This window comes from Podarcis bocagei (genome assembly GCF_964188305.1).
Source record: "Podarcis bocagei genome assembly, chromosome: 5".
Classification (NCBI taxonomy): domain Eukaryota; kingdom Metazoa; phylum Chordata; class Lepidosauria; order Squamata; family Lacertidae; genus Podarcis; species Podarcis bocagei.
The window spans coordinates 7,284,730-7,356,472 of NC_138129.1; the positions used below are offsets into that span (position 1 = coordinate 7,284,730).

Below are 71,743 nucleotides of genomic sequence, written 5' to 3' on the forward strand. Positions count from 1 at the left end.
CTCACTGAGACAAGGGAAACATAATTATCCACACATACTGGGGTGAAACCTCCTTCCAGAGTATTTTCCCCTTTACCTCCTCTGACTGTTAAATTGCAACCAACTTAAACATCACTCAGTTCGGTGTGACGGGCCCAACCATCGCAATTTTGGACGACTCGGAAGGTCTGTCATCCAATTTGGCGTGACGGGTCGCAGTTGTGCCAATGTGGATGACTCTCAGTATATTGTCACCAACTCAGCATGTGAGTTCCTGAGGTGGAGGCGGCAGCCTTTGTCTATGTTTGGGCACCGGATGCCATTTTGAAGCAAGATGGTGGGTGAAACATTACTTTGGCATGACTTTGCCCTAGTAGGCGGGTTTTGCCTACATTTGGATGCCTTCGGATGCTGTGAACCATGAGTGTGTGTGCATGTGTTGCGCACGCACACAGCCCAACAACCCACAACTCACACCATCCGTATTAAAATCACAATTCGTTTAGGTTTCTTCGAATTTCTGGGAAGAATCAGAAACAGAGAGGAAGCCACATTGACAGAATTGCCCATCTCTGGTACAGTGGTACCTCTGGTTGCGAACAGGATACGTTCCGGAGGCCCGTTCGCAACATGAGCAGAACACAACCCACAGCGTCTGCGCATGTGCGGGTTGCGATTCACCGCTTCTGCACATGCGCGTGACGTCATTTTGCGAAGAGAAGTGAAACCCAGAAGTAACCCCTTCTGGTACTTCTGGGTCACCGCGGGACACAACCTGAAAAAACGTATCATGAAGCAAATGTAACATGAGGTATGACTGTAGTAAGAAACTCACAACAAACTCAGGTATGGAAGACTCTGAGTAATCTGAGAGTGAGTAGGGCTGTTCACACTACTTCAAGCAGTAATATGAGAGCCCGTATGGCAGAGAAGACTTGTACCTTACATTTTCCATCCACATCCAGCCGGATTTCAGTCCGGCAAGAACATCTACATGCAGAAGTGTCTGTCCACAGACAGCTCTCTCTTGCTGCGCTGAGAGCAACAATGGTAGAGGTGAGCTAGAGGGCTCACAGATTCCTTTACTGCTTTATGAAGTTGACGCTGTTTTATGACTGACATTTCTGTGTCCCAAAGCATCTTCCTCACACCAATCTCTTTCCTCTTTCCTAGGCCTTCCAATGCCTTCAGATCTCTGATGCAGGAAATCTCAGATACTGTTATATGTGTCCTTCTTTTAAATGAGGTCTGCCCCATCTGCCCCATGTCTTAATTGCAAATGCAGAAAAAGAGCAGGCTTTGTAATTAATCAGCAAAAAGGGGGGGAAGGATCTTAAGTTATTTAAATGCATGTACATGCCTTTTGTTCTGTCTGGGATGAATCTATTAGGATTCTCCCCACTTCCTTTGTCAGGGAGAAAATTGCTGTTTTTCATGGGCCAGATCTCATCTGGCGCTAAGTGGCATCACTTTAGTTGATTTAATGGAAGCTTTCCTGTTTACGAAGAGTGGGTATCTGGCCCTTTGCATCTATTTTCCGGTATTGTGGCTTTGTACGATGCAAGCTGCACCGAGAACAAATTTCTCTTATCAGATCCTGCCTGTCACAGGACTCTTGTTGTTTTCTTTATGTTAAATAAAGCTGTTGGAAAATTCAAAGTTTGATAACTATTAGGAACATAACCAGGGCTCCTCACCCGTAGCAAATGTCCCTCTTCTGCAAGTTCATGAATTGCATTAGCAATTCTGTTGACCTTGGATTTTGGAAGGGCCCACCAACAATCTAGGGAACAATCTCCAAGCTACCCTCCGCACTGAGACTTTTGCCAATCTTACCTCCACACAGGTTATAATGGAGTTGGTATATAGGCAAAGCACAAGTGCAGCCTGCAACAAAATGTTGCAGTGTGTCCTCTTTTCTAACAAGAGGGCACTTCTTCATGATGCCAGCCAGCCAGCCAACCATGCCATCCTCCAAGAAATTATATGAGGGATAGTATCTCTGGTGGGGACACATTGTGCTCCTTCCTGGGTCCACCTTTGGTCCCCACCCTGAGCTCAGCTCTCGCCTGTGGCTCCTAGAAGCTGTCAGCATGTGACAGCAGCCACACCCCGGGAATGGCTTTGACTGGCTGGCTAAACCAGGTGAGGGTAGCCGATGGGTCTCAAACCCTCGGTTAGTTAGGGACTCACCCTGCATGCGAAGACAGGCTCTATTGAACAGAGCAGAGCAGACCAATAGTGGGTCTAATAGCCAAGAAGGCGGTTTCTGCACATGATGTGGAGGAAAGTGATGGGCACATGGGGCTTGTCAACCTGGGAAGGCAGCCCATCTAGGAGAAGGAAACTCTGATTCTCAACCTCCGTTGCCTGGCGGGATATCTGACTCCTTTTGGCTCTGCCTCTCATTCCCTTGATCCCATAACTCTGCTGAGATGCCCTTGCACAAACGTTGCTTTTGAAATCTAGGCCACCACACCTACTGTTTTCCTAGCATTTAGATAATCAGTAGAGAAGGGACTAGGACAGGCCAAGGGTGGCGAGAGGCAAAAGATACACTAGGGCACCCAGCATAACCCTCAACTGCCCTGGCTAAATTAAGACATCCTGTTTTTAGGTGTCATGGTCTCATGCAGGTCATATGACTGGCATGGGCGTGTGGCCCAGAAGACGCGCTCCCGGTTTCTGGTGGCAATCAGGAGAGGGTATTTCAGCACATGTAGCTTGCATGATAAATGTGCTGAGTGCTGACATTCCCTCTCTGGTGCATCCATTAACAGGAGTGGGAGCTCCTGCACATTTGACCACTTCTAGCCAGGTAAAGGCATTTCCAGACAATGGTGATGTATGCCTATTTCCTATTGCTGCCTCTTCAGCTATTGTGATTGGACTTTGCCAATATCTGAGGGTGGATGTTTGGGAGGGTACTGCATAGTACAGTGGTACCTCGGTTTACATACGCTTCTGGTTACATACGCTTTAGATTACAGACTCTGCTAACCCAGAAATAGTGCCTCGGGTTAAGAACTTTGCTTCAGGATGAGAACAGAAATCGTGCTCCGGCAGCGCGAGGCCCCATTAGTTAAAGTGGTGCTTCAGGTTAAGAACAGTTTCAGGTTAAGAACGGACCTCCGGAACGAATTAAGTACCTAACCCGAGGGACCACTGTAGTTATTTTATTATTAATTAAGTTTGTATATAGGGACACGGGTGGCGCTGTGGTCTAAACCACAGAGCCTAGGGCTTGCCGATCATAAAGTCGGCGGTTCAAATCCCCGCGACGGGGTGAGCTCCCCTTGTTCGGTCCCTGCTCCTGCCAACCTAGCAGTTTGAAAGCACGTCAAAGTACAAGTAGATAAATAGGTGCCGCTCTGGTGGGAAGGTAAATGGTGTTTCCACGCGCTGCTCTGGTTCGCCAGAAGCAGCTTAGTCCTGCTGGCCACATGACCCGGAAGCTGTACGCTGGCTCCCCCGGCCAGTAAAGCGAGATGAGTGCTGCAACCCCAGAGTCGGCCACGGCTGGACCTAATGATCAGGGGTACCTTTACCTTTACCTTTTTAAGTTTCTATACTGCCCTACACCTGCAGGTCTCAAGGCGGTTCACAAGATAAAATCACGATAGAAGAACACAAAATACATAATAATAATAATAATAATAATAATAATAATAATAATAATAATAAATAATTCAGTAACTTCCCCCCTCCAACACATTTTTAATTATAGCATTTGGGGAAAAGAACTACAATAGCTGCAACAGGCACCCCATAGTCATCAACCTGTTTTCTCCTGCTCCAGAGGGCAGACCCTGGGCCAATAGATTCAAATTGCAAGATAGTTCCGACTAATCACCAGGAAGAACTTTCTGGCGGCAAGAGCTGCTTGACAGTAGAATGGACTCCTTTGGAAGGTGGCGGCTTCTCCTTCATTGGATGCTTTTAAGCAGATCCTATGGATCCTTATGGATCCTTTGGTTGGGCCAGATAACCCTTGGGGGACCTTTCCAACCAGGGCCGGCTTTATCTGGGGGTGCAAGGGGTGCGGTGCACCTGGGCGCCAAATTCTGGGGGGTGCCAAATGTATACCTACTGTATACCAGTCCCTCTCAATTGGCGGCAGTGAAAAGCAATGGAGCGAAAGCCCCCACCCCTCCGTCGCTCTGTTACTCTGTAGCGTAAAACATTCTTGACGAGTCGGGAAACAAAAGCAGTCTTTTTGCTGTGTCGTTACAGGTGAGCGATTTCTCCCCTAAAAATGGTCAACAACTTTGGCTTCCCCCCTCCCAAAACAAGCTCAATAAAAGTTAAGTTGGGGACGCTGGGCGGATCTTTGCATGCTGGCGGCGCATATGCTAAAGACGGCCCTGTTTCCAATTATGACTCTGTGGCTAGAACTGCCCAGCATTCACTTCCATGTTCTTCATGTCTTGCAGAGTCTGGGCATGAGAAGAGGCATCATACGGACTTTGCAGCAGGCCAAAGCTGTACAGGAGAGAGTCCTCTGACACATGTGGAGGTCCCAGGGGCAGGCTAGTGGATGCTAGTGGAACTCGCAGTTCTGGAACAGCCCTGCTGCAAAATTATTTTCCTGGGAGAAACAGTTGAACTGAAAACCTCACCACGGTCTCTCTCCGCATCCCATTTCTCTCTCCAGCGCTTGCGGGGTGGGGGAGAATGTCACTTGTTTATTGATGTTCCAGGTCTTAACACATTGGCTGGAAAGTCCTGGGCGCTCTGCCAGCACTGAGCAAATAATAATGAATAAGAATGTCACTGATTTCAGCCGAGAACAAACGAATTCTCAGAACCACTCAGAGTCCTGAGGAGGGAGCCCGGACTCATTACTGGTGACATTGAAACCTCCTTTGATAGCTGTATGGCATTTTGAGTCATTTTCTCGCTCTCCATCCCTACGGGTTTGGCGATTAAACGGGGTACCATTCCTTTTTCTTGTGGTTGTTGCAAAACTTTGGAAGCCAGAGAGATTTTCTAGGAGCCAGACTTGGGGTGTGGAATATTATTCCACCCCCACTGTCCCTGTTTCATTAATCTGTTTGTTTTTGTTTTTAAAGACCTCTCACATTTATCTCATAATCACTTAAATAATATTTGTTTCGTTACTCGTGCCGGTTATCTTTTGGCACAGACTAAGTTTCTTCCTTTGACCGGCAATTTGGCCAACACCTGTGGCAGATACTAACAGACTAGTTTTCTGTGGGTGCTCCTGGCAGCTGCCATTTTATTTCTCCCATAATTCCATGGAAGTTGCATTGTTCTGGGGCATTTTGGGGAGGGGGGGGTGGCAGTCTGCACTAGCAGCTGCCATTTCCCCCCAGGAATTTCCCAGAATGCACGAGAAGTTGCGCCATTATGCAGAAACACAAACTCTGGAGCTGCTGATAGGCAAATGAAGTCCTCACACACTCCTAGAGGCCGCATAGTGTTGTGGTCAGAGTGCTGGACTGGCACCTGGGAGACCAGGGTTTGAATCCCCACTTGGCCATGAAGCTCAGTGGGTGACCTTGGGCCATTCAATGCCTCTCAGCCTGACCTACCTCACAGGGTTGTTGTGGGGATTAAAGGCAGAAGGAGAGAACCATGTGTGCCACCTTAAATTCCCTGGAGAAAAACGTGGGTTATAAATGCAATATAATGAATATACGAGATGAATGACAAATGAGTGGGGAAAATACACGGGCCTCTCATGTCACTTTCTCCAGGAATGGGAAAGCAGCTGGGGTGGTGGTGCTGAAGGGGAAGGCAGTTGGGGAAGGTTGAGAAGAGAATTAAGCAGCCTTTCTCTTGCTGTTCTTCAGTTCCTAATAACAATCTCTGATGCTGCTTTTTAGCAATAAAGCAAAAAGGTTGGAAGCCTATTTATGCATTTCCAGCATATGGTCAAGTCTGGCCCTTCGAGGGGCACTTTATAACAGAATATTTCACACAAACAGCTGGCGTCTGACGTGTAAGGATTTTTTTTTCAACCACTGTTTCAGTGGTTCAGTGTTTCAGTAGCTCAATATAGCAAAATCATTTTTTTAGGGCGTATGCTTTGGGTGTGTGTGTGAGAGTCTCATATGAACACATCTGGCCCACCTCACCTCCATGAGCCACATGGCATCTGTCCATGGTGTGAATTAATGCCTTGCCTGTCTGCCTGACAGAACTGAAGACTCCTCAGAGGTGCAAATAAGGAATGGAATGATGCAGAGCAGTGAATTCCTGTTTTGCACTAAAGCATGGAACATCGTATGGTGAAAGGTGAAAAAACAAAAGGCCAGAAGGTGACAGCAGCCTGGCTTATGAAGCTACAAGTAAGTCAATAAATGTAGATACTGTTTATTTTGAACAGGGGTTAGTAAACTTTTTCATCAGACCTTGTCCCTCAGACCTTGTGGGGGGCCTGACTATATTTTGCAAAATATAAATACCCTGCAAGCCAGTCTCTCCAGCTGCCTCCGGACCTGGAGGAGGAACACATTCTGCACATGCTCAGGAGCGCATCTCACTGCCTCCCGCTCACCAGCATTGTTGACGAGCAGCAACCGCTCCATTGGCCCATTCCCGCGGAGCTCCCAGCCAGTGTGCACCACATGCTGTGCCCCGCCACCTGAGGCAGGCACGCAGAGTGCTGGGCAGGCGGCGTGCCGCTTGCCCTCCAGCTGTTCCAGTGCGGCCGCCAAGCACGCCACCAGCAGCACCGCCAAGCCGGGCGCCAGGAGCAGGGGCAGCAGACATGCCGAACTCTGTCTGAAGCCCTGCGACGCGCCCGTCACAATGCCCATGGGGCAGCCCAGACCCGCCACCTGCCCTCTGGCCTTTCCATACATGGCAATGCCGAGTTTACCTCAGCCATGGGCAGCAAGGCTTCAGATTGGCTGCAGAAATTTCCTGCAGCCAATCCTAGGCTGTGCCAGCATCGTCGGCCGCCCAGCAGCTGTGCCAGCATCCTGGAAGTCAGTCCCCGCGTGGCGAGGCATCCGCAGCGCAAGGGGACTGACCGAGTGGATGGCAGGGTCCGTGGGCCAGATTTATGAGCCTGGAGGGCTGCATCCGGCCCCCAGGCCTTAGTTTGTCGACCCCTGATTTAGAGCATTTGTACCTTGCTCTTCAGCCAAAAAAGGCTCCCGGATTGGCATACAGTCATACCTCTTGTTACGTTTGCTTCAGGTTAAATCTTTTCAGGTTGCATCCCGCGGTGACCCGGAAGTACCAGAAAGGGTTACTTCTAGATTTTGCCACTCATGCAGACGCTCAAAATGACATCACGCGCATGCGCAGAAGCAGCAAATTGCGACCCGCGCGGATGCAGGTTGCATTCTGTTCATATTGCGAATGGGGCTCTGGAACGGATCCTGTTTGCAACCAGAGGTACCACTTTACATACAATCAGTTGAAACAAGGCAGTCCCTGCCTGCAAGGCTACAGTCAAAAAGTAATATGTAGTTATGAACCTGACTGTCCATACATAGACGTAGACATGACAGTCATTTGGGGAGCATTGATCACTTGGAAAAACAAAGATGGGGGAGGAGGAAGACAAACTCTCTTGCAACTTTGTGAAAAAGAAAGAAAGAAGCTTCTAATGCCTGATCACCTAGAGGCCATTTTCACTCACCACAGGTGACCAGACAAGTGACTGTTTACAAAGAAGCCTAATTAGGACTCTTAAGATATATTATTATGCCTGTGCTGCTAAGGTCCCTTTAGCTGCCATTTATACCTCCTTGAAAGCTATTAGTGCCCCACTAGCAGTCTCTCTTTCTCTTCTAAAGTAGAGCGGAAGGACCCCGTGGCTCCCTTCAAAGTGCTATTTTGTGTGCTTTTTGTCTCTGGAAAATTTAGGGTAGCTTTTACAAAGTTTCCTTTGAAGAAGAGAGCATAGGAGGCTTCCCCTGTGTGTTTGCAATAGTATGCCTGTTTAGAAATGCACACATTGAGCAGGCATTGTAAGAGGCACAGAAGCCAGCACACAGGCAGACAAGGGCAGGACAGGACATCAGCACACTGGGCCACAAATTCTGAAAGCAACTCCCTGCAGGCAAAAAGCCTGAACATGCTGTCTCTTTCAACTCCCTTTTTTGCACACACATTTGCTGTTTAGACAAATGCGGTTTTGGTCTTCACCCGACCAGTTGTCTCCCATCAACAGCCGAGATTGGTCTGATTCAGCAGAGTTATTATGTGTTTATGAATTTCCATGAGCGTGGAATCAAAGAAGATGAAGTAGATATAACTTCCAGAGGAAAGAAAAAGGCTAGCGCAACTAGACCAGTAGAGAAACCTTTCTTGAAACAGGAATATATCTGTGAAATTGCTCTCTCATCTGACAATGGTATCAATTTTCATGGCTCCAGAGCAGTTATGATATATAAATGGAGTTTGCTGTCAGATTAAACACCTTTGCTCCAGCATTTAATGAAGAACAGGCTTGGTTTACTGCTCTGCATACACCTGAGCTATGGATATTATTTCTTAAATAAGCAAGGCCAGGGGGAAAATCATCCACACAGATTAAATTTAAACTTCATACAGAAGAGCTAAAATATATTGATTTTCTCATAAAGGCCACATAGATGAGAATCCTCCCCAGTTACTGAACAAAGCTAGGCTAAGATTGCTTGGTTGAAAAGCGTATAGTATTTTACTCAAGCTGTGAAGAACTTGCCCCCTTGAGGGCTGAATTAATTTCGGCCAGAGGTTTTTAAAAGAACAAATGGAGAAAAAGAAAGAAAATAGAAGAAACGGGGGCGGGGGGGAGAGGAGAGTATGAAGCCTTCACATCTTCTGCTCTGGAAACTGGGGCAGCATCCTAAGTGAAAGTATCAAAAAAGTAACCTTTAGCTTCCTCTGCAACCTCCTATGGAAAAGGTTATGGGGGGGGGGGACTCTGTTAAGTACTCCATCTGGTAGAAAGCAGAACAGAGATGCCTGCAAACCTCGTTTTGTGCAAAATGCCCCTCTGAGTTTTTATACGTCCTATGGTGCCTTTTACACCTGACTGAAATGTTTGGCAGTCAAACAAGGATGTTAGCTCTGCTCTGCAAGCAAAAGATCCCAAGTTCAATCCCAGGTAGGTAGGGATGGGAGAGACCCTTGCCTGAAATCTAGGAGGGTCGCTGCCAGTCAGTGCAGACAATACTGAACTAGAAGGACCGATGGTCTGACTCAGTATAAGGCATGCTGTGTTTATTTCAGGGGGGTGATGGGCCTTTTATTCAGTTTTTACTGTGCTCGGTAGGGCAGAGAATGTGTGTGCTATGCTGTTTAATTTCCATGCTGAAATTCATCTATGCACAATAGCCCAAATGCAGATGTTTGGACGTGAATAACAGAATCAAAGAATTTTAGAGTCGGAATGGGGGCTACTGTTCAGCCTTATGACTCTTCAAACAGATGCAAATTGCGTGCTGCCTGGGGGAATTTCTGATGTGTTCTAGAGGGCAAGGCTAGTAAGGCTGCTCACCAGCCCTTTCACAGTCTGGTGTCCACTGAATAATAATAATAATAATAATAATAATAATAATAATAATAATAATAATAATAATAATAATAATTTATTATTTATACCCCGCCCATCTGGCTGGGTTTCCCCAGCCACTCTGAGGAAAACAGGGCCCAATCAGCATTTACACATTTGTAAGGATGCAATCTTGCGCATGTTTACCTAGGAGTAAACCCACTGAGCCACACTGATGGCAGCTTGCATACATGCAGAAGGTTCCAGGTTCAATTTCCAGCTTCTCCAGATGAAGTAACTGGATGCAAAAGAACCTGGAGAGAGCTTGTTATGTACTGAGTTGAATAGGATCCAAACTGCAGCCGTCTGATTGGTCCTAGAACAATAGGATTCAGAATGCAGCAGTCTGATTGGTCCTAGAAGAATGCATCAGTATGATTGGTTGGCAGGAACCACCCAATCATGCTCCAGATAGAAGTGAATCCACAACCTGATTGGCTTACAGTAGAATTCCGGAATTAGCCAATCATGTGCAGCCCATTGTGTAAATAATGTATATAAGCAGATACTTTGAGGGGACATTCATTCATTCCTCCTCACCACTATGAGCTGAATAAAGAGCATGAAATCACTTTGCAACTCCGAGTATCTTTCAGAGCTGCTGCCAGTCAGTGTACAGTACTGATCAGACAAATATTTAGGGTGGTATTCTGCTAAGTTTTACTCATAGGCCTATTCCAGTCTATGGATCTAACTTAGTCATGTTCTGTAATTTCTACATAGCAAAACATAGATGACTACCATCCATAGTCTTGATATTGTGCAATGCAGCTTATGTTATTAGCTCAGAAGGTTTGGAAAGAGGGTTAGGCAAATTCACAGAGGATGAATCCCCGCCAGCTAACAACCATGATAGCTAAATGTACCTCCATGTTGAGAGGCAGTGTACCTTGATCCAGATGCTGGGGACAAATAATAGCAGGGAAGGGCTGTTGCTATTCCTGTCCTACTTTGTAGGCTTGCCAGAGATATTTGACTTGCTACTGATCAGGGTGGATAAAAATCAATGTTGTTGTCTTTTTTTAAAAAAAATTAAAAATTGAATTTTAAAATTTAAATCGGATTTTTAAAATAAAATGCCTTTGGAGGAAATATCTTTCTAGTTTTCTATTTAAGTTACATTATAGTCCAAAGGCTAGTTACAAGTAGGTAGCCATGTTGGTCTGCCATAGTCGAAACAGAATAAAAAAAATCCTTCCAGTAGCACCTTAGAGATCAACTAAGTTTGTTATTGGTATGAGCTCTCAAGTGTGCTCAATATCTTAATTTTAACTCATGAGCTATTGCTGCAATCTGCTCCGGTTGTATATTTTATCTTTATGAACCCTGTTTTTATTGTGTTATGTTATGTGAGCTGGTCTTTGACTGTAATAAATAAATAAATTACTCTAAGGTGCTGCTGAAAGGAATTTTTTTATTTAGCCCAAAGGCTATTCATCAGGAAATAAGGATTTGTTTTAAGTTTTTCATGTGTGCTAAAACTCAAGTCTGTTTTTTTAAAAGGTTTAACCACATCAGTTAACAAACATGGATACGTATGCTATAATGTTATTGTTTTAATTAAATAAATTGTTTAAGTTGTTATTAAGGAAATGGTTATTTTTCTCCTTCCAATAAAGTACAGCAGAAAAGTTGTCCAAATATAAACAATAATTTCATAATTATTTGTCTATGTATTTCTAACAGTATAACCAAATCAGTATTTTTTGATATAACTGTAAAAACTACTCTGAAAATTTATTATTCCAAAAATGAAACCTTCATCTGGTTGTAAATATTAAGATTATACCAGTCTTTCTGTAAAAAAATGATTTAAATCAAGTCTTATTGACTAGGGATTTAAATTGTAATTTAAATCAAATCCACCCTGCAACTGATGGAAACAAAATAAGACTAAAAGATGGATTGGTTCATCAAGTCTCTTCGTTTCCTTATTTATTCATTTTTATGTGTTCTCTCCGCCTAGTGGTACAGCAATAAAATTGCTAGCACATCTGCAAAGCTTAAGCAGGGCCTGGTATGGTTTCAAATTAGATGGAGGTCAGGTGTTGAGAAATGCAACTCTATAATTCTACAATAAAAATATTTACCGGTATATACTGCTGTATCATATAACATCACAAGTACAACATAAATCATATAAAATACCGTATTTTTTGCACCATAACACTCACTTTTTTCCTCCTAGAAAGTAAGGGGAAATGTCTGTGCGTGTTATGGAGGGAATGCCTACGGGTGGCATGCCTGCGGATTTTCCTCCTCTAAAAACTACGTGCGTGTTATGGTCGGGTGCGTGTTATAGAGCGAAAAATACGGTAATTAACACATCAACAATAAAACAATTATTAAATTTTAAAAACTATTAACAAACTAAGCAATAAAACAGCAATTAAAAAATAAGCTAAATATCACAATTACAGCAAAAGTGCGCTTTCCACTTTTTTGCTGCAAGTTGCTTGTAACTGTTTGTGCATCAGATGTCAAGGAGATAAAACAGCTGGGTGATTTTTAAAAGGCACCTGAAGGTTCAGGAAAGCTTTTCCGTGTTTGATACTGTACTTATTGTGTTATCGATATTTTCTGTTGGGAGCCGCCCAGAGTGTCTCAGTCAGAGGGGTGGCATATAAAAATAAAACAATAACAACAACAATATATTATTATATTACTATACTGAATATCAACATATTATAAAAATGCTGTTGTAATAAAATGTGTGAATGCCAAATATTAAAATATTAATTGACACCAACACCAATATAAATAACTATCAATATCGACCAATATGGATATTTCAATATGAATATTACAAAAAGAAGCAAAACAAAATAAAACAACAATATGCTATATTGGATATCAACATATCATTACAAAAATGCTGTTGTCATAAAATGTGCAGGTACCAAATATTAAAATATCAATTAGGACCAACACCAATATAACTATCAATATCGACCAATATGGATATTTCAATATGAATATTACAAAATAAGCAAAACAAAATAAAACCATATATTATTATATTACTATACTACGTATATTGAATATCAACATATCATTATAAAAATGCTGTCGTTGTAATAAAATGTACAGGTGCCAAACATTAAAATATCAATTAACACCAACCCCAATATAAGGCAACTATCAATATCGATCAATAGGGATATTTCAATATATTACAAAAATAAGCAAAACAAAATAAAACAACAACATATTTTTATATTACTATACTATATTGAATATCAACATATCATTATAAAAATTGTCGTAATAAAATGTGAAGGTGCCAAACATTAAAATATCAGTTAACACCAACCTCAATATAAGGTAACTATCAATATCGACCAACAGGGATATGTCAATATGAATATTACAAAATAAGCAAAACAGAGAATAGAAATACTGTATGTCAACCATCGCCAATGACAGCAAAAGCGCGCCTTTCCACGGCTGCTTTGTAACTTTCCGGGTGTGCGGGAAAGCGGCGCACAAATAAATAAAGCGCCTAATAATAATAATAATAATAATAATAATAATAATAATAATAATAATAATAATAATAACGATGAATTAAGTAATAAAAAACAGCGCCGCCGCCCTGTTTCCCTCGCCGGCTCCTTCCCTCTCCGCGCGACGCCGCCTTCCTCCCTTCCCGCCCTCAGAGTCTCCCCGACGCGACCGAGGCCCAGCGAGGCTCCCGCCGCCTGAGGAGAAGCAGCCGCGAGCCCGCCTACCTGAGGCCGCCCCTCCGCGAGGGAGGCGGAGCAGGCCCGGCTAGGCCCGGCCTCCTCGCCGCCCTCTTCTCGCTCGCCTCCCGCCGCGTCTTCTCCTCAGCCGCCATCATGGCTGCCGCGGCCGCTTCTTCGTCTTCGTCGGCCTCCTCGTCGGCCTCCGGGGCCTCGGCTCCGGCGGGCTCCAGCGCGGCGAGCTCCGGGGGTGGCGGCGGCGGAGGCGGAGGCAGCGCTTCGGGCCTGACGGCTTCTCTGACGGGCACCATGAACAGGAAGAAGAAGCCCTTCTTGGGGATGCCCGCGCCGCTGGGCTACGTGCCGGGCCTGGGCCGAGGGTGAGTGGGCCGAGGCCGGGCGCTGGAGTTGGGCAGCGGCCCCGGGAAGTGGGGGCGGCGGCGGGTGGGCCTCGGCCCGGCTGCCTCCTCGAGGCCTCCTCGCGTGGGCCCTCCTCGGGTCAGGCCTTTCCCTCGCCGCCCTTGCAGCGTTTCTTTGCTCGGCTCTGAGGTGCCCACGTTGCGCGTGGAAGGTGCCTCTGACCATACGCAGAGTGCCTTCTCCTTAGACCAAGGCGCGTGTGTTTGCGTGGGGCCTTTAAAAGGGCCCGACGCCTAGAGCATGTGCAGAGTTCCTTTTTGCTTCCCGATTGTACCCATAGGCAGGGTGATTTCCTCCTCAGAGCAAGGCGTGTCTCTGTAGCCTTTGAAAGGCTTCAATGGCCCGACACCTGGAGCATGTGCAGAGTTCTTTTTGCCTTCCGATTCCTACATTGCAGGGGGCTGTACTAGATGACCCTCAGGGGTCCCTTCCAACTCCGTGATTCTGTGAAAGGAAACGGCACCCTTCCCTGAATAGTACTCTTCCCCCCCATTTTTTAAAATTGGCAAGTTACGAAAGATAAGGAAATAAAGAAAACATGCTGTGAACTGCTCTGAGATCTGTGGATGAAGGGCGGTATACAAATTTAATAAATAATAATAATAAACTCACCCTGTGGCTTTATTATTACTGTATTATTATTGTTACTACTACTAATGTATTTGCCTTTCATTTTTTGGAGAGTCTATGTATATTTTACTTTTTTGCGTTTATAACCCTGCTTTTGGGAGAAGGGTGTTGTGACTCCTCTCCCCCCACAAAGCTCAGATACGCTTTGCAACCTAGGAAGTTTATTTTAACACTGACTCCGCCAACTCCATTGTGCCCCAGTGCAGGAAAATGTTCAAAAACAAAGCCATGTGCTTTGTGTCAGAGGACGGTGACTCAGGTCTGCTTTCCTGGATAAGCTTTTGTTTGAAAATCCATATTGGATATCTATTTATTTTTTTATTCTGACATGTTAACATTGGTTGCAACGAAAAGCACCACAGCAGCAAAAGTCAGCAGATTTCTTGGGATATTTTCAGTCTCAGACACTTTGGGTTTTCTAAAAACAAAAACAAACTTAGTCTGGGCACTTAAAGTTGCCTCAGTTGCCCATGGGAAGCCTGCTTGTGATTCCCAGCAATTGGCATTCAGAGGTATGCCAATATAGGATGGTCATCTGTTATAGATGCTTGAGCTGAGATTCCTGCTTTTGGGGGGGTGGACTAGATGGCCCTCGAGGGTCCCTTCCAGTTCTGTGATTCTATGGGTGCCAGTATTGTGCAGGTTTAGACACTCACTGAAGACCTGCTTCAGTAAGATGTCCTAGTGTTTTAAAAAGGCAACAAAATGAATTGGACTCCTTGGCAGGTTTTGAATAAACATACACAAATTTATTGATTGATAACATGGTAGATAGATAATATAAGGATTTATATAATTTTATAATATGCAGAGAATAACATGTGTTGAGAAATCAGAGAGGAGCTGAGGGAAGACTCTGCGGGGGGAGGCAGGGTTTGATGGGGAGTGGGGGGAAAGGGGGGAAAATAATGAATATGATATGTTTTGATATATTATGTTGAAATTCTTAATAAAAAACTTTATAAAAAAGAAAAAAAGAAATATGTCCTAGCGTGATAAAAAAGGTGATAAAAGTTATATATATATATAGCTAGGACATATTTCTTTTTTTATATATTGATATATATATATCAATATATATATCATTTAAGGCACACTGGTAACCTTGGAAAGTAAAGATTAGCTTTTAAAATTTGCAGATGTTTTGCTTCCTGAGCATCCAGGGACTATTCTCCCTTGCTACAATTGAGGGGTTATTTGCAAGTCTGGGTTTAGGTAGGACTTGGAGCAGGGTTTCTGAATTTGAAGGACTGGTGCCCAGTCCCTTGTCCGAAATCCCTCATACTGAACTGGCTGCTTTCTTCTGTCTAGTGCTACAGGTTTCACTACCCGCTCGGACATTGGCCCTGCTCGGGATGCAAATGACCCTGTGGATGACCGCCATGCTCCGCCAGGGAAGAGGACCGTTGGGGACCAGATGAAGAAAAACCAGGCTGCGGATGACGACGATGAAGATCTGAACGACACCAATTACGATGAGGTGATGCATCTTTGGCCTTACTGTCTTGATGGACGTTAATGGCAATGTACACATAAAGCTACATTGTGCTCAGACCATTGCCCCCCTTTAGCCTGTCTACTCTTACTAGCTGTGGTTCTGTGGGGTGTGCTTAGTGGATAACGGGGTTCTTGCAGTTAATACTACCTTTTTGTCATTCGCAGTTCAATGGATATGCTGGAAGTCTGTTCTCCAGTGGACCTTATGAAAAAGATGATGAGGAAGCTGATGCAATTTACGCTGCTTTGGATAAAAGGATGGATGAAAGGAGAAAAGAGAGAAGGTAGGAGGTGATTTTTTTCAGCATTGAGATAAATGCTGGTTGTATCTGCGGCCTCTGCACTGGAATCTTGCCTGTTGCTTCTCTGGTTATATGTTTGGCCTGAACATGGGGTCCTGACGTATTAAAAGTACTTGCTATCTTCCTTTTGGAAATAGGAATGGGTGCCTGCATGGTTGACTCCTGTGCTTTTTTTATTTTTTAGAGAACAGCGTGAGAAAGAAGAGATTGAAAAGTACCGAATGGAACGGCCAAAAATTCAGCAGCAGTTCTCAGATCTGAAAGTAAGGAGAGAAAAATGTGTGTGTGTGTTCTCCAAAGGTGAAATCAGAAAATTACGTTGGCGAGGAGGGGAGTCAGAAAAATGTTTGTGTAGTATGTGTTGGATATCAATTATTAAATCAAAGTGGACCAGTGAATAACATAGGACTTCAGCTTGGGAGACCTGGGTTCAGGTACTGACTCTCCAGACCACTTGGAGTGTCTATTCCTCATTCACACACCAGGAATAACTTTTAAGAAGTTGCGGATGAAAAAGAGAAATCAAAACTGTATTTCAGTGACACACTGATTTCAACTATGGCATTGTAATTATGTTGTCTGCATTTTTTGTAGAGAAAACTAGCTGAGGTCACTGAGGAAGAGTGGCTTAGTATCCCTGAAGTTGGCGATGCAAGGAACAAACGCCAAAGGAATCCACGTTATGAGAAACTGACTCCTGTTCCTGACAGTTTCTTTGCAAAGCACTTGCAGTCAGGCGAGAATCACACATCCGTGGATCCCCGGCAAACGGTGAGAAAGCGGGGGAGGGATACAGGGCCACCTGAGAGAGGCTTCTTTTGTAACATAGTTTTTGTTCATTTTCATCTTTAAACTGTTTAACTTGGTTGCATTGAGAGCTGTCTTTGTTTACATTAGAGTATATGACATGCAACAATTACATAAAATTAAAATAAAAGATAAAACAACAATAGGCACTCGGGCAAACATTTCCGAGTATATTAACAAAGTTGCGACAAGGTGTTTATACCAAAGTTATTACAGATAGGAAATAATGTATAGTAATGTTTTATTGTTTAGATTGGTGATCATAAGTAAAAAAACATTTTGTCTCAATAACAATTAGAATTTATAGGGAGGGGGAAGGGGAAAAAATAAAATACAGTGGTATCTCGGGTTACATACCCTTCAGGTTACAGTCTCCGCTAACCCAGAAATAGTACCTCGGGTTAAGAACTTTGCTTCAGGATGAGAACAGAAATCATGCTCTGGTGGCGCAGCGGGAGGCCCCATTAGCTAAAGTCGTGCTTCAGGTTAAGAACGGAGTCCCCGGAACGAATTAAGTACTTAACCCGAGGTACCACTGTATGTGCTTCATGCACAGCAGCCTGTGCTGTAAACTGTGGATACTCTTTCATCATATGGCTCATTATTTGTGTAATCATTAAAGTCACACCAGACTGCATAAAAATTGTTGGAGCAACTTTAAAGTTAATGCCTATAAACATTCCTCTGCTGATGGGAATGGAAAGGAATTGGCTGCTGCAGGTCAGGGACATTATTTGCATTGAATTTTTAATTCCACCCACTCCTGTGAATCCAACATTTTAATCTGGACACTGTCTGGGTTTGGGCAACCTATGAAGGGAGGAGAGCCAGTTCCCTTCAAATCCTCAGTGTGATCAGAAAGATCATGTGCTGCAGCTTTTGCAGGCCTACCTTTTCGGATTTCAGGTGGGGTATTGTTTATTTGTATGCTCCCCTGAATGAAAAAAAATCCTCATATTGTTGGCCCAGTTCTGTGGAATGATCTTTCCCAAGAGGTTCATCAATGTTCCTCTGTTTTCATACTGCTCGTCTGTTTCGAAAGGCTATTTGCTAGTGTGGAGGTAGGAACATATCATAGATAGTTTTACCATTTTGTTTGTTTCTGCTTTTCTAGATGTGTCTTATGGTGAGTTTTTATGACATTCTTTAAATTACATTCTATAAATTACATTCCATAAATAGCAATGAGCCACCTTGGGTGATTGTGGGAAGGTTTTGTGTGGAATCAGTGTTGCTTCTAAGTGGATATCATGGTTCCAACTTCCTGTCTGATATATAAGGATAAGCTTAGAAAGTTCGCTAACCCTTCAGCCAAATTATCTTTAATATATAGCTAGTTGACTAGTTTCTGCTAATGCAGCAAAATGTGTCTGTGTAAAAGCCAGTTTCCAACATTCTGTCATGTTTTAGCCTTCACCCCCAGTGATATGTTCTGGTGTCCTGCTTTACTTTCTCTAGTACAAGTGAGAAAACTAAAGCCCTGATCATGGAGGCAGTAGTACAGTGACAGCAAAGCTTTCTGTTGCCGTTGGTGACCATCATTTTGCAGTGAGCCCTGGCAGTATATAATCCTGTACACAACCCACTTACCACAAAGATGAGAGTTCCCTCCCCTCCCACTAAAACTGATGGCTAAGATTATGGTGGAGACTTGGGTGTTCTTTTTGCACTAGAGACTTTAACTTATTTGGTTTTGCCCCTTCCTTTTTTAAAAAACAGCAATTTGGTGGGCTGAATACTCCCTTTCCTGGGGGCTTAAACACACCTTATCCAGGAGGAATGACACCTGGGCTGATGACTCCTGGGACAGGTGAGCTGGACATGAGGAAGATTGGCCAAGCTAGGAACACCTTGATGGACATGCGACTGAGCCAGGTAAGCATCAAGGAACAAAGCGGATTTTTGTTGCTTATTGAACCTGACAAACGAAATTGGGCCTTAAAACTGTCAGCTTTGGCATCCAGAAAAGTGAGTGCTTGCCATTGAGAGGTTATTTTTCAGGGTTATTCTCCCCAACCCCAAATATAGGGTTGTTGGAACAAAGGGTGTAGGGGGGGTTTCCCAATTCTGCACAACAAAGTGATCTTATTTTCTGAGTTTCTTTTAAGTCTGTTTGTGTGCATGTTAGTGAGGCTTGAGTGATAAACTTTAATGACGCTGGCTACAAAATCTGGGCCTGCTGAAGAGGCCAGAGACCATCTTGGCAGTGGATCCTGGAAGACCTGTTCCCTGCCTTGCTGGCCTTTTCCCTACCTGGCTTGGGAGGGCAGGGCCTTGATTGACTCCAGCTACAACAGCTGTTGAAAAACCTCTTGGGCTGTGTTATTGTCTAGAGTGTTTTGTTTGGGTTTTTGTTGTTGTTAATGATACTAATTTTTGCACCTTTGTTTTTAGATCTTATTATAATTTATGCAGGAATTGTTTCAGTTTGGTTGTGTGCTTTTTGACGCTTTTTATTTGTTTATGGTTTTTGTTATGTTTGTGATTGTGTAAATCTTGTCATGTTGTAAGCCGCCCTGAGCATGGTTTTAACTATGGAAAGACACCATGCAAATAAAATAATGGTGGCGATCAAACACTTGATTAATCATTGGGTTTACATCTCCAGGTGTCTGACTCTGTGAGTGGCCAAACGGTGGTGGATCCCAAGGGCTACCTCACCGATTTGAATTCTATGATTCCCACACACGGTGGAGATATCAAGTAAGTCAGCGGGTGCACTGGTTTGGCTATTAGATTTTCTCGTCACGAGAACTGGGTTGGTGAGCCTGTGGCCCTCCAGCTGGATGTTGTTGAACTACAGCTCCCATCTGCCCCAGACAGCATAGCTAACAATCAGGAATGATGGAACCTGTACTCCAGCAACATCGGGAGCATCATAGGTTCCCACCCTTGGTGCAAGAAGGCCTCTTTGCTTTGAGTGATCTGCACATGGTTCAGGGTCCAGCCTTTGTTTGTGACACAGAATGTAGAAACCACTAAGGTGGGAGGTACCTGACAGAACGCCAACCCCCCCCATCCTGTTTCCAGAAGCAAGGATTCAAAGGACTGTGTGTGTCCCGTAGGTCCTGTTTGGCCATTGCTTAATGGGGCAGAGTTGACTAAAGTGGGATGTGCAGGTTTCCCAGAAGTTGGTGCCAGCGCATAGGCAGACCCTGCTTGCGCACACTCAAGTTGCCTCTACCTGGTTTGCCTCCAAAAGAGCATATTTGACTCTTACAGATTGGCAAATCAGGTAGATAATAATACGTGTGAACATATACCACTCCCTTAGTTTGCTTCAATCCACACCCGTGCCTCTTTCTCCTCTAGCCCCTTGTCTTTGTTCTCGCAGGCAATTTTTAAAAATCTCCTATCCATTCCACCATCTTCCAGACTCTGCTTGCTAGCTCGCTTCCTTTGTTCCTTTGCTTCATTTCTGTAACCTTCCCCACAAACCATGGGCCCTGTTCTGTCCTCACCACTTTTATACCTTTGCCATATGATGACATTTATTACCCAGGAGATGTCTGTAGTGTCGGTGAATTGGTGTGATGTAGAAGCATGCCAAGTTATTCTCGGTTCATTTTCTCCCCTTGCCAGTGACATCAAGAAAGCACGTTTGCTTCTGAAGTCTGTGCGGGAGACAAACCCTCACCACCCACCAGCCTGGATTGCTTCTGCGCGCTTGGAAGAGGTGACCGGAAAACTGCAGGTAGCACGGAACCTTATCATGAAAGGGACAGAAATGTGTCCCAAGGTGAGCATTCCATTTTCCAGGACTCCTCCTTAAGTACCTGCGCTGGTTTCTTGTCACTTTGCACACAAAATAAATTCTCTTGATCACTGTGACTTAAGGTGGTGGTGGGAACCCTTCAACACTGTAGGCCTAGTTTGGCCCATGGGGCTGTTTACCCCAAGCTACACCCCCCCCCCCAGCCCCACACCTGATGTCATATGTGATATTGGACATGGTATAGGTAAAGACAGGGGGACGTGGGTGGTACTTTGGCCTAAACCACCGAGTCTCTTGGGCTTGCTGATTGGAAGGTTGGCGATTTGAATCCCCGCGTGAGCTTGCTCTGTCCCAGCTCCTGCCAATCTAGCAGTTCGAAAACATACCAGTGCAAGTAGATAAATAGGTACTGCTGCGGTGGGAAGGTAAACGGCATTTCCGTGCGCTCTGGCTTCTGTCACTGTGCTCTGTTGTGCCAAATCAGCTTAGTCATGCTGGTCACATGACCCGTAAAGCTGTCTGTGGGCAAATGCTGGTTCCCTTGGCCTGAAAGCGAGATGAGCGCCACAACCCCAGAGTCGCCTTTGACTGGACTTAACCATCCAGGAGTCCTTTACCCTTTTTTTACCTAGGTTAAAACACAACTGTAGAGGCAGAATGGGGAGCTTGAAGTGTGCTCCCAGTTGCTTCTTGGCAATGGGAATAGGAGCTTACTGACAGCCCCTGTCAGCTGTTTGACATTGCCAGTGCACCCCACCGGGATTGGAGGCACTAGGGTTTGCTCCATTGAAGTTTTCTATTTGCTGGTCTACTACCCTTAGTACCTCAAGATTGTTATGAGAGTGCTTGGACTAGAATTGTCAACCAAAAGCTTTAATTTTCTGGTTTATCACCACAACAGTTATTAACACAGGACTTCAGTAAAGCAAATAATTTAATTAGACAGTGCCTATATCATACTGAGCAACAGAATAATTTGGCCATGGTAAGGAAATTATTTCCCACCTAGTCATTTTGACACGTTGGCACCCTATTTGCAAAATTTAACAGTTCCAAAATACAGACACACTTTCACTTCAGCAAGATTGAATACACTGTCTTCGGCTGTACTTGAGGGTTGATTTCAAAAAAATTCCGTTGGATAATCGGTTATTTCCATGTGGAGATTGGCAGTTCTGAGTCAGTGGCTCATGTGCTTCTGCTTGCACTCTTTATAAAGATTTAAGGAGTTAGGTTATTATCCCTCTATTGTCCACGTCGGGACGCTCAACCATTGCTACTGTGTCCTTTCTTCTAGCAGATCAAGATAACCAGGTGACAGCAAAAACTGCCAACATTTTAGCAGGGGCAGTTAGAATAAGATCTATTATTTGATTATTGATGTAAACCTCCAAAATGTTTTTTTGTATGGTTAAGTTTTTACAGTGGTACCTCGCAAGACGAATGCCTCGCAAGAGGAAAACTCGCAAAACGAAAGGATTTTTTGTTTTTTGAGCTGCTTCGCAAGACGATTTTCCCTATGGGCTTGCTTCGCAAGACGGAAACGTCTTGCAAGTTTGTTTCCTTTTTCTTAACACCGTTAATACAGTTGCGACTTGACTTCGAGGAGCAACTCATAGCACGCGGTGTGGTAGCCTTTTTTGAGGTTTTTGAAGACTTTGGTGGTTTTTGAAGCTTTTCCACAACTTTTCTGACACCGTGCTTCGCAAGACGAAAAAAATCGCAAGACGACAAAACTCGCAGAACGAATTAATTTCGTCTTGCGAGGCACCACTGTATCTCTATTTCAGTACATTTTATTTTACTGCTATGGCTCGTGGCTGATGCAAATAAGGATTCTTCTGATCTGGTGCGATTTTTATTTTTTTTAATCCACGTGGGAAAAGGAGCGTTGTGGCTCTAACTTAACAGCTGCTTTTACATGCTCTGGGGAAATGTCAGTGGTGATTAGGCAAACACCTTAAGCATTGTGATTTGAGGTTCCCCACCCTGCTTTCTGGGCCCTCGTTCTCCTTTCTGCTTATTAAATATTTTGCTCTGCTTGACACATCTTTACTTTCTGCTTTCCTCCACTTTGTGCCACCTTCTGCACTGGCTCTGCTACCAAGGATGACCAAGGCAAAATGTGTTTGGGGCTATTCGGATTATGGCAGGGGTAGGGAAGCTGTAGCCTTCCAGATGTTGTTGGAGCGCCAGGTCCCATCATCCTTGACCACTGGCCATGCTGCTTGGGCTGATGGGAGCTGGGAGTCCAGCAATATATAGAGGGCCATAGATTCCTTGTCCTTGGTTCATGACGGGAAAAGATGGGGGTTGGAGGGCATGAAAGAGAACTCTGCAAATTATTGTGGTCTTGTTTAGTTTGATGAAGATGTGGACCCAATGTGTGACGGCAGTGGAAAGGGCAAATCCATGCTAGGGATAAGTGGAAAAGGAATTGAAAATAAAACTGCCAGTACAGAATGTTACAATCAGGGAATCTAGAATACTGCCACCTGAATGAATTATGCCAGTACATATTTAACTGTATAATTCCATCCTGCTTCCAGAATCTAGTTTTCAAAAGAATTTCGGATTCATTCCATTGGTCAGAGCCAGCACACACAGGCCTCCGGTGCTACTGACAAGAACAAATGCCCGTGTTTGCTTTTTTCCTCCTCCCTGCACAACCCCATGCCTTTTGTGTCCTGACTTCTAGATTGTAAGCCTGTAGGCAGGGACTGAATTTTTACTGATTGCTGTAAGCTGCTTTGGAAGCCTTCCGCCCCCCCCCCTTCTTTATCTGAAGAGTGGGAAGAAAATCACTTTGAATAAATAAATATTTTGGGAAAGCGTAAAAATATATATTCCAACACCGTAATGCCTATTATGCAAATTTATGGTGCGACCGCATGTGGAGTACAGTTTGAAAAGGTTCAGGAAAGGGCCGGTGAAATGATCAAGGGGATAAAGCAACTCCCCTATGTAGAAAGCCTGCCGCATTGGGACTTCTTAGTTTGGAGAAATGGCAAGCAAGAGGCATTATTGCAAGTAAACAACATGTTCCAGCCAGACAAAAGACTCTAGGGTGGTGCAGACAGAGCAGGGCCAGTGAAGAGTGTGACTTGGGGAGAAGGCACAGGAAGGGTCACGCAGGCCAGGTAGAGGCCTGGAGGCCCACTTTGAGCCTAACCTCCTCCATCCGTTGCTTAAATAGCAATCCAGTGCCTCTTTCTCCTGGTTTCCACAGAGTGAAGATGTCTGGTTGGAAGCTGCCCGCTTGCAGCCAGGGGATACTGCTAAGGCTGTGGTTGCCCAGGCCGTTCGCCACCTTCCACAGTCAGTCCGGATTTACATCAGAGCAGCAGAGCTGGAGACTGACATCCGAGCAAAGAAGCGTGTCCTTCGGAAAGGTGAGAGAGAGAGAGCTGCCTTTGAAGTGCTGCAGGGTGCTCCCTTTGAAGACAAGTTTGGAAATTACGTTTAGTTCAGGGTGCAGCTGCTGGGCTATTTACTAGGACTGAGCAAGGGGACTGCATCTCACCTGTATTGAAACACATGCCTTGACTCCTGGCCTGTTTCCAAGCTCACCTCAAAAAAGCGTTGGACGGAAAAGTACTTGCCTTTTTAAAACTTATGCCCCGGGTCCTTGTTAGACTGTTTTTACCCCACACAACTCTGCTCGAGTCACCAAGATCATTAACTGGAGGCTCTCCTCTGTTTGCTCCATTCTTCGGAAGGATGTTGGGTGCCAGGTAGGGAGAGGACCTTTTTGGTTGCGGTACCTTTTGAATTTCATCTCTGGGGTAGCTCACCTGATTAATTTTTTTGATGCCAGGTGACTCTCCTGATTCATTGTGCTTTCATCTGCTGGCTCTTTTTTGTCTCGGTGGTTTGATAGAAGGCCCCTTGGAAGTAAGGGATGGAAGCAGGCAGTCATAACGCACAACCTAGATGGCCCCTTGAACAAGATAGACACGTAGAGTCTTTTAAAAAAAGCTGTCATGATGATTGCAGCTGGGGATCCACAGATAGTCCTGGTTCAATACCAGCTTTGTCCCTTCAGGGTGGTAGGATGATGGTAGTTATGGGGTGTCTAATCTCTGCACGGCCCGTATCCAAAGCGAAAGGTGCCGCCTGCCCCTTGGAACTTGGAAAGCATGAGTTTGCTTCTGCTGCGCTGAGCTTGCTGGAAGCAACTATAGTGGGTGAACATGTAGCCCTCTGGTTATAGATCGGCGCTTGAAAGGAGAATATACAAAGACCAAACTTTTAAACCTTTTGTAATTAGTTAACATATACACTCCTATTTTCTACCAGAAAATTTTGGCCTACGTAAGTACGTATTTACATAGAACACTAGTAAATTCTTACTTTTCACCCCAAAGGCAGTGAGGGAGGGGAACCTCAAGTTGTATTTTACTCCCTCTAAATATTGTGCTGAACCTTAAGCTTCCATTGTTCCCAGGAGTTAACAGAGTCTTATGAAATGCTAACCTTTCTGCTTGAAGCTGCTTTTCCGCATTCTGTAAGTTGCTCTTCAGCGGCTTGGAGAAATTAGAAGTGACTTAGCCACATGGGCTGGACCTGCTTATACAGAATTTTTATCCCCAAAACTGGCACCTTGTCTCCATGTGGAGTGCTCACCTGTGGTTGAAAGGCCATCTGGTTAGGCCATGTAAATGTCAGCCTAGCCGTGCGATGAGTTACTCAAAAGTGGGTGCTTTGTGTCTTGATGGCAGGTGAGAGTAGTAAGGGTGGTCTCTGGATCGGGTATTCATTTAGTGTTATTTGGGCATATGTGATAAAGCCACAGTATGTGAGGCATTCTTCCTGATGTGTGGGAATTGAATCCTCTCGCTGCAAGAACATGCCGGTTTCTGCTGGGTAGTGTTTCAGAACACCAGGGCCTGTCATCCAGCATTTAGAGAAGTGCTTGGAGAAAACCCCCTGCTGCGACTATAAACATGATGAAGGACGGCAAACATCCAACTAGTCAGAATGTTGTCACAGTAAATTTCCAGGAAGCATCCTTTGCTGCCTCAGAGCCGGAGGAAGATGCAATCATTATCTCTTGCAGGCTGCTGTGGGTGTAATTAAAGAGCCAGCACCAGCTCGATGTTTTGAGAAGGTTTTGTTTCTTAGTGCATCAAGGCACCAGTCTCTTGCAACTCTTCTGTCTCCTCACCCGGCTTTTTCTGCCGCATGTGTGAAAGACCAGTTGTGATGAAAGACCCACTTCGAAAAGCGTAGTCAAGATCAGGAGGTTCAGAAACCCAAGCAAGACCAATTTCTGTAAAGGCTTACAGTGGTACCTCAGGTTAAGTACTTAATTTGTTCCGGAGGTCCGTTCTTAATCTGAAACTGTTCTTAACCTGAAGACCACTTTAGCTTAATGGGGCCTCCCGCTGCTACCGCACCACCGGAGCACGATTTCTGTTCTCATCCTGAAGCAAAGTTCTTAACCCGAGGTACTATTTTTGGGTTAGCGGCGTCTGTAACCTGAAGCGTATGTAACCAGAAGCGTAGGTAACCCGAGGTACCACTGTATAAGAAACTTTATTAAAAGCCAAAGTCTGTAAAAAGGAAAAGCTTCAAAGAATTACACAAATTAAGACTGCTCAAGGCTAAAAAACAACAAAACTATATTATCTAGCTAGCTGACACTTACATATAAATCTTAGTAGGCTGAGGCAAAATGCCTCCTAAGTTCTGAACAGGCGCTGACCTTCCATGATCAGAGAACTGCTCATGCTCACCCCAATCCCATTTTTAAGGGAACGCTGACTATGGGAGTTCACCCTTTCCACCCAAATAAATCAGCACCTGCTCCCATCATGTGTCTGTGATTACCGTTCGATACTGGCGTTGAGGACTTAATGAGAGACAGCTGTGTTTAAGCTCATTATTCTAGCATTTCTAACGAATTCCCACACTAGTCTTAAAGGGAGAATATCACCACACTCCAGTTATAAGGAAAATTAAAGATACCCCATTTTCTTCTTCTTTTAACGGTCGTACTTTAAGGTTAAGCAGCAAATGATCTAGCTCTGAATTGTGCTCAGCTTTTTCCCCATCCACCTTCAATCCCTGTGTAACCAGGTGATCTGGAAGGGGCAGAGTGCACAAAGTTGGGACACATTTTGAGAGTACACACTTGATGCACATGGCAGCTGAAGTGGTGTGTGGTTCTCATGTGATGTGTTTAACCTGGGTGCTACAGAAATGAATTCAGCATGGAGGATTGTGTTCCACCTTTCTGATCTAACTGGCTGCCTCCTAGACAAGGATGGGGCAAGTGGCCTGTCCAGTGTAATGACTTGAGCTTGCAATAGCTCTTTGATCTGGTGACCGGAATACCTCTTGAGTCCCATAAAAGCTGCTAGATTAGGCCTGTTTGCTGGTCTGACCAGCTGGACTTGATCTTTCCATATTGTCTCACCATGAGGCTCAGCAGAGTCAAATTCCCCTAGTTAACCAGCCTTTCTTCCCAGCTTCTGGTTGTCTTTCCTTCCTGGGGAAAGAGAGTTTTTGGATTCTAAGGATCGACATCTAATTTGCGGAATTAGTATTGGCTTAAACTAAAGACCCCTTGATGCAAGTACTTGTTCAGCCAGTAAGCTCACTCGGGGCTTTTTCTTTGCCCATAACTATCTCACAGGGTGGTTGATACGATAACCGTCCTATTTATGCCACCCTGAATTTCTTTTGAGGAAGGTTACAGATAGGTAGCCGTGTTGGTCTGCCATAGTCAAAATAAAAAAAATTCCTTCCAGTAGCACCTTAAAGACCAACTAAGTTAGTTCTTGGTATGAGCTTTCGTGTGCATGCACACTTCTTCAGATACACTGAAACAGAAGTTGCCAGACCCTTCTATGTAGTGAGAAGGTGGGGAGGGGTATTACTCAGAAGGGTGGTGGGAATGGGAGATTGGCAGATAGCTGAGATGAGCCTGTTGACGACTCTTAACGACTGTAATAGGTCTTACAGGAAAAGGCAAGGGGTGAGAAGGTGAGAAATGGCTTAGTCATGTATAATGGGATAAGAATCCAATGTCTTTGTTCAAACCAGGTCTCTCCATGGTTTTAAGTTTGGTAATGAGTTGCAATTCAGCAGCTTCTCTTTCCAGTCTCATTACCAAACTTAAAACCATGGAGAGACCTGGTTCTTATACCATTATGGCTTAGTCATGTATAATGGGATAAGAACCCAATGTCTTTGTTCAAACCAGGTCTCTCCATGGTTTTAAGTTTGGTAATGAGTTGCAATTCAGCAGCTTCTCTTTCCAGTCTCATTACCAAACTTAAAACCATGGAGAGACCTGGTTCTTATCCCATTATACATGACTAAGCCATTTCTCACCTTCTCACCCCTTGCCTTTTCCTGTAAGACCTATTACAGTCGTTAAGAGTCGTCAACAGGCTCATCTCAGCTATCTGCCAATCTCCCATTCCCACCACCCTTCTGAGTAATACCCCTCCCCACCTTCTCACTACATAGAAGGGTCTGGCAACTTCTGTTTCAGTGTATCTGAAGAAGTGTGCATGCACACGAAAGCTCATACCAAGAACTAACTTAGTTGGTCTTTAAGGTGCTACTGGAAGGAATTTTTTTATTTTGAGGAAGGGTTGGGTAATTAATAGGTAATAATCCAAGTTGTGGGCCATACTTCCCCCACCATGAGTATAATTAACAATGCATCCATCGCCACCATTAGTGTAATTAATGCATCCATGCCTCTGCATTCAGAGTTGCATCCGGTGTCTCATGGGGCTGTAGTGACATGAGTTAGTGACTGCTGCTGTAGATGGCAGCCCCTCGTCTCTTTCTCTCCCCTCTCTACATTCAGCAATGTAAAAAAGTGTGATGAGACATCTTCGTTTTGAAAGTTTCCCTGCCTCAGCTTGCTTCAATGAGTTCTGTTTCTTGGAGCAAGAGAAGTTACGGTTGTCCCATGTGTTTGTATACATTGCTAAACATCATGGTAGGAGGGCAAGGGGAGACATGGAGCCACTCCCCCCTCCCACAACTAAATGTGTGCTATGTTGTTACACGGAGTATATCATTTTCCATGAAGAAGATACAGATTTGTGGAAGTTGAAAGTTTTAGTCCCAAGGTCTTGTGATTTTTTTGTCTGGCTTTGGTTGCCAAGACATGGTTCTGCCTACACAGCTGAAGTGCTCAGCAGCAATTGGTGGGAAGGAGTGTTCTGGTTTGATTGTTTTATAGTTAAGGTGCCCAGGACATCATGACGATACAAGAGCCAAATCACTCCTGCCAGCCTTCTTCCCAGCCTTACGAGCTGGGTGGTGGTGAGCGGGGATTGCCAGGGAATTCTGGGGACGGTTTTCTTTCTCTTCCCCCCCACCCCACCAGAAGCTCCATGGGTGGAGGGAAGCATTGCTATTTATCCTGCTCCCCGGATGTGATAGCACATTCACCGAGGCAAGCAAAAGGGTGGAAACCCCGTTCAGGCAGATTGGGATTTTGCCCATAAAATCGTTTCATTCAGTTTTCTAGGTTATCCACATGCAGGAAGAAAGAGGACTCTTTCTGTTGCCACCTTGGACATGAGGTTCTGCAATAGTGTTTGAAACTCCCATTGTTCTAGGCGCATTTTGCGACAAAGAATTTCAATAGCACAAGTCAGTTTCTGAGCTCTGAATGCAGTGCTGCGCCTAAGATTTCAGATTAAAACTGCAGAGTGGAAGGAAAGGAGGACCTTTTTCTGTTTCCCCACTTCCAGCTACTTTCTGAAGACTGGAGAAGAGACTCTCTTAAAAGTGTTTAGAGGGGGTGGGCAGGGGAAGGACTACTCCATGTGACAAATGAACATAATACTTTAGTTGCAGTTCATTCATTTTCAGCTTTGTATTCTTGTTATAAAAAGTGTGCCTGGATGTTCTGTTGTTGCGCCCATAACCTAGGTTTAAGGTGCCATTTAGCTCTTAGCTTTCATATCTTATTTTCTAATGCTGTTCTGCAGGTCTGCTGAAAAGGCGCTTGGTTAAAATTGCCTTTTTAGAGTCTCTTTTCATAAGCAGAGGGAGAGACTGCCCTGGGTTGCTGAAGAAAATCATCCTTGGGCTCTGAAGCTTTTTCTTTATTAAAGCCAGGCCTTAGCATTTTAAGAAAACTTTTCCAAAACAATCTGTTTTAGGGGCACGGTATTGATTGCTTTTTGGAAGAGTGTCCTTTAAAACTGCCCGCAACTATTTTGAAAAGCAAAGCAGCTAGTTGTGTGGGTCCATTTAGAGAAATGTTCCAAACAGGAAGTGAGAGGGAAAAACTAATGCCTTTTATTAGAACCAGCCCAAATTCACAATGTGCTGTTGAGCGTTTCAAGTTGTACAGAACTTCTTCCTCAAGCAGGATGTTAAGGCCAAAAAGAAAAGTAAGGGAGACAAGAGATTTAAGTATGCATTTGGTCACAGAGGAAGCCTCTGCAGAATTATTAGGTTAAGATTTGAGGTTTTTGCAAAAAAAGAAGCCTCAGATTATGCTTGCTAAGGTGAACAGTTGAGCTGTCATTCAAATCTGCCTCTTGCACTATTTGATTCTATAATAACTTTGCCGTCTAAATGTAAGAAAGCTGGAGATGGAATTTTAGAAAACGTCAAAGCTACAGAAGAAATAGAAGCTAAATAATTTTTCCTCCCCGTTAGGGCAAGTCACCCTTTTTTTAGGACAGCATATTCCCACTTCCCAAATCTAGTATGCCACTGACAGTTTTGTCAGTCATCACTGGCAGTTCAGAGGTTTTGCCCCTTGTGGTGAATCTGCAAGCAATGCTCTAGTGATCGTTTCCAGGTCATCAGCCTACTCTGGATAAGACTCCTTCAACCTAACTGATCTTTTGTTTTCCTTTTACTATTTTCTAGCACTGGAGCATGTTCCAAACTCTGTCCGCTTGTGGAAAGCAGCTGTGGAGCTGGAAGAGCCGGAGGATGCCAGGATAATGCTCAGCCGAGCTGTGGAATGTTGCCCCACCAGCGTGGAAGTAAGCTGGCAAATCCCTCCCATTCACCGCTTCTGACTGTGCTCTGGGTGGTCTTGTAATAAGACTGGGATGAAAAATCTCAGATGACAACTGTGGAATTTGAGGGCGGGGAAGACAGTGGCCCCCAAATGAAAATGAACTGGGGTTTGTTTGTTGCTTGCCACTCCCCAGTTTAGCAGTGGGAAGTACGAAGGATAGGTTTCCCCCATCTCTCAAATTCATCTGAGAACTGGATAGGAGATCAACTTCCATGGCTACTGGGAAGAGTTCTTTTTTGCTACCACTGCAAATTTAATTGACTCCCATCAAAATTATCCCATCCTATTTTACCACTCTCAAATAATGAGTGCGCATGCTTCAGTTCAGCTATGCTGCATCATTAAAATCCAGTCGAAGCCTCTAATAACACAAATGTAATCCTAGCGATTTCTCATCTGTATGGATCTCATTTCGAATGTAAAATGCAACCCACTGGGCAGGCATAGGGGAGCAGAGGGAGGAGGAATAACAGAATCATAGAATTAGAGACTTGGAAGGGCCTTCTAGTCTAACCTCCTGCAATGCAGGAATGTTAACACGCGGTTTCCCCCATCCGATTCGAAACCATACCAGACCCTGCTTAGCTTTGCAGATGTGCTAGTAGTTTTATTGCTGCAGTCCCCCCCCCCTTTGAATGTGCTTCAGTCATACAATCCTCTTGCAAAAAGTTAAATGAGCAGTCATCCGTAAATCTGAACTTCTAAAACAGATCTTAATTTTCAAACGCTTATTGTGCTATTGCAGACTTAATACAGGCAATCTCTTAACCATGCCATAAGAGTGGTGGAGCAGGCTCTGGTTTTGCTTGTGCTTCCTCCTGTGTTTTCGTTTTCTAGTGCAAATTCCCCTGCAGGCCTTGGCTCTGGTTAAGTATTGTGTCAGCACCAGGGTTACTCACAGTAACTCCAACCAGGGTTTGAAGCTGCTTAGCAAGCATTGGTTATGGCAGTGGAATGTAGCAAAACACCAAATTACTTACGTTCTGGTAGTTGAGTGTTTGATGGGTTTTTATATTTCTCTTCCTATCCTTGAGATGTTATGTGAGATTTTGCTGGAGATAGACTAGTTAGCTGGGGTGTGAATAATTTTTGGACTTTTTCTTGCTGTTTTTATAAATTCCATTCTTTATTTCACTTTTGGCTATTCTTGTAATCCATTTTTTATTTTTAAAAAGGGGGGGAGAGAGAAAGAACAGACATTGGAGAATCAACTGCTGTTAAATCCGCATGGTGATAAGTTCTATTGCCTTAATGACAACCCTTTTTGCCCTTGCAATACAGCTGTGGCTTGCCCTAGCGAGGCTGGAAACGTACGAGAACGCCCGCAAAGTCTTGAACAAGGCCCGTGAGAACATTCCGACAGACAGGCACATCTGGATCACAGCTGCCAAACTTGAGGAGGCCAACGGGAACACTCAGATGGTGGAGAAGATCATTGACCGAGCCATCACCTCCTTAAGGGCCAACGGGGTGGAAATAAACCGGGAGCAATGGATTCAGGTACTGCTTTGGATTGTCTCTTTGGAAACCCTATTTAAGAATGACCTCGTTTTTCACCGTAACATGTGCTCAAGGTGGATGCTGTGGGTATAGCTCGAGGGGCATTCAGTAGATCTCACCATAGGTCTGAGTGTCTCCCATTTTGTCTACGAAAGCTCAGACAGGAATAAATGTATCGGACCTTAAGGTATTCCAGACTGGCATCTGCCAAAGATGGATAGAGTGGGAAAAGGCAGGAGAAATCCCAGATGCTTTCCAGGAGTAACTGTGGTGAGATACAGGGAGTGCTGTGGAAGAGGAGAGGTAGATTTTGTTTTAATAATAATAATAATAATAATAATAAATTTTATTTATATCCCACCCTCCCCAGCTGAAGCCGGGCTCAGGGCGGCTAACAACAATCAAATAATCAGTCAAATAATCACACAATCTAAAAATATTTCATTATAAAAATTAATTAAATCAAATTGATGGCAACCAATTAAGCAAAATTCTGAGCAGGTTGCCAGAGGAGGGAGTCAGGCTGCGCCCTGACCAAAAGCCTGGCGGAACAACTCTTAGTTTTAAAAAAGAGGCTATAATCCTATCTACACTTGACTTCCGGTCGGTGCCAGCGCTTAATGGCGGTCCTAGCTCCGAGCTCCGGAGAAGGACTGCTTCGCAAGTTCGGGTCTTACCCGCTACGGCAAGCGGGGGACCCCTAAAATCCCAGGCGCTGAAGCCTGAGAACAAGGAGACTCGGTGGGCACCTTCGCGCCCCCCGGTACCGTGAAAGAGCCTTTTTAAAGGCTACGGATCGACATCGGGAGTGAGCGCGGTGCTGAGAGTCGCTACCCAGCCTGCGAAGTGAAGCCGCGTCGCCATAAGCGGAGAGCGCCGATTCCTTCCTGAAAAGAAATTTGGACTGATTCCCCGTGAGTAAGAACTGAAAATAACCGGGACTCTTTCAATTTTAAAAATTGGGCTAAAAACGGGGGAGATTTAAACAAAGGAAGTCTGCCTCCCCCCGACTGCATGAAAGCGAAAGCAACGGAGCTCTAAACCTGCATCCGTTTAAATCCGTCCTTTGATCAGCTAAACCGGACATTTAAACCTTTGATCTCCCCTCTAGCAAGCAGGGCAGAGGGGAGGCGAATCTGACCATTAACTGCATGACTTATATGGAGGAAAAAAAACCTCTGCTGTCTCATCTGTTTGAAAGTACGAAACGGTCTGCCTTCTTAGTACACTGAACTGACTTTTCCCTGTGAAGTGATACTTTGATACAAAGTTTCCACACTGCCTGACTATTGCATATTATAAGAAGAAACAGTATAAATTGGGCAACTGTGGCAATTTGAAGTTATAAGTATTTAGCAACATTGACTTTGACTGTGTTAATCTCCCTTTTTCTTACTTTTTGGACTGTCTCCTTTGTTTTGGTATTTGGAAATTTTGCTCTATGGCCATTTTGATTTGCTCCCTCTAGAGGATAAAGTAAAGTTCGGCACGGCTTAAGACAGTGGAATTTTCCAAGGGAGAACAAATCCCGTGGGAATTGACCTTGACATGAGTGGCCCACAAGAAGAGATAGTCACAAGAGCCAAGATCAAGCAACAACAGCAACAACAACAGTTGCAGCTGCAACAGGCAAAGAAAAGAGGCTCAATCTCAGGCGCAACAGCCGGATCAGCAGGAACAACAGGTCAAGACAAAGGAGCAGCCGTTTCTATGGAAGCTGTGACAGAGGCCCTGCTTAAGATAAACCAAACCCTGGAGTCTTTGACAAAACAGACTTCAGAGAACACACAAAAATTAACAGAAATATCAGCAAGATTAAACCAGAATACAGAATCTATAAATAGATTGGTAGAGGAGAACGCCACCACGCGCCAAATTGCCGAGGAGGCCAAAGCCACTGCCGGAGAGACACAGGAGAAGCTAGAGCCGCTTGCCAAGAAGGTCTATGAGCATGATGCAACTTTGGCCTTGTGGGAGTTACAGAGGAAAGAGAGAAATTTAAAATTAAGACTGATTCCGGAGAATGAAAGAGACAACCTTGTGGAATACTTGACACGGGAGTTTGCGGATTGCTGGGACCTTGAGGAAGACGAATTTAAAATTACGACTGCCTTCAGATTGGGTAAAAAGCAAGATAGAAAGACACCGAGAGACTGTTTGATTACACTCAGATCCAAGGAGGAAAGAGACAAAATATTAGGATTACACTTTGAAAAGGCCCTGCAAATTGGAAATTCAGCTGTACAGATCTTCAAAGACATCCCAAAATACATTTTGGATTTAAGAAACTTTTACAAGGACTTGGTTCTCTTGCTAAAGAAGAACACTATTCGCTTTAGGTGGGAGTTTCCACAAGGACTGTCATTTGACTACAAGGCAAAGAAAGTGAAAATAAAGACAATTCAAGATAAAGACAAATTTTTGGCAAGATACCAGGAGGATTTACAGAAGGGGACTGTGGACGTACTTGCAGAACAGAGGAGAGCACTGGACATCCTGAATCTCTCGTTTGGACAAAAACCACCACCATCAGAAGAAGAGCAACAACTTGGAGCTGTTGGAGGAGCCTTAAGAAAATAACAAGATGGCTCTGCAATTCCTTAGTTGGAATTGTAATGGGCTCAATGGGCCTTTGAAGAGAAGACAAGTATTTCATATATTGAATAAAGAACAATTGGACTTGATATGCTTACAAGAAACTCACATAACCAGAGCCCACAGGAGATTACTTTCAAATAAAAGGCTAGGACAAGAATTTATTTCATCAGACAAAGTTAAGAAGAGAGGAGTTGTAATATATGTGAAGGAGAAATGGGCTCCAAAAATGATATTCAAAGATGAACAAGGGAGATATCTGGCTGTGGAGATACAAGTACAAGGAGAAAAATTCTTAGTTGTTGGAATTTATGCACCAAATGAAGGCAAATCCGACTTCTTTAAGAGACTTCATGAAACTTTGATGGACTATTTGGATTACAATATGATAATTATGGGAGACATGAATGGCGTGGTCTCCACTAATATGGACAAGGCACAAAGACTTACAGTCACCAAAGAAGGGAGACTCCCTAAGACTTTCTTTGAAATGACTGAAAATATGGACTTGATAGATATTTGGAGAACAAGGAACCCTCTGGAGAGAGAGGGAACCTTTTTCTCCCAAGCAATGATGACCTGGACCAGAATTGACCAAATCTGGGTTACTAGTGGAATGGCCCCAAAGATTAAGAAAGTGGAAATCTGCCCAAAAACTTGCTCCGACCATAACGCCGTGAAGATGGAGATGAAACTCACAATATCTGGTCAATTTAGATGGAGAATGAATGACACCCTCTTTCGAGATAAGGAGATTCTCACGAAGGCCCAAAAGACTCTAAAAGACTATTTTGAAATAAATTTGAGGACCGACGTGGAGAAAAGAGTGATCTGGGACGCAAGTAAAGCGGTGATGAGAGGATTCTTGATTCAACAAAACTCAATAAAGAGGAGAAAACAAAATGAGAAAAAAGAGAAGATTCTGGAAATGATAAAAGAAGGAGAGAGGAAATTAAGAACAAAACCAAAGTCTCAGGACATTTTAAGAGAGATCAAATTATATCAAACACAATATATGGAATTGATGAACCAAGAGATTGAATGGAAGATAAGGCAAATGAAGCAAAAGACTTTTGAATCAGCAAATAAATGTGGCAAACTTTTGGCATGGCAACTGAAGAAAAGGCAGAAACTAAATACAGTTACAAGCCTGGAGGTGGATGGAAAGAATATATCTAAACCCAATGAAATTAGAAATTGCTTTTTAAGTTATTTTAAAAAACTCTACACTCAAGGCCCGCAAAATGAAGAAGATATAGACAAATTCCTTGGAAAATATGGACTACAAAATATCTCTCATCAAAGTAAGATGGACTTGAACCAGAGAATCTCAGAACAAGAGATAGAGGCTGCCATTCAGAATATGCAACTGGGCAAATCTCCGGGACCAGATGGACTGACTTCCAGATACTACAAATCGTTGAAGGAATGGTTGACTCAACCATTAAGAGAAGTTTGTAATGAGATCCTTGAAGGAAAAAGGGCACCTGAATCGTGGAAAGAGGCATATATTTCACTCATACCAAAGTCAGAGACTGAAAAGACCCAACTCAAGAACTACCGCCCAATATCATTGCTCAATGTGGATTACAAAATTTTTGCAGACATTTTGGCAAAAAGACTTAAAAGAGTTTTGATGGAGATGATTCATAAGGACCAAGCAGGCTTTCTCCCTAAAAGACACCTGGCAGACAATGTAAGGAATGTTATAGACATTCTGGAAAAGCTAGAGGTGAATATAAACACTAAAGCAGTATTGATCTTTGTGGACGCGGAGAAAGCCTTCGACAATATTTCTTGGAGTTTTATGAAGAAGAATCTTCATAGGATGGGGGTAGGCCGGGGTTTTGAGAATGGTATGGCTGCAATATACTCTGAACAAAAAGCCAAACTGATTGTAAATAATGTTGTGACTGAGGAGCTTAAGATAGAAAAAGGAACACGACAGGGGTGCCCGATTTCCCCATTACTCTTTATTTCAGTTCTGGAGGTGTTGCTGAATATGATAAGAAATGACCAGCAGGTTAAAGGTGTGCAGGTCGGAGCTAAACATTACAAGTTAAGAGCGTTCGCAGATGACTTAGTATTGACTTTGCAAGAGCCAAACACTAGTACGAAAAAGGTATTAGAAATAATACAACAGTTTGGCCAGGTAGCTGGATTTAAGTTGAACAAGCTAAAAACCAAAGTTTTAGGGAAAAACCTAACAGATATGGAAAAGGAGAAATTTCAAGAGGAAACAGGTTTGACTGTGGTCAAGAAGGTCAAATATCTAGGGGTTTATCTAACATCCAAGAATCAGAATTTGTATAAGGACAATTATGAAAAATGTTGGTCAGAAATTAAAAAAGATTTAGAAATATGGTCAAATTTGAAACTGTCAATGTTAGGCCGAATTGCAGTAATTAAAATGAATGTATTGCCTAGAATGCTATTTTTGTTTCAGACCTTGCAGATTATTGATAAAATGGAATGTTTTAAGAGGTGGCACAAAGATATCTCGAAATTTGTCTGGCAGGGCAAAAAGCCCTGAATTAAATTTAAAATATTGACAGATGCTAAAGAAAGAGGGGGTTTTGCCCTGCCGGACCTAAAATTGTATTATGAGGCAGCAGCTTTTTGCTGGCTCAAAGAATGGATGCTCCTCGAGAATACAGACATCTTGGATCTGGAAGGTTTCAATAATGCTTTTGGTTGGCATGCATATCTTTGGTATGATAAAGTTAATAGTGCCTTCAAAAATCACATTGTCAGAAAAGCATTGTTTAATGTTTGGATAAGATATAAAGATCTATTGGAAAACAAAACCCCTAGATGGGTGTCACCAGTGGAGGCTAAAGCAGTGAAAAAACTCAATATGGAGGTCGGATGGCCGAAGTATTGGGAAATTTTAGAACAGGATGGAGATAAGTTCAAATTACAAAGTCAGGAGAAATTGAAGCATAAAGTGGAAAATTGGTTCCAATATCGTCAAATAATGGAATTTTTTAAACAGGACAGGAAAGTCGGCTTCCAGGTGGAAAAATCAAAATTAGAAACCGAATTGTTAGAACCCAATACTAAGAATTTATCTAGAATGTACAACTTGTTGTTGAAATGGAACACACAGGATGAAACAGTTAAATCGGCTATGATTAAGTGGGCTCAGGATGTTGGACATAACATTATGTCAGCTGACTGGGAATGGTTATGGAACACCGGTATAAAATTTACGGCATGTAATGCCTTAAAGGAAAACATCATGAAAATGGTATACAGGTGGTACATGACCCCAGTCAAGCTGGCAAAAATCTATCATTTGCCCGATAACAAATGTTGGAAGTGTAAAGAGACTGAAGGTACCTTTTATCACCTTTGGTGGACATGCCCGAAGATTAAGGCCTTCTGGGAAATGATCTATAATGAAATGAAAAAGGTACTTAAATGTACCTTTTCTAAAAAACCAGAGGCCTTCCTCTTGGGCATTGTCGGCCAATTGGTGACAAAGAAAGATAGAGCTTTTTTCATGTATGCCACAACAGCAGCAAGAATACTCATCGCAAAGTATTGGAAGACACAAGACCTACCCACTTTGGAAGAATGGCAGATGAAAGTGATGGACTACATGACATTGGCCGAGATGACAGGCAGAATCCGTGACCAACGAAAAGAGACGGTAGAAGAAGAATGGAGAAAATTTAAAAGCTATCTTAAGGACTACTATAAACTTAATGAATGTTAAAATGTCGTAGTTTCCAGAAACAAAGGGGTACAGGGACATAAGGTCAGAGTGTAAGAGAGGACTAAGATGATAGAGATTGGAAAGTAATAATTGGGAGTTGCTAGTTGAACTATGGACATTGGGATGCAGAGAGGGGGGGTATGGGGAAGTCCTAGAAAGGAGGTTTATGAAAATATGTTTGAAACTATACGTGTATGTTTGTCATTTTTAATGTTTGTCTGTTTTTTCTCAAAAATGTTGTAAAACCAATAAAAATTTTATAAAAAAAAAAAATATAATCCTATCTACACTTACCTGGGAGGAAGCTCCACCGAATACAGCAGGAGTTTAAAAAAAAAATAAAATTATTCAAACTTTTCAACGTAAAGGTAAAGGACCCTGACAGTTAAGTCCAGTTGCAAATGACTCTGGGGTTGCAGCGCTCATCTCGCTTTACTGGCCGAGGGAGCCAACATTTGTCCGCAGACAGTTTTCCAAGTCATGTGGCCAGCATGACTAAGCTGCTTCTGGCGAAACCAGAGCAGCGCACGGAAACACCGTTTAGCACATCAAAGTGCAAGTAGATAAATAGGTACCACTATGGCGGAAAAGTAAACTTTTCAACATACAATACTATAAAAACTGGCTGTTGCTTCACTGTCGAGTCCCGAATTTCCCGTGCCCGGCATGAATTGTAGTGATGTTGCTTCTAGGATGCAGAGGAGTGTGATAAAGCTGGGAGTGTGGCGACATGCCAGGCAATCATGAGAGCCGTGATTGGGATCGGGATTGAGGAAGAGGACCGGAAGCACACCTGGATGGAAGATGCCGACAGTGTAAGTTCAGATCCCAAGTGCAAAAGTTTGCTAACCCTGGATCAGCTGCCTAATGTATGGTACTGATGGGTCAGGATAGTGAATCTAGAGAGGTGAGTGGTGTGGGCTTTCTAGGATCGGTGGCTGGTGGTAACTTTATTTCTCCACGCTGTGCTGGCCTGCATCTGAGCCTCCCTGAAGGCCATGGTGCTAGCTAATAAAAACTGACTCCACTGGTATTCTGATGTGTGCAAAAGCTCTGGTCCACAGCTGTATTTTGTGGAACTTGACTGCGTAACCTCGTGCAAATACAGTGGTACCCCGCAAGACGAATGCCTCGCAAGACGGAAAACCCGCAAGACGAAAGGGTTTTCTGTTTTGGAGGCGCTTCGCAAGACGAATTTCCCTATGGGCTTGCTTCGCAAGACGAAAGCCCATAGGGAAATCTCCGGGGACCTGTTTTAAATTGCTGGCGGTCGGGAGCAAAGACTTTCGCCCACAGCCGGCCTTCAGAAGAGGTCCTGGACCCCTTCTGAAGGCCGGCGGGGGGCAAAAGTCTTTGCTCCCCCCCCCGCCTGCCTTCCCGGGACAGCGGAGACTTCTCCGCTGCCCCGGGCGATCTTAAAATGCTGGCGGGCGGGAGCGAAGCGGCAGCGAACGCTTCGCTCCCGCCCGCCAGCATTTTAAGATCGCCCGGGACAGCAGAGACTTCGCTCCCGCCCGCCAGCATTTTAAAATCGCCCCGGGACAGCAGGGGCTTTTAAAATGCTGGCGGTCGGCAGCAAAGCCCTCCTGTCCCCGGAGCTTGCGGGGCGGGAGGTGGGAAGAAGGGCTTTTCTTCCCACCGCCAGCCTTCAGAACAGCCTTCTGAAGGCTGGCAGTGGGAAGAAAAGCCCTTGTTCCCCCCCCCCCCAGCCTTCAGAAGAGGTCGGGGGACAGACTGTCCCCGGACCTGGTCTGAAGGCGGTTTCCCTAGGAACGCATTAATTGATTTTCAATGCATTCCTATGGGAAACCATGCTTCGCAAGACGAAAAACTCGCAAGAAGAAAAAACTTGCGGAACGAATTAATTTCGGCTTGCGAGGCACCACTGTATGTTTAAGAAGCGTTTCTCATTTCTTAACCTAGAGGGCTCTTTTGTTATGCATACTCTCTCACACATTGACCTATTTTGAGCACAGCATCAACTGCCTCATCGCAACCAATTCCAAGTGTCTGGATTCCAAAAAAGCAACTTGAGATGTGACTACATGCCCTTCTGTGAAGTCCTTGTAAAGAGGAGATTTGCTACATTCTCCTTTCTCGTGGGTTTTGCATTGCGGCTATTGCATCCAATTTTAGGGCAAATCGCAAGGCGATACTGCTTCTTAGTCTGGGCAATGATCAGCATGATGAGAGTGATCCATGATCACTCTGAATTATTAAACTGGACTGGAATCCACACACATGCATACAAGGTGGGGGAAATCAACCCTCTTTACCACTCTAGATTCATCTGGTTGACAGAGAAACTAATACACAGAAATCCCTTTTGTTGAGTATGTACACACAAAAGTCATGAAAAGACAGATACATAAACGTTGACCAACTTTGCTCTTTGTCGCAGAAGCCCCAATAGTTTTGTGTTCTCGTGTTCCCACAGTGCGTCGCTCACAATGCGCTTGAGTGCGCCCGGGCAATCTATGCCTACGCCTTACAAGTCTTCCCCAGCAAGAAAAGTGTGTGGTTGCGAGCAGCCTATTTCGAAAAGAATCATGGAACCAGGTACGTCACATTCGTGGTCCTGCTTGATCCCAGTTCATCATGATGGTCACTTTTGCAGGGTGTGTGTTTGCTTTCACCTGTTGCATCTTGGGAGGGGAAACCCCTTTTGTAGATAGGCCTATCCCATTTAAGGAAGAAGATCTCTGAAATATCCTTCCATGATCCTTCTCGTAGGATTTGTCAGGGAACTGCCATCAGAACGGGGGGGGGGGGGGGGCAGAGGGACAGTTGTGTTACAGGGAGCCTCCGAAAATCTTGCGAAGCAGTTCCTCTTCAGGTGATGAGTGATGAGGAAAACCCCACCTCTAGTGGGGAAGAGGTGAAAGGACCAGAGGATGCTGGTGGGAGCCTCGGCACCACTTCTGGCAAAGCCGGCCAGGAGAGAAGCACGCCCCCTCCGTCGCCCACCCTGCGCAGAAGTCTAAAGTGCAAAGAGGGAAGGAGAAGGCTGGGCGTAACGAAGGCTTTTATGCTGGAGGAGGTCCAGGAAACAGGCACTCCCAGATTCTGCTAGCGATTGAGGCAGACATGAACTTTCGGGTTCTGCACTGTAAACAGTTTGCACCTAAATAAAACCGGTGAAAGAGAGGTCGGAGTCCTGCCTGGTTACTCGTGAGCAGCCACCCTTGCCATCTGACAGATTCATTTTTTAAAGAAGTATTGGTTACTGTGATCCGCAATATATTAAGTAGATGGCTTGAAAGATGCTTATCGACAGTGTCTTCTGGAAAATGCAAGCTATCCTTGCTCTGTTTCTTATTACTCACCTTCTCCACTTATGTAATGAGCCACATTGGAGAGTGTTTTCCAGAAGCTGATTTTGTGGTTTTAAGTGGGCAGCGGTTTGTGTCGTGGTACAGCGTTTCCTACAACCTCCTTGATGAAATAAGTGAGGGAAGGTTATGGCTCTGGGCTCTTGTGACGGTAGCACTGGCTAATACTGGCTGACAATACGCGCAGCTCAGCGTTCTGGGTCACTGGTGCTCTTGTTTGTCCCTGCAGGGAATCCTTGGAGGCTCTCCTGCAGAGGGCCGTGGCTCACTGCCCCAAAGCCGAAGTCCTCTGGCTCATGGGAGCCAAATCGAAATGGCTTGCTGGAGACGTCCCTGCCGCCAGGAGTATCTTGGCTTTGGCTTTCCAGGTGAGTGTGCATCTCTTTTCGTGGCCTTCGCTGTCTCCATTATCATGGGGACAAGACGTGATGCTACAAGCAAGAAGTGTTCTCTGCGTTGAGGGTTTGTATTTTGTCCCATGACAACGAAATGCAGCGGGATCCTATAGCTGAAATTTCTTAATCACCAGAATCCAGATAATCCACTATGTGCCCTTCGTATTTGAATAAAATGTTGGCTGTAATACCCTGACTTTTCTTTACCCAATATTTTGGTCTTTTCGTTAAGTCTCTTGGAAACTTGGATAAAAGATTAAGCATATTGCTTAATCTTTATCGCAAGTGCTTCAGCCCTGAGCAGCCTTTCTCAGTGACTGCCTTTTGCAAGAAACAGTTGAATTTTAAAGATTTATATATCTCCCTTCAGTGGAGCATGCAGAGTGCTTTAGAAAAACGAGATAAAGATACAAAAAATAAAAAAATGCATTAAAAGCTCTGGGGGAATGAAAAATGCTTGATACCTAACAGATTATTGTGTTGGCAGCAGGTGGGCCTCTGGGAAGTCAGTTCCACATGCAGAGTGCCACCATGTTTTAGCATTTCCTGCAGCGTTACAGGGATGAAGGTAGCCTTGCCAAAAGGTCAACACCATTTTTTTTGAGGGTTGGGCCTGTCACTCAGGACATGGGAGAACTTTAATTTCTTCTCCATTTTACACAAGCATCTGTGCTTGATCACTTTGAGGAGATTCTTGCTGACCCCAAGCAAGTGGCTGTTTTCAGGTCTGCACCAGTGCTGCCTGTACATCTCGATGAACTTGTTTGCGCTATTAGAAATTGCACCTGCCCACTTCTCTCTTCTAGTGTGGCAAAGGCCACGGCATCAGGGGACTGAGCCTGGATTTTGCGTGGTTTTCTGTGCCAGAACTGGTGATCAGAAGCCAGTAGTGAACATATTTCATACTCTGCTGCTCATAGGCAAACTGCCAGCCGGATTGTTTTATTTGAAGAGCCCTGTTTTGAGTGCGCTAATGAATTCTCAGGATTGACAGACAAATATTTCTGAGTAGTCATTTGCTTGTTTAAATGCCTTTGTTTAAAAGCACTTTGCCTGGAGGGAAAGTGCCTGAGCCAGCAGCAGCTCGCTTTGAGGTTCCCAAGGAAGGAACCCGAAGGAAGTGTGAAAAAGAAAGAGGGTTTGCTTTTTTGCTGGCCTGGTCAGACAAGGAAAGTCCACAGTGCTGCCTCCACTGCTCCCATTGGAAAGAGGAGGTTGGCATCGCTGTCTTGTCCCATTTGAAGGAAAAGTGATGTAAGTTGAGTGGGGCCATAAAACAGAGAGCCATGCGTCTATGACTCCACCCCCATCGTTCTGCCCGGACACTGAGGTCCAGCACCAAGGACCTTCTGGCACTTACCTCACTGCGAGAAGCCAAGTTACAGGGAACCAGGCAGAGGGCCTTCTCAGTAGTGGTGCCCGCCCTGTGGAACGCCCTCCCACCAGATGTCAAAGAGAACAACAACTACCAGACTTCTAGAAGACATCTGAAGGCAGCCCTGTTCAGGGAAGCTTTTAATGTTTACTGTATTTTAATATTTTGTTGGAAGCAGCCCAGAGTGGCTGGGGAAGCCGGATGGACGGGGTATAAATAATAAATTATTATTATTATTATTATTATTATTATTATTATTATTATTATTATTACTCTGTGTGTCTCCTTGATGAGGCCTGTCATGTTTTGCAAATCATTATTAGGAAAATTACATGTTTCTTAATTTTTGTAAAATTGTGTGTGTGTGGTGGCCCCACATTTCTTTCTCTCTCTCTCTCTCTCTCACTCACTCACACTGGGAGGAGTGGTGGGATATTGGCACGAGAAATAAATAAATAAACCCCGTGTTTGGTGAGTGTGCCATTTCAGCACTGTAGCTCATCCATCAGAGATCCATTGGCAGCTTCCACTGAGCAAATCAGAAGGTGGTATCTGATTCCTGAACTGCCAACAGGACTGTGTAGTGTTGGGCTTTCATGCACCACACTCTGTGAAGAACATGAATTGCTACCTCTAATGGAATAGAGCAAGAACAGGGCTGGTGGATCTCGAAGAAGCAACATCCTTTTAACGCCCACCACTGCTTTCCTTTACGTATATTTGTCTGCCCTTCTGTTATTATTCAGGCCAACCCGAACAGCGAGGAGATTTGGCTGGCTGCTGTGAAGTTGGAATCTGAAAATAACGAATACGAAAGAGCAAGGAGGTTGTTGGCCAAGGCTCGTAGCAGTGCCCCAACAGCCAGGGTAAGCCATGCGTAGCTCTGAGGGTATTTCAGCATTGAAACTACCACCCAGGTCCCAGTGAATGTATGAAACCACCTTTACAGACCTGGACACATTTCTCTGTCTAGTCTAATGGTGATGGTTTGAGCAAAGGGTCTTTTTCCAATCCTTCATCCTTAAAGTCCTTCAACTGGAGGTGCTGGGGATTGAGCCTGTGACATATTACAAGGGGAAGCATCCGCTCTGGGACCAGTTACAGTCTGGGTCTTTTCAGTAGTTTTGTTTGAGTTGCTTTTTAATATTTTAAACATCTTGCTTCCCAAGTGTTCATTGTCCAGTAGAATCTCGATTAAATCGGTTGAAATGAGCAACCAAACAGTACAAAAACTTACCGTATTTTTCGATCTATAAGACGCACCAGACGCACCTAGTTTTTGGAGGAGGAAAACCAAGAAAAAAAAATATATTCTGAATCTCAGAAGCCAGAACAGCAAGAGGGATCGCTGCGCAGTGAAAGCAGCAATCCCTCTTGCTGTTCTGGCTTCTGGGATAGCTGCGCAGCCTGCATTCGCTTCATAAGACGCGCACACATTTCCCCTTACTTTTTAGGAGGGAAAAAGTGAGTCTTATAGAGCAAAAAATACGGTATTTATGGGGCATAATAGCTCACGCAAGCTGTGGGTGTGTTTGGACTGGAATACGTGTGGTCTGGCTGTGACAGTCTTTGAGATGATCTCCCTTCCCCTCACCTTCATCCTCTTAGGTCTTCATGAAGTCTGTCAAACTCGAGTGGGTTCTTGGGAACATTGCTGCAGCTCAGGAGCTCTGCGAGGAAGCGCTGAAGCACTACGAAGACTTCCCTAAGCTGTGGATGATGAAGGGGCAAATAGAGGAGCAGGAGGAACTGATAGAAAAAGCCCGAGATGCCTATAACCAAGGGGTAAGGGCACAACCTGCTTCCTTTTCCTCTTCCCCACCTCTTCCTCATTCCTTGGGGAGAAGGTGGAAAGCTCCTGCAGTAGCCTCTGCAGTCGAGCATCCCGGTGGAAAGCCAAACAGGGGCATCAGAGGTCAGGCTCCTGGCTCAGACCATTGCAGCCTGCATCAACCTTGCAGTCGGTGTCAACGTTTTATCAGGCATGCCAGCAGCTCTTCTCTCACTCCCACCCCAGTAATTCTTGCATGCTTTTGCGTTACTGTTTGGCTCGGACAGATGTTGTCCGTGAGGATTAATGAGTTGTTCCGGGAAAGTGACTGACTAGCGAGGCTGCTCTTAAGTATCTGATCGATAAACCAGGCTCTCTATAGACGTGCCCAGATTGGACTTGTTAACGGGAACAGTTGCCTAAGGACAAATAAATTCTTGTTTCCCCCACCCCCATTCCATGATGGTGCAGAGATAATTCCTCCTGCAATGAAAAAGAGTCCAATCCAATAAATACAGTTTGTGGTCACAGGTCTTTTCAGCAACCGAAGTGTCTGTGGCTACAATTATGTGCACAGTTGTGGCTTCTTGAGTAAGGCTTTATTCGCTTCCAAACAGCTGAAGAAATGCCCTGGTTCCATACCCCTTTGGCTGCTGTTGTCCAGGCTGGAGGAGAAGGTCGGTCAGCTCACCCGAGCCAGAGCCATCTTGGAGAAGTCTCGCTTAAAGAATCCAAAGAACCAAGACTTGTGGTGAGCCTATGGAGAGTCCGTGTCTTTTATTTCTTAGAAATCTCCTGCAGCTTTGCTAACCTTGAAACGTCGTGCTCTTCCCTCCCGCAGGTTGGAATCCGTGCGATTAGAATACAGAGCTGGACTGAAGAACATCGCCAATACGCTGATGGCCAAGGCTCTGCAAGAGTGTCCCAACTCAGGTGACAGAGGGGTCGTTTCTCTTTCGCGTGTTGGCCTTTACTTAACCTTTGAGTTGACTTCTTTTAAAAACACAACCCTCTCAATTAGCATCACAGCTTTAGGCCAGCTGACACTAAAGCAAGCTCAATGTGCCCGCCCTTCATACTGTGTGAGGCCCCCCCCTCACATGATATCTGTCTGCAGTTTATACTTCCATATCATCCTTTCCTCTGTCCTGGCCATTAGGACAGTCATACAGTGTGAGCCAGTGTGGTGTAGTGGTTAAGAGCGGTAGTCTCGTAATCTGGTGAACCGGGTTCGATTCCCCGCTCCTCCACATGCAGCTGCTGGGTGATCTTGGGCCAGTTACACTTCTTTGAAGTCTCTCAGCCCCACTCACCTCACAGAGTGTTTGTTGTGGGGGCGGAAGGGAAAGGAGAATGTTAGCCGCTTTGAGACTCCTGAAGGGGAGTGATAAAGCAGGATATCAAATCCAAACTCCTCTTCTTCTTCTTCTTCTTCTTCTTCTTCTTCTTCTTCTTCTTCTTCTTCTTCTTCTGTGGTTATTCCCTCAATGCCAATAGATATTGGGCAGTCCATGGGTTTGAACTCTGACATTGCCATGCCTCTTTCTGGTCCACTAAGCCCCAGTCTACCTAGGCCTCATTCTCCTTCGAAACTCATCAGACGTCTACCAGATGGTGCATGTTTCAGTTTCCTGACACATCTCCCTCTGGAGGCTTGTACTCAGTCTTGTTTGCTTATCTCTGAAGAGATGAGAGCTGATGCTTGAGAGAGGCTCTGTGTGGGTCTATCTGTGGCAGTTAAAATTCTCTATGGGTGGTCCTAATGAATGGCTGGCTTGCCCACACCAAAAGTGCCCAGAGCAACCTTAACACTTATCTTCCATGCCAAGCCGCCTCCTATGGAGAAAGAGCCCTCCTTTGATACTAAGCAAATAAAGAGATTGAAAACGGTCAGCTCAGCCCACCGGGGCTTATTTCTTAGTCCTTGAATGTTGAGAAATGAATGCAGTGACTGAAAAAATGTTCTTTTGTAGTAATCACCGGGATGTTAAAAAAAAATTCTTTTTTATCTACGTAGTAATTAAATGAAGGAAGGGGCTGATTTGGGGAGGGTGGGTTGGTTGCAGATGTAGGATATAAAGCCCTTTAAAACAGGCAAACTCGGCGCTCCAGATGTTTTGGGACTACAATTCCCATTATCCCTAGCTAACAGGACCAGTGGTCAGAGATGATGGGAATTGTAGTCTGGCGGGCAGGTTTGCCTATGCCTGCTTTAAAACAAAGAGTTGTGAAAGCACATCTGTGTAGGTCTCCTTTGCAAGATTCAGGTGTGCTGCTGGAGCTCATACTGGCTATCCAGATGGGGGGGGGGTGGCCACAATACAAACCAAGCCCCTCCCAGCCCACATGGGATATTTCCCCCTCAGCCCAACCCCAAATGGGCAGCTTGCCTGTGTTGCTTCCTTCCACAAAACAGGGTGTCATGCTCCGAGTTGCTGGATTTCACGGTTTGCTATTTGGATTCCCCCCCCCCCTTGTTATGTGTTGATTTTTGACTTCCCTTGGGTCAGACCTCTGGTCCACCTAGCTCAGTATTGTCCACAGTGCTTGGCAGCAGCTCTCCAGGGTTTCGGTCAGGGAATCTCCCAGCCCTACCTGAAGATGGCAAGTGTTGAACCTCTGACCTTCTACATGCAAAGCAAATTCTCTGCCACTGAATTACGGCCCTTCCCCCAAGTTTATTTCTTTTCGTCTTTCTCTCTCCCCCCCTCCCCCCTTGAACCCAACACCAAAGATTAAAACTTGCCTATGATAACTTTTTTTTAAAAAAAGTCAAGTATGGAAAAACAGCAATAAAACTCAAAACTCAAGCTTGTTAGAAAGCACAGGGGAAAAAGAGTCAAAACAAAATTTAGGCCAAACAGTTCTTGTAACTGCAGAGGTTTAATCAAGAGGGCAGCTGGGGAAAGACCTTTTGGGGCAAGGCGTTTTGCACCACAGTCGCAGAAATGGCTCCCCAGGTGGTGCAGAGCTGCTATGCTAGCTTCCTGGCAGGTACAAAGGGTCACTGTTGCTTACCTGGGGGAATGAGCTGGTGGGGAAGTCAGCGCAGTGCTTGAGTGTTGCATTGGCTGTTCCAGTGTGGTTGCATCACACCAACCTCCCCATCACCAGCCCAACCTCCCCTCCCCAGTAAGCAACAGCTGTTCACCCAATAATAACAACAACAACAATAATAATAATAATAATAATAATAATAATAATAATAATAATAATAATAAATTTTATTTATACCCCACCGTCCCCAACCAAGACCGAGCTCAGGGCAGCTAACACCCGATATAAAAACAAATTGATTGAAATACAACTTAAAAACAAGATTAAAATACAACATTAAAATACAGCCTCATTTCAATGGAAACTCAAATCAAAAACATTTTTCGGGATGAAAACGTCAAGTCTTCACCAAGGCTAACTTTCCAGACTGGTCCTACATGGGTCAGAAAAAAAGCCAGGGAAGTCCCCAAATAGGAGTTCCATCACAGGAGGGGAAAGGAAAAAAGAAAGGGGGGGGAGGGAATCAAATTGATTCCAAGCCAAAGGCCAGGCGGAACAACTCTGTCTTACAGGCCCTGCGGAAAGAAATCAGATCCTGCAGGGCCCTGGTCTCATGAGACAGAGCGTGCCACCAGGCCAGAGCCAGTGTTGAAAAGGCCCTGGCTCTAGTTGAGGCTAATCTGACTTCCTTAGGGCCCGGGACGTCTAAGGTGTTGCTATTTATGGACCTTAAGGTCCTCTGTGGGGCATACCGGGAGAGGCGGTCCCATAGGTACGAGGGTCTTAGGCTGTGAAGGGCCTACTGGTAAGCTCACGTTTCAGCTCCACTCCACCTGGCGAGGTTGCTTCTGAGCAGGGCAGGGACATGCAAAAGGTACAGGTGAGAAGCATCATTCAGAAGCACACTGTTCAGTTTGGGGATCTCAGCAATCTAATCCCTTCTGTTTGTGTTGCCATTATTAGCATCTGCAGAGGTTTTAGTCTTCAGAGAGATGCAGAAGTACCGAGCATCTGCTGACAGCAAATGTATGCAAAACTACCTAAATTAAAACGCTGGAGTCTTTTTTTGTGTGTGGGAGCCTCCTGGCTAGAAGGTTATTATACCTGCTCTGAGTAAGCAATAGCAGCTTGCCATTGTCTGTTACCTGGTGCGACTTCAACCTTCTTTGACTTTTAGGAATCCTGTGGTCGGAAGCAATCTTCCTAGAGGCAAGACCCCAGAGGAAGACCAAGAGTGTGGACGCTTTGAAGAAATGTGAGCACGACCCCCACGTCCTCCTTGCTGTGGCCAAGTGAGTAACGGCGTCTGCTTTGCAATCTGACTTGCAGGGTTTGTAAAGCCTTCTTTGGATAAGAAAAGTCTGGGATCCTAAGTAGTTCAGAAAGATGAGGTCCCCCTTGGTGGACTTTGCTTAAAGGCTGAGCGATCAAGAAGTTGCATGAAGTTAGGAGCGGTCAGCACATGCTCTGCACAGCTCTTCTTCCCCTTTTCCTTTCATACTCCCCATTTCTGGAGAAAACATTTCCCATTTTTAAAGACTTGTGGTAAATCACAAAAATTATGTGTTGGGTTAAAAACAATCAGTAAACATTGTACAAATCCCAGATCTCCAGCTTGAGCAGCTTTTAATAAGTTGAAGCAAACCGCATATGATTTGATTTTGATGCATATGCTGGAGTGGCTGACATTGGCTTATTTATTTACTTACTTACCGTATTTTTCGCCCTATAAGACGCACTTTTCCCCCTCCAAAAATGAAGGGGAAATGTGTGTGCATCCTATGGGGCGAATGCAGGCTTTCGCTGAAGCCTGGAGAGCGAGGGGGGTCGGTGCGCACCGACCCCTCTCGCTCTCCAGGCTTCAGGAAGCTATCCGCTAGCCGCGGGAGACCCAGCTCTCCCAGGGCTAGCGGAGACCTTGCCGGCACCCAGAAGCTTGGGGCGCGCTGAGCTCCGCACGCCCCAAGCTTCGGGCTTAGCACAGCGCACCTGGGGGGGAAAATAATTTTTCCCCCTTTATTTCCCCCCAAAAAACTAGGCGTGTCCTATGGGCCGGTGCGTCCTGTGGGGCGAAAAATACGGTACTTTCTTACTTATTTAATTCCATAAAATTTATACACTGCTTGACTGTAAAAAACAAACAAACACAGAATTGAAGTGATTTACAGAGAGGTAAAACAGTAAATTCACAACCCTGCTTGAAAATGAGCAAAAGTTTAAATATTAAAACAGGTTAAAATTGCCTCAGCTGTCTAAGCAACTTGGTAGGCTTGTCTAACAGGAATTCTTTTAGCACATTTGTCAGCCATTATCAAGTACTGCAATGGCTTTGAAACTGTGTTCTGAGAATATCGGAGTTTTCCTTGAATGGAAAATGAGTAGAGGTGGACACAGTCTTCTCACAAGGGCAGCTTGCCCTCCTGATATTCCCCTGTTAACGCACTAGGGAGCATTGGCTGTGCTCTACCATGCTCTCCCTATACAGACCCAACAGACCTGGCCAGAATTGCCCCATGGGGCTGGAGCATTTGCCCCTCGGAACCGCCTGCAGTTTGCACGCGTTCTGCTACAGACACTCAGGAGTGGAGTTGTTTAGTACACGACCCGATCAGCACTACTAATTTGTTATGATATGTTAAATTTGCTCAAGGTTTACTTGGCTGTACGTGTATCTTTGAAATGATTCCACCACCCCAACTTTGTTAACTTAAAAAATCCCAGGACAGATGGATTAAAGATAGCAAAAGGGTTAGAAAATTGCACGAATGGAGATAGAAATTTTCAAAACCACTGGAATGCTTGGCTTGGAGAGTCTAAACTCCAAGACAAATGGGTAGGTTCCTGAGAGATTTCAGGGTAAATGAGGAGTTCATGTAGTTCTCTACAAAAACCGTCTAGCTTTTGCTGGTCATCTAAGCAATGTTTCATTGCCCTAGTGACCTGTGTCCCTGCCCTGTAATACGGTGCAACCCATCATAATCCATGGGCTTTCAAATGACTTCCAAGAGAATCAGGTGTGAATCTTACAGGTAGTGTTTCTTTCCTCTATCAGCCACAATCCAAAGCCGCAATCATGCAGCTCAGACTTGCAGGCAACCTTTCTATCAAATCACAGCAACTGAGATTTGTTGGTCTTGACTGAGCCTGTCTTTTGATGTGCATAAATTGACCCCTGTCACAACAAAACGAAACAAAAGCCAGTGCAGCTGGTTCATTGGGGGACAAATCTTAAACGGGCACAAGCAGATTTTTAGAACATGCAGGCTGAAAAGCTCTGGAATTAAGCATAGCCCTTAGTTCTCCCTCCACAGCTGTGCCTGGCTGCTTCCCAGGTGGATTTTCCGTAGTTAACAGCTGTGCTCTGTTGGAGAAGGGGATCTCATTTGGTTGCAGACTTCAGCATTGTACACAGTCCACCAAGCATGTCTCTTGACGCAGCTCCCATTCATTTCCACGGGGCACGCACAGGAACCACTTCTGCGGCACTGTGCCCATCGTTCGTTCGATCGGCAATCTAAACAGTCTTCCATTTCCTAATCCCCCTGCCTGTTGGCAGCAGGCCGAGTTAGGTCTGTTTGTGTGTTTGCGGCAGAGTTGGGGCACCTATTGCCCTCCTAGTATTATTGGGCTTTCAGCTACTGTCAGTTTTGGCCATGCTGGCTGCGGCTGATAAATATTGGGGTCCCGGCAGCATTTGGAGGGTCGCTCTTTCTCTATCCCTCGTTGATGGGACTGCTGTGCAGGTGTTGAATGGACTGCTGCAGGGTGGATGAGCATTGCACAAATAAACTAAAGAGGGTCCTTTCTGGCTCGGCTAGAGGTGATTTACTGCTTTCCCTGTAGTGACTCATCTTTTAAAAGGCAGCTTAGCATTTGCATTTTATCTCCTTGCAAAGGCCAATATAATATTCTGAAGAGCATTCCAAAAGTTGTTTCCTCTGCTTAGGCTGTGTGACTAGATACTGGTCAAGGCAAATGCCCCCATGCATAATGTGTTATCAGAATGGTGTTGCTGGTCTCCCCAGCTCACCTACTTCTTTAACTCTCTTTCCTCCATAGGTTGTTCTGGAGTGAACGTAAAATAACCAAGGCTCGTGAGTGGTTCCATCGGACAGTGAAGATCGATTCTGACCTAGGGGATGCCTGGGCTTTCTTCTACAAATTCGAGCTTCAGCATGGCACAGAGGTAACTTCAAGGGATCTGCCAATCTTTAATTGGACCCACTGAGGAGATTTTGCTGATTTGGGGCACCTCAGTTTCCTGCTACTTTCCCTTTCCAAGTCTGCAAAAGTTGAGGCTGAGCAGGATTCCATGTTTCTTGGGAAGGCACTTCAGTGATCTTCTGGGGAGGGTGAGCAAGGACCTCATGGGAGTTCCTTCACCTGCTCCATATCTCTCCCCTTGGACAGGGCCTGCCTTTCTCGAAAGAGCACTTCTTGATGGATGTCACTCTCTTCCTTTCAAGTGTTTCAGCCGTTCTCTGGCAAAGGCCTTTTTTAAAAAGGACATGCTGGGCAATGTACCTGCTGCTTCATACGTGGAAGCAGGGTGCAGTACTCCCAGCCTGTGGTTCCACAACTCCTTGGGCTGATCTCAGGGCATCCCCTTTGCAACGGTGAGCTTTTCCATTGGCCCCAACACTGCCAGTCATTTCAGCAACTGAATGCACATGGCTGAGGACTGTGGAATTCTTAGAGAGGGATGGATTGGCCTTCCCAGCCCAGTGAAACTGAACACACATAATAGGGCAGAGTTTAGGAAGAAACATGTGCTTCCTTCTAAGCAGCAGTCCTAAATGCACATACCGGTGATTGAGCCTCACAGAGTACAGTGGGACTTTTCTGAGTAAAGATATCTAGAATTTCACTGTTCTTGGGGATCCTTCTGGACGTCAATGTTTAAAGCTGACTCTTCTGCTGTTTTCTCCCTGCAGGAGCAGCAAGAGGAGGTGAGGAAGCGTTGTGAAAACGCAGAGCCGCGCCACGGAGAGCTGTGGTGTGAGGTCTCCAAGGACATCAACAACTGGCAGAGCAAGATTGGGGAGATCCTGGTGCTGGTGGCGGCCAAGATAAAGAACACCTTCTAGAGGGGAGAAGAGGCTTTGTTGAGCCATGCCGTGGCCTCTTTGCTTGGCTTCCCCCCCCTTGGACTTCGTCCCCTCAGGCTATGGCTCCTGGAAGGAGTCTGGAGGGCAGAGAAAAGGGGGTGATTTTTCCCCCCTGGTCAGCTTCAAAAGGAAAGCCAGCCCTCCCCCAAGCGCTTCTTAATGAGCAAAATAACAATTGTGTAGGGAGAGAGCTTTATTTACCACCTTGGCCATCCTGAAGCATGAATAGTGGGAACCTTAGCCTGTCAGCTGGCAAGCATTTTATTTCACTCTACCTGGACTCCACCTGGTGTGTTACCTCTGAAAAGCAACTGAGCCTTTTTAGTTTTCCAATACTCAGTTTGTCTTACTGTGTCCTCGATGAAAGTGACTCCTAGCTGTTTAGGGCATGGCAGCCTGCGGAACACAAACAGTGAAATATAACCTGTTTTCAAACAAGTTTAGCTGTCCTGGTGTTCCACAAGGGGGATTCTCTCTGACAGAGAATGTTAGGGATCTTTAAGGAAAGTCTAAGACCTTTTCCGGAGTTTTCAGAGATTCTTGTGTGGGAAGCTATGATGTTAAAACCAGTTCAGGTTTGCTGCGTAGATGTGACCCCATCGAGGCCTGAAATGCCATGATTGCTCAAAGACCCACAGATGGCAGTAGAAAGGCAAAAGTTGAAAAGGTTGACTTCAGGATGAGACCTGTTTGGAGCTCAGTGGGGTTAGGACAGAACTTCAACAAAATGCCTTTAGCTACATTAAAGTAGAGAGACTATTTTGTCAATTATTAAATTTCTCTCTCCGGAATTAAGACATGCCATCTTTCTTAAGAGAAAGGTATCACAGGAGTAGAACAGCAGTTGAAAATAGACTTTGCAGTCCACATGCTTAACCATAGAAGTCGGTGGCATAAGGCTGGAAAAGCAAGAAGGAAACCCCTTTCCATGTCAAACAGAAGAGGCAGCTTTTTGGGAGGACAGAGTTGGGTCGGCGAGGTCTGTGGGTTGTACACAAAGCCCAGCAGGAATGTCACCTGCACACGTCCCAATGAAATGAATGGGTGCAACACAATTGTCCCAGCAGGTATGTGTGAACCTCCCATTCATTTCACTGGAACTTGGATAAATATGTCCCAGTGATGGACGTGTGTGGCTGCCTTGGATGAAAGCCTTTTTTCATGTAGATGGATTTTTTAAAAAATAAATCCCAGCTTGAGTCCCTCCCACAACACACCAAAGCTTTCCCATCCCCAGATGAAATGATCCAGCATCTCTGACACCATTTCTTTTCCCAAAACGTCTTCTGTGTTAAGATATATCTTGTGTGTTTCTGGATGAAACCTTGGTTGGTTTTTTTAAAAAAACATGAACCAATGATGGTTGTACATAGTAAGGAGCTGTAAAATACAATCCTGTTTCGTTTTGTGATACTTTTTTTGACTCTGATCTTTACTGTGTGTGAGAGATGAGTGCGATTGTTTGGAGTTGACAAAAAAAACGTAGGTGGGAGTGGAGGCAGAGTGCTTACTATAGGAAAACCTCTAAAGTGGTAAACCCCTAAAGTAGTGATGGGGGGAGAGGGCATGGATGTTCAGACATTCAGTAGACTAGCCTTTTCCAATGTCTTGCCGTCAAGATGTTTTAGACTGAAACGTGCGTCACCCCCAACCATGGAAGGCCCCAGGCTGGGAGATCCATCACTTGAAAATACAGCAGGAGTAGCCCATGTCATGCCTTTCAGATGGGAGATGTTGTCCAGCGATATCCGAAGGTCGCCACATAAGTTTCCCCAACAAATGCCATGGGGCTCTGAGACCAGTCACAACTTCTAATGTTTCCAGGTTTCCCTTCTACATTCAGAAATGGCATGGGGAGAGGGTAGGGGCTAAGGCTAAAGCCGCCCCATTCTCAATTCTTCAATATGATCTCTGTGCAGGCACTCACGAAAGAACCTGCATAGGAATCTTCAGAGCCTAAAGGTGTTTGGCAACTTGGTCCGCCCTCAATGTCTAGTGTGTGTGCCTTTAGAGGCGGACGCCCAGTTTGCCTGGTTCAGCCATGTGTATAATACTAAGAACATCATTTCTTTTGGTGATCTCCAAGTGAACTGGGCCCGTGTTGTCTGTCTCTCTCTTCTTTTCTCAGTGCTCAGGAGGGGATAACTGCTAGAAGCAATCAAATGAATGCTGAATGGGACATGTTAATCCTCTACTTTGGCTAATAAGTGGGCTCTTTCACTACACCACTTTTGGGTGGCGGTGGTTTTGTTGTTGCTGATCTTGCAGTGCCAAAAGCCCTCCCCCCCACTCTTTATGTAGTTTCACTTCTTGTTGGACGTGCCAGATTTGGGAGTACAATCTCTGGGAAAGGATTGGGAAGCAAAACCCTTAAAAAGCCTTCTCCGAAGATTCTGGCAGAATAATTGGGTTCAAAACAATTAGATTCTCCTGGATCTTTCTCCAAACGACAGGGCGGCGTGTATTTTTATGCCCAAACTTGATTTTTATACTGTAATTAGAATATCGAAAGCACAGCCCTGTTTGTTTGGTTTTTTTAAAAGAACGATGGCGCTTTTCTGTCAAATGTACATGTGAACTATTCAGTTCTTGTTCCTGAAGGGGAGATTTATTTACCTCCAGCCTCCTCTGCTGGTGGAAGGAAAGAAGCGCATCCTCCTTGACCATCGTCTCAGTGACTTTGGTGTTTCCTGTGAAATCCTTGGGAGCCTTTGCCAAGCTGGTCAACACAGGATTCTGCCTTCAGTTTGCGTGTTGGTGCCATAAACCGCAATGCCGGCTAAAGGCTGAATTGTGCACATGGCAGTGAATAGATCCAATTTGCTTGCAGTGGGCTGAGGCTCAGCAAAAAGGGTGTTCCACTGGTGTATCTCCAAAGATGGTTTGGGTGGGGCAAGATCCTGCTGATACGCGCTTTGCAGGTCTTGAATTGTGGGTGGTGGGAATGCGGAGAGAAATGGACAAGATCTGCCAGAGGAAAGAACTGCACCTCAGTGGCACAGCATGCTTTGCTCAGGGAAGGGCCCAGGTTTAGTTCTTGCCATCTGCAGGTAGGGCTGAGAAAACGTGTCTAAAAGCTTGGAGAGATACTGCTAGTCTTGACAATGCTGAGCTTAGTGGATTAGTGGCCTGACTGTTTAAGGCAGATTCTGTTCCTAGAGGTCACTGGAATCTTTTCCCCATCAGCTATAGATCAGCCATGGGACGCGGGTGGCGCTGTGGGTTAAACCACAGAGCCTAGGACTTGCCGATCAGAAGGTCGGCGGTTCGAATCCCCGTGACGGGGTGAGCTCCCGTTCTTCGGTCCCTGCTCCTGCCAACCTAGCAGTTTGAAAGCACGTCAAAGTGCAAGTAGATCAATAGGTCTGGTGGAAAGGTAAATGGCGTTTCCGTGCGCTGCTCTGGTTCGCCAGAAGTGGCTTAGTCCTGCTGGCCACATGACCCGGAAGCTGTACGCTGGCTCCCTCGGCCAATAAAGCGAGATGAGCGCCGCAACCCCAGAGTCGGCAAAGACTGGACCTAATGGTCAGGGGTCCCTTTACCTTTACCTTACCTAGAGATCAGCCACTGAATTAGGATGGGTGCCTGTATAACTCCTCTCTATGCCCTGTGTAATTTACTAGATGATGATGATTACAAAAAGAGAGAGAGAGAGGCAAGAATGGTATAAAATAAAGCCGCCTTCTGTAGGTTTTTCTAGCTTGCTGCACTGATGGATAAGTAGCTCACTCGGGCTTCAAATGGGAGCCGTGCCTTGAAATGGCAAGACTTGAACCTGGCGTCTTTCACTGATGAATCGTAGACTTGCAGAGTTGGAAGGGGACACCAAGGATTATCTAGTCCAGCCCCCGGCAATGCAGGAATCTCAACCAAAGCATCCATGACAGATGGCCATCCAGTCTGCTTAAAAGCCTCCAAGGAAGAAGAGTTCCACTGTCAGAAAGTTCTTCCTGATGTTTAGTGGAATCTCCTTTCTTGTGACTTGAAGCCATTGGTCCAAGTCCTACCCTCGCGGGCAGGAGAAAACAAGCTTGCTCCATCCTCCATGTGACAGACCTTTAGATCATGAGTAGGCAAACTAAGGCCCAGGGGCCAGATCCTGCCCAATCGCCTTCTAAATCCGGCCTGCAGACGGTCCAGGAATCAGCGTGTTTTCACATGAGTAGAATGTGCCCTTTTATTTAAAATGCATAACTGCCTAGGTAGGAGAAGTGATCAACATTTTCCAATGTTACACCATTGAGTTGGGATTTGTGGTGCTGCAGAGGGGTTATTCTGGTCTATATTGTGCCTTTGAAAACTTAATTAAAAACAGCGCAACCCATTGAGTGTAGAGCTGAGGAGCTGCAACGCATTTGACTTAATGCACTCATTCAAAACAAAACCATCCATTGCCCTTGTCTAAAGGATCTCCTTTAAGGTTTGGAATTGCCAAAAAATTGGAAGGCATAAAGGCGATTTATTCAGGCCAAAAGGCCAAATTAATTATTAATAATAACTTAGCTAATCCGTTCAGGATTTCTAAGGGTACAAGACAGGGGTGCCCTCTGTCCCCTCTCCTATTTATCATGGTTTTGGAAGTCATTATGAATAAAATAAGGGAAACACCAGAAATTAGAGGAATTAAAATTGGAGCAAAAGAATATAAATCCAAGGCATATGCCGATGATCTAGTAATATCATTAGAAGAACCAACAACAGGCATTGATAAAGTTTTAGAGCTACTTGAAGAGTTTGGAAAGCTGTCCGGGTTCAAGTTAAACAAAGTCAAAACAAAGATAATAACAAAAAAATTGGCTGAAGACGCAAGAAATCAGTTAGAGCGGCAAACTGGGATTAAGGTAGTGAAAAAGGTGAAATATTTGGGTATTTGGATATCCACAAAAAACATAAACTTAGTAGAAGACAACTACAATAGAACTTGGAGAGAGATTAAAAAAGACTTAGACAGTTGGAGCAGATTAAAACTCGCGTGGGCAGGAAGAATGGCTACCATTAAAATGAGCATTCTCCCAAGAATGATATTTTTATTTCAAAACATCCCAGTATTCAGGTATCAGAAAAACACAAAATTTATTAATGATTGGAACAAATTCATTTCATACATGGAAACAAATTTAGGAAATATTAAAATCACAGTAGGTGTAACATAAAACCTGCGATGTAGAGATAAAAGTGGTAAAAAGATACTGCAGAAGAAAACATTGGGATATAGCTCAAACCGTGGTGGAGGGAAGTCAGATTAACAATACAGTACGAATTAATGTTTTTGTTATGTCATTTATTTGTGCCTTTGTATTTTGCTTTTTTTGCTTTTTTATCCTTTTTGGATTGTTTGTGGTTTTTCTTTTTTTGGTGTATTTTATGTCAGAAATAAAATAAAAAGAATTTGGGGGAAAAAAGGAATTGCCAAAAAAAGATGTTAAATTATTTTTGTATGCCACAACTGCAGCATGAATTTTGTTAGCAAAGAATTGGAAAACACAAATACCAACAGTGGAAGATTGGCAGATGAAGATGATGGACTTTTCGGAGCTGGCCGACCTGACTGGAAGAGTCCACGACCAGAAGGAGGAGGAGTATCAGGAAGAATGGATGAAATTTAAAGACTATTTAGCTAAATATGTTAAGATAACTTAATTGGAAAAGCTTGCAAATAATAGATAGGCTTAGGATTCAAATATGTAAGGATGTTTTAAGATGTTTAAAGTTAAATTAGAAAGAATGAAAGATGTTAAGTGATCAAGTTAATTTTTTGAGAAAATCAATTTTGGAAAACTGTTAAAATGATATACAATGAAATTCAACCAAGGGGATTTGAGGAAGTCACTTAATAATGTTACCAAGATTTAAAGAGGATGTATGTGTGTTTGTTTGTCTGTTTGTTTGTTTTGAATTTTTGAAAATCAATAAAAAAATAGGAAAAAAATAAAGGATCTCCTTTGTGCAGAAACGTCCACATTAGAGCACATTTCTACACTGTGCAACTTTTTTTAAAGCTTTCCCTCGCTTGGACCTTGCCGGCCTCAACACCAAGGGGCAGCAGAGAGCCGTCCAGTGTCTCCTCTCTCCCCGAAATCTATACAGATGTAACTTCATGCTCCGTTCTGAATTTTTCATTTCCTTTATTTTTTTAAAGAATTGTTAAAGTCAGAGCCTCCCTAAGGTCAATTCAAACAGTGCCCTATTTATGTGACTGTATTCAGTGAGGGGTTGGAGTCCAGGCCAACTCCAAAGAGGGACACAAGCGATACTTGGCGAAACTGAGGTGTGCCCGGCAGATGCGCTTCACTGGGGTTGCTTAACCCCACAGGAAAAGGTCTGGCGGCTGCGAAAGAGGGCAGGCCGTAGCTCAGTGGTTACAGCACCCGCTCTGTATGCAGAAGGTTGCGGGGTCAATACCCAATGGCCTCTACGGGGAGGACGAAGAAGAAGAAGAGTTTGGATTTGATATCCCGCCTTTCACTCCCTTTAAGGAGTCTCAAAGCGGCTAACCATCTCCTTTCCCTTCCTCCCCCACAACAAACACTCTGTGAGGTGAGTGGGGCTGAGAGACTTCAGAGAAGTGTGACTGGCCCAAGGTCACCCAGCAGCTGCATGTGGAGGAGCGGAGACACGAACCCGGTTCCCCAGATTACGAGACTACCGCTCTTAACCACTACACCACACTGGCTCTCAAGGGACAGAGGGACAAGGTGTGTTGTCCCTCTGTCCGCAACCCCAGATTGCTGCTGCCAATCCGTGTGGACAATATTGAGGCAGATGGAACTAGTGGTCTGACTCGGTGGAAGGGGGCTTTCTGTACCCCTTTGTTCACTTTTTTGCAGGATAATTGGGGGTTGGGGGACAGGACACGCATAGGTATGGATCCTGCCCGGTGAGCATGAAAGGGGAATGTGCAGTTGGTAGAAACAATTGTTTTGCCAAGGTTTCACTTTAAATAGTGAGAGTCTCCCCGCTCTTTTTTGAGCGTATTTTGAATAACACACTGAAAATCGGCGTGAGAACTATCCACAAATCATACAGAGAGCAAGGCAGAAACCTGATACCCTACCTGCTGCTGTGTTTTGCTGTCTCGGCAGTCTAGCCAAACCAGAAAGGTGAAAATGGTGGGTGAGGAAAGACTCTCACTCATTCATACCCAGACCCTAAAAGGCAGCACTTTCCGACAATTGCTATATATTTAATTATATTTATTTTACTAGTTCCCCTCCTGTGCCTTTCACAGCAGCCCAGCACAAGAGACATTTTAGCAGGGGGAAGGTTTGGTACGGTGTTTATTTTCCTGGCAAGGAAACGACTGTTGTCAGAAGATTCCCCTGCTAAATTTCCACAACTATCCACTTTAAAAAAAACACAAAAAAACTTGCACAGTCAGTTAAAAGAAGAAGTGAGGAATCTATCGCTAAAGCAGATAAGCAAGAGCGTTCTGGAGTGTTAAAATGCATACTGGAAAAGTGTCTGAAGCAGAAACTCGGGGCTGTTGTGGTCTTAGGGTGGCATTCAGACACATCGTGGCAAATCCAGGTTGTGTGAATTAGTGCTGCAAACCTGATTTCCCAAAATCCATCCGTCTGTGTGTGTGTGTGTGTGTGTGTGTGTATTGTGTCTTTTCCCCAGAACCGGCACAGGAGACAGCTCACAAAATTTAAAACGAACATGGATAAAGCACAGATAGTTAAAAACACAGCAAAAAAAGTAGGTAAACTGCAACAGAATTCAAAGCTGATGTAAAAAGAAATCTGTTTTAATGCAGGTAGTAAAAAGGGGTCCGTGATGGGGAAATGCGCCTGAAAGTGTGGGAGGGAATAATTGAAAGGGACTCTGTGGATTATCTAGTCCAACCCCCTGCAGTACAGGATAAGACTTTCAGCAACAGCATTGAATCAGATCAGCATGAACGCTCACTGAATAACCAATGTTGCCTAATTTTCCTGAAAACAAATCAGGATGAACGCTCCATAGACAGGCAGCCTTCTGTTCCCCCTTCCTCCTTCCCACAGTTCCTCGGCTGCGTTGCCCAGGCATCAAAACTCTTCCTTAAAAAGAGACCTTGCTTTGCGTGTGCAGCACAGATGGGCGCAAGAAGGAACCCGACAGGATCAGGCCAACAGCCCACCTTGTCCAGTCCTCTTCAGTGGCCGATAAGATGCATTTGGGAAGCCTGCAAACAGAATCTGAGCACTCGAGATCCCGGACAACCGGTGTTCGGAGATATCCTCCCTCTGATCTTGACATTTCCATAGCTGGTATTCATTGGTAGCCTTTATCTTCCATGAAAGATACACATGCCTTTAAAAACTACCATATTTTTTGCTCTATGAGACGCACCCGACCATAAGACGCACCTAATTTTAGAGGAGGAGAGAGAACAAAAAAAAAAAAATATTCTCTTCCTCTCTGCGCAGTGCCCCTTCAGCGAAGCAGCAGGAGAAACGGAGCCCCTTCCATTTCTCCTCCCGCTTCGCTGAAGGGGCACTCTCCAGCGAAGTGAAACCAGGAGAGCAAGAGGAATCGGTGCACACCGACCCCTCTCGCTCTCCAGGCTTCAGCGAAAGCAACACGAAGCCTCCGGAGTGCGGCAGGAGCGCTCCTGCTGCACTTCGGAGGCTTCCCATTGCTTTCGCTGAACCCATGGAGCCTGCATTCGCTCCATAAAACGCACACACATTTCCCCTTACTTTTTAGGAGGGGAAAAGTGCATCTTATAAGGTGAAAAATATGGTATCTGATTTTGGTGGCCATGAAGGCAGGTGAGACTGTTTTCCAGCCCAGGGATGCTTCAGGAGTTTGTTTGGCCTGCATTTTGAGGCAGACCAAGCCAATTCCCATGTACACTGACACCCCCCGCCCTGAACCATTGTGCAAGATATTGCCCAGCAATCAGTCAGATATCACACTTCTCCAAATGTTCTGATGTGATTCTTGGCTGTAAGAACGTTCATGCACGAATGCAAGATACGGAGAAAATGCACATCTTTTTTCCATCTTCTGTTTTGATTTTTACAAATTATTATGTCGTTGAAAAGCAGGCGTGGGAGGTTGCCAATTTCAGCTGAGGGCAGAGGGAGGGAGGATGCTTAACCCTTTCCACCATTTCTCAAAATCGGTGATGGGGACTGGAAGAAGACCAGGAAGGGAAGGGAATCTCCCCCAAGCCCAATGCTATTCCGCTCCCAATTACAGCCTTCGCTCTTTTGTGCTCAGTCGGAGGGGAGTATGGGAGTTGCAAGTTGCTAGCTTAGTCCTGAAAGGGTGGGGAAAGCAGGGATGGATTTCCTCATAGCAAAAACAATGTCACCAAATGTCCTCAGAGGGATGATGGCATGGAAACTCAGGACGGAAGGAAGGAAAGAGTGGAGGGGGCAGGAGAGAGAGAGAGAGGAGAGGCAGGGAGAAGGGATCAGAGCAAAACAACCGGAAGAAGGAAACTGGGACAGGAGAGTCTCACCAAAATAGCAGCAGAGAGGGGGGAGAAGGAGGTGAGGGAGGTTTCCTCCCAGACCAGCCATGGGGGGCAAGTGAGGGGCTGGGGTTCCTGAGGAAGGCCCAGGAAAGCCTTCAAGGCCTCTCTGCACGCACCTGCGCCTGGCTGGAATACTGCATACAGTTCTGATTGTCCCTTGGAAAACGATATTATATTGTACTTATATTACACTTTCTCCCAGCCCATGCGTGACTCTACAGATTGCGGAGAACAGGGCAACTGAAATGATGGGATGAGAACGAAAATGGGGTTTTTCCCTACAAGGAGAGACTGAAGCATCTGGGGTTTTTTCTTAGGTGAGAAAGCAGACAAGGGGGAGGAATGATATTGGCGAGTTCTGCAAACGCAGTAAGGAATCTGGAAATCGCGTCCGATGAGGAATGCTTGATAGCTGCCTGCAAATATCCGAAGGGCTGTTTTGGAGCAGATTGGGCAGACATCCCGAATGCAGGACTTCGAGCCAAGGGATGTAAATTGGAGGGAAGCAGTTTGGGGCTAAACATCAGGGGAACTTTTCTAACGGAAAGAGCTGGACTCCTAATGGCCAAAGCAGTGGCACAGGCTGCCTCAGGACTGGGTATTTAAGCAGAGAACCGGTGCTCATCTGCCGCAGAGATTGTAGTTGCATCTTGTGTTGCAAATCCTGCTCTGGCTGAATTTGTTTTATTCCATTTGCCACGACTCGATGTTTTTATGCTTCTGTTTATTTTTCATATTTGCTGGAATGATTTACTCATATGATAAAATAGAGGCTCGTTAGCCACCCTGGATCATGGTTGCAGGTCCTGAACTGAAGGGGCAGCATGTCCATGCATTTCCAATTAAATAAAAAATAAATATCCTCTTCCAGCTTCGCAGTTCTGCAAGCGCACGGCCCGGTGATTGTGGTTAATAAGAATTCGTGGGCCAGACTTTCGGCAGACAGTCCTGATTTTTTTGGAGCTGTTTAGGGAGGGTCCATCTGTTGTCCTCTCGCTGGCTCCAGACAGACAAGAGGAATTCCGTTCAGGATGTGGCAGGATGGGACAGGCTGAGAGAGGGCAGGCAGGCAGGTGTGTGAAGTGCAGAACAAAGGGGAAAGGGGATAGAGAATCCCTTGGGTGTGTATGTGTGTGAAGACAGAAACTTTGGATAAGGGATGACTGCCTGCCCCCATGAGCAGCCCCCATTACCTGCCCTGCCCAGCGTTTTTAAATACCGTATTTTTCGCCCCATAGGACGCACCGGCCCATAGGACGCATCAAGTTTTTTTGGGGGGGAAATAAAGAAAAAAAATTTTATTTCCCCCCCAGGCACTTGTGGGGCAGGCAGCGGGGAGAAGCGCTCTTCTCCCCGTCTCCCACCTTCAGATCAGGTCCGGGGACAGCGGGGAGATGCGCTGCGTCTCCCTGCTGTCCCCGGAGTGGTGGGGCAGGCAGCGGGGAGAAGCACTCTTCTCCCCGCCGCCCGCCTTGAGATCAGGTCCGGGGACAGCCTAGAGACGCGCTGCATCTCCCTGCTGTCCCCGGAGTGGTGGGGCAGGCAGCGGGGAGAAGCGCTCTTCTCCCCGCCGCCCGCCTTGAGATCAAGTCCGGGGACAGCAGGGAGACGCGCTGCGTCTCCCCTGCTGTCCCCGGAGTGGTGGGGCAGGCAGCGGGGAGAAGCGCTTTTCTCCCCGCCGTCAGCCTCCAAACCACTTCGGGAGACAGCGGGATGGCAGCGTTCCGCCTCCCTCTGTCCCCCAACCTTGTGGGGCTGGCACTGGGGCTCTCCTGAAGCCTGGAGAGCGAGAGGGGTCGTGCGCACCAACCCCTCTCGCTCTCCAGGCTTCAGTGAAAGCCTGCATTCGCCCCATAGGACACACCATTTCCCCTTCATTTTTGGAGGGGAAAAAGTGCGTCCTATAGGGCGAAAAATACGGTAGGTATCCTGGCCACCAAATCTTGCAGATCCAATTCAAGCTTCATATAGTACAGGCTTCCTCAAACTTGGCCCTCCAGATGTTTTTGGCCTACAACTCCCATGATCCCTAGCTAGCAGGACCAGTGGCCAGGGATGATGGGAATTGTAGTCTCAAAATATCTGGAGGGCCGAGTTTGAGGAAGCCTGATACAGTGGTACCTCAGGTTAAGAACTTAATTCGTTCCGGAGGTCTGTTCTTAACCTGAAACTGTTCCTAACCTGAAGCACCACTTTAGATAATGGGGCCTCCTGCTGTCGCCGCGCCGCTGGATCACAATCTGTTCTCATCCTGAAGCAAAGTTCTTAACCCGAGGTAATATTTCTGGGTTAGTGGAGTCTGTAATCTGAAGCGTCTGTAACCTGAGGCACCACTGTATTAAGGCCGTGCTCATGGAAGACAATCTTACTCGGCTATGAGCGATTGCCAAAGAAGATGAAGTTAAGAGCCTGCTGGACTGAACCAGTGGTCCATCCATTCCAGCATCCCATTTTCACAGTGGCCAATCAGATTCCTGTGTGGAATCTGCAAGCAGGGTTTGAGCATGAGGACATTTTTCTTCTTTTTTTAAAAAGTAATATTTATTAAAATTTTACAAACAATAAAGAGTTTCAAAGTTTATACATAAAAAATAAGAACAAAGAATAACCCTAATAAAAGAAAAAAGAGCTACAAGTATACAAAAACAAAACATGTGAAAAATGCAAAATAGAAAACAGTTAAAAAGAAGAAAAAGAAAGAAAGAAATCAATATTTTCATATCTTATACTTCATTTACTAGTTTCCTGACCTCCTCACACCTCCCTTTTTGTATTCCAGTTCAGATATTTAGTTCAGCAAGTCCTTACCCTCTATCATTTATCCTTGCTCAACATCTTAACCTATTATAAATATATATTTTCCACCATTATCAATCCATATTTACATACTCTTGTTAATCTTTTTACCAATACCGCTTGTTTTCAATCCAACATCTCTTTAGCATTCATTAATTTTACAGTATTTCTGCAAATAGTCTTTAATTTTTTTCCAATCTTCTTCCACCACCTCTTCTCCCTGATCTCGGATTCTTTTTTTTTTTAATAATTTTTTTTATTGATTTTACAAAGTTTTTAAAACAATACAAACATATAAAAAGACATACACACATGTATAGTTTCATAACCTTTTTTTTCGTAAGCCATGTTTCTCAGACTCCCCCATACCTCCCCTTTCTGCATCCCAATGTCCAAAAGTTTTTAGCAACTCTAAATATTTCTGTCAGTCCTCTGTCCTCTTAATCTTTCCTTTAGTCTAGTCTTGTATCGCTGTAACCCTTTCTTACTCAAAACCTCGACATTCTAACATTCAACAAGTTTATAGTAGTCCTTAAGGTAGATTTTAAATTTCTTCCATTCTTCTTCCGCCGTCTCCTTTCCCTGGTCGCGGATTCTGCCAGTCATCTCGGCTAATGTCATATAGTCCATCACTTTCATCTGCCATTCTTCCAGGGTGGGTAGATCTTGTGTCTTCCAATACTTTGCGATGAGTATTCTTGCTGCTGTTGTAGCATACATAAAGAAAGTTCTGTCCTTCTTTGACACCAATTGGCTGACAATGCCCAAGAGAAAGGCCTCTGGTTTTTTAGGGAAAGTGCATTTAAGTACCTTTTTCATTTCATTATATATCATTTCCCAGAAAGCCTTAATCTTCGGGCATGTCCACCAAAGGTGATAGAAAGTACCTTCAGTTTCTTTACATTTCCAACACTTATTATCAGGCAAATGGTAAATTTTTGCTAGCTTGACTGGGGTCATGTACCACCTGTAAATCATTTTCATAATATTTTCCTTTAAGGCATTACATGCCGTAAATTTGATACCGGTGTTCCACAACCATTCCCAGTCAGCAAACATAATGTTATGACCAATATCCTGTGCCCACTTAATCATAGCCGATTTAACTGTTTCGTCTTGTGTGTTCCATTTCAGCAGCAAATTATACATTCTTGACAAGTTCTTAGTATTGGATTCTAACAGTTCAGTCTCTAATTTTGATTTTTCCACCTGAAAGCCAATTTTCCTGTCCTGTTTAAAAACCTCCATTATTTGGAAATATTGAAGCCAGTCTTGTAATTTAGATTTCAATTTCTCATGACTCTGTAATTTCAATTCATCTCCATCCTGTTCCAGAATTTCCCAATACTTTGGCCAAATATTGAGTTTCTTCAATGCCTTAGCCTCCAAGGGTGACAACCATCTAGGGGTTTTGTTTTCCAACAAATCTTTGTATCTTATCCAAACATTAAACAATGCTTTTCTGACAATATGGTTTTTAAAGGCCCTATGCACCTTGATTTTGTCATACCATAAATATGCATGCCAACCAAATGCATTATTAAACCCTTCCAAATCCAGCATGTCTGTGTTCTCGAGGAGCATCCACTCTTTCAGCCAGCAAAACGCAGCTGCTTCATAGTACAATTTTAAATCCGGCAGGGCAAATCCCCCTCTTTCTTTAGCATCTGTTAGTATCTTGAATTTAATTCTGGGCTTTTTGCCCTGCCAGACAAATTTCGAAATATCCTTCTGCCACCTCTTGAAACAGTCCATCTTGTCAAGAATCTGTAAGGTTTGAAACAAAAATAACATTCTAGGCAATACATTCATCTTAATAACTGCAATTCGGCCTAACATTGACAGTTTCAAATTTGACCATATTTCCAGATCTTTTTTAATTTCTAACCAGCATTTTTCATAGTTGTCCTTATACAAATTCAAATTTTTAGATGTCAAATAAACCCCTAGGTATTTCACCTTCTTGACCACTGTCAAACCTGTCTCTTCTTGAAATTTCTCCTTCTCCATGACTGTTAAATTTTTTTCTAAGACTTTAGTTTTTTGTTTGTTCAGTTTGAGTCCAGCTACCTGGCCAAATTGTTGAATTATCTCCAACACCCTTTTCGTACTAGTGTTTGGCTCTTGTAGGGTCAATACTAAGTCATCTGCGAATGCCCTTAACTTATAATGTTTAGCTCCGACCTGTACACCTTTAACCTGCTGGTCATTTCTAATCATATTCAGCAACACCTCCAGGACAGAAATAAAGAGCAATGGGGAAATTGGGCATCCCTGTCGTGTTCCTTTTTCTATCTTAAGTTCCTCAGTTATCACATTATTTACAATCAGCTTGGCTTTTTGTTCAGAGTATATCGCACCCATACCATTCTCAAATCCTTGGCCTACCCCCATCCCATGAAGATTCTTTTTCATAAAACTCCAAGAAATATTGTCAAAGGCTTTCTCCGCGTCCACAAAGATCAGCACTGCTTTAGTGTTTATTTTCACCTCTAGCAATTCCAAAATGTCTATTATATTCCTTACATTGTCTGATAGGTGCCTTTTTGGGAGAAAGCCTGCTTGATCCCTATGAATCTTCTCCATCAACACTCTTTTAAATCTTTTTGCCAAAATGTCTGCAAAAATTTTGTAATCCACATTAAGTAATGATATTGGGCGGTAGTTCTTAAGTTGAGTCTTTTCAGTCTCTGTCTTTGGTATGAGTGAAATATACGCTTCTTTCCACGATTCTGGTGCCTTTTCCCCCTCTAAAATCTCGTTACAGACTTCCTTTAACGGATAAACCAACCACTCCTTCAAAGATTTGTAATATCTGGAAGTCAGTCCATCTGGCCCTGGAGATTTGCCCAGTTGCATGTCTTGAATGGCACCCTCTATCTCTTGTTCTGTTATTCTCTGGTTTAAATCCACCTTGCTTTGATGAGAGATTTTTTGTAATCCATATTTATTAAGGAATTTATCTATATCCTCTTCATTTTGTGGCCCTTGAGAATAAAGTTTTTTAAAATAACTCAAAAAGCAGTTTCTAATCTCATTGGGTTTAGATATGTTCTTTCCATCCACTTCTAGACTTGTAACTGTATTTAGCTTCTGCCTTTTCTTCAATTGCCATGCCAGAAGTTTACCACATTTGTCTGCCGATTCGAATGCCTTTTGTTTCATTTGCTTTATTTTCCACTCAATCTCTTGATTCATCAATTCCATATATTGTGTTTGGTATAACTTAATCTCTCTCAAAATCTCCTGGGACTTCGGTTTTGATCTTATTTTTTTCTCTCCTTCTTTTATCTTTTCCAAAATCTTTTCCTTCTTCTCATTCTGCTTTCTCTTTTTGATTGAATTTTGTTGAATCAAAAATCCTCGCATCACAGCTTTACTTGCGTCCCAGATCACTCTTTTTTCCACATCGGCCTTTAGGTTTATTTCAAAATAGTCCTTTAAAGTTTTTTGGGCCTTCATGTGGATCTCTTTATCTCAAAACAGGGTGTCATTCATCCTCCATCTGAATTGACCAGTTGTTGTAAGTTTCATTTCCATCTTCAAGGCGTTATGGTCGGAGCAGGTTTTTGGGCAGATTTCTATTTTCTTGATCTTTGGAGCCATCCCACTAGTAATCCAAATTTGGTCGATTCTGGTCCAGGTCATCATTGCTTGGGAGAAAAAGGTTCCCTCTCTCTCCAGAGGGTTCCTTGTTCTCCATATGTCTATTAGGTCCATATTTTCCGTCATCTCAAAAAAGGTTTTCGGAAGTCTCCCTTCCTTGGAGATTGTCAGTCTTTGTGCCTTATCCATATTTGTAGAGACTACACCATTCATGTCTCCCATGATTATCAGGTTATAATCCAGATAGGCCGTCAAAGTTTCATGGAGTTTCTTGAAAAATTCCGCTTTGCCTTCGTTTGGTGCGTAAATTCCAACTATTAGATATTTTTCTCCTTGTACTTGTATTTCCACTGCCAGGTATCTTCCTTGTTCATCTTTAAACATCATTTTTGGGGCCCATTTTTCTTTTACATAAATCACGACTCCTCTTTTCTTAACTTTATCCGTGATCTCGGATTCTGCCAGTCATTTCTGCCAATTCCATGTAGTCCATCACCTTCATCTGCCATTCTTCCAGAGTGGGTAGATCTTGTGTCTTCCAATACTTTGCGAAGAGTATTCTTGCTGCTGTTATGGCGTACATAAAGAAAGTTCTATCCTTCTTTGGCACCAATTGGCTGACCATGCCCAGGAGAAAGGCCTCTGGTTTCTTCAAGAAGGTATATTTAAATACCTTTTTCATTTCGTTATATATCATCTCCCAGAAAGCCCTTATCCTTGGGCACGTGAGCATGAGGACATTTTTCTATGGTTTCCAGCAACTGGCATTCAGAACTGGCATTCTGTGGAGTCAGAGCAGAGTCGTCATGGCTAGCAGCCACCAATAGTCCTCTCCTCTGTGAATTTGCCTCATCCTCTTTTAAAGCCACCCATGTTGGCAGCCCTCACTGCTTCTTGTGGGTGTGAGTTCCACAGTCTCTCTGGCTTAACAGGCTTATTAACAGGGTTTTATACAGCTCCCTTGCAGGGCTCTTAATCCAGGCCTGCGGCAGGTTGCCTCCTAGACCAAAGGGAAGGCCGAGAGAGAGTGGGGGAGCTACACAGTTCATGAGGGACGTGGGTGGCACTGTGGTCTAAACCACAGAGCCTAGGGCTTGCCAATCAGAAGATCGGCGGTTTGAATCCCCGTGATGGGGTGAGCTCCCATTGCTCGGTCCCTGCTCCTGCCAACCTAGCAGTTCAAAAGCATGTCAAAGTGCAAGTAGATAAATAGGTACTGCTCCGGCGGGAAGGGAAACGGCGTTTCCGTGCGCTGCTCTGGTTCGCCAGAAGCGGCTTAGTCATGCTGGCCACATGACCTGGAAGCTGTACGCCGGCTCCCTCGGCCAGTAAAGCGAGATGAGCACCGCAATTCCAGAGTTTTCCGCGACTAGACCTAATGGTCAGGGGTCCCTTTACCTTTACACAGTTCACACTGTGCCTGAACAAGGAGCATGTAGAGGTCAAAACAAAATTTTAAAAATGGTATCTGAAGAAGTGTGCATGCACAGAAAAGCTCATACCAATAACAAACTTAGTTGGTCTCTAAGGTGCTACTGGAATGAATTTTATTATTTTGTTTTTACTATGGCAGACCAACACTGTTACCTATCTGCATGTAGAGGTCTACGTCCTTGCCTCCTGCAATGGCACTTTCTATTCCTACCCACCAGGCATGGATCAACAAAAGTGTTAGTTGATATGTTTGTTCTCTTTCTTCCCAGGACAGCCATCAGCCAGATATGAAGACCAGCGACTGTGGGTTATTAGGTGTAACTTGTAATCTATCCTCCTGGTCTCTGACCACTATGGTCCTGTGTACCTGAAGGAGCGTCTCCATCCCCATTGTTCTGCCCGGACACTGAGGTCCAGTGCCAAGGGCTTTCTGGCAGTTCCCTCATTGTGAGAAGTGAGGCTACTGGGAACCAGGCAGAGGGCCTTCTCGGTAGTGGCACCCACCCTGTGGAACACCCTCCCATCAGATGTCAAGGGAATAAGCAGCGATCCTATTTTTAAAAGACACCTGAAGGAATGTTTCAGGAAGTTTTTAATATTTAATGCTGTATTGTTTTTGACACTCGATTGGGAGCCGCCCAGAGTGGCTGGGGAAACTCAGCCAGATGGGCGAGGTATACATAATAAATTATTATTATTATTATTATTATTATTATTATTATTATTATTATTATTATTATTCGGCTGGGCTGTCTTGTGCTCAAGTGAAGGGTTTTTATTTTGTTGTTGTTTGATTTTTCTGCCCTCTTTCAACACAATACTTTTTGATATTTGCATAAACATGTAATCCAATAAACACGTGTCCTCAACTGGCAAAATAGAGATATAGCTATGTGACATAGGTTGAAGGGTGAAGCTGTCTATTCTGGTTTCTGATATTTCAGTTCATTTTCCCACAGCTGTTTGCTTTCCCCCTTTTTAAAGTTCCTCCTGAAAAAAATCACCAGCAATCTAGTGCAAATTTCTCTTCATATACACTTTTTTTTTGCATGCAATTTTGTCAAATATACCAGTTT

At 44.5% G+C, this 71,743-nt stretch overlaps 1 protein-coding gene across 1 annotated transcript; it reads left to right on the plus strand.

The window, feature by feature from the left end:
* Positions 1 to 13,300: 13,300 nt before the first annotated feature.
* Positions 13,301 to 54,778, plus strand: PRPF6 (pre-mRNA processing factor 6). The gene is made up of 21 exons (XM_081196084.1): positions 13,301 to 13,562; positions 15,544 to 15,712; positions 15,895 to 16,013; positions 16,216 to 16,294; positions 16,626 to 16,802; positions 18,558 to 18,713; positions 19,447 to 19,541; positions 20,421 to 20,577; positions 23,783 to 23,945; positions 30,415 to 30,533; positions 31,853 to 32,071; positions 39,080 to 39,202; positions 40,825 to 40,946; positions 41,949 to 42,087; positions 44,236 to 44,355; positions 45,098 to 45,274; positions 45,878 to 46,011; positions 46,102 to 46,193; positions 49,435 to 49,549; positions 52,317 to 52,443; positions 53,192 to 54,778. The coding sequence occupies exons 1-21, from the start codon at positions 13,339 to 13,341 to the stop codon at positions 53,342 to 53,344; spliced, it is 2,979 nt and encodes a 992-aa protein (XP_081052210.1). The 5' UTR covers positions 13,301 to 13,338; the 3' UTR covers positions 53,345 to 54,778.
* Positions 54,779 to 71,743: the final 16,965 nt, after the last annotated feature.

Bases quoted from the DNA above. Each gene is read 5' to 3' on its own strand.
- PRPF6 (XM_081196084.1), top strand. From the start codon at position 13,339: ATGGCTGCCGCGGCCGCTTCTTCGTCTTCGTCGGCCTCCTCGTCGGCC. The intron at 15,713-15,894 runs GTGATGCATCTT...TGTCATTCGCAG, and splicing joins ACGACACCAATTACGATGAG to TTCAATGGATATGCTGGAAG. The intron at 30,534-31,852 runs GTAAGCTGGCAA...CTTGCAATACAG, and splicing joins GTTGCCCCACCAGCGTGGAA to CTGTGGCTTGCCCTAGCGAG.